At 31.6% G+C, this 60518-nt stretch overlaps 2 protein-coding genes across 2 annotated transcripts; one reads left to right on the forward strand and one right to left on the reverse strand.

Annotated features, from left to right (window-relative positions):
• Nucleotides 1-16335: 16335 nt before the first annotated feature.
• Nucleotides 16336-35499, forward strand: LOC101510473 (F-box protein CPR1-like). Its single transcript, XM_027333124.2, has 4 exons — nucleotides 16336-16468; nucleotides 17239-17372; nucleotides 17825-18417; nucleotides 34452-35499. The coding sequence occupies exons 1-4, from the start codon at nucleotides 16336-16338 to the stop codon at nucleotides 35461-35463; spliced, it is 1872 nt and encodes a 623-aa protein (XP_027188925.2). The 3' UTR covers nucleotides 35464-35499.
• Nucleotides 35500-57015: 21516 nt separating this feature from the next.
• Nucleotides 57016-60471, reverse strand: LOC101503397 (DNA mismatch repair protein MSH1, mitochondrial-like). The gene is made up of 2 exons (XM_027333424.2): nucleotides 58519-60471; nucleotides 57016-57608 (listed from the first exon to the last, which is right to left on the reverse strand). Exons 1-2 carry the CDS (start codon nucleotides 58843-58845, stop codon nucleotides 57231-57233), a joined length of 705 nt encoding a protein of 234 aa, XP_027189225.1. The 5' UTR covers nucleotides 58846-60471; the 3' UTR covers nucleotides 57016-57230.
• Between the last annotated feature and the right edge of the window lie 47 nt (nucleotides 60472-60518).

Below are 60518 nucleotides of genomic sequence, written 5' to 3' on the forward strand. Positions count from 1 at the left end.
TTTGTTTCTTTCAATTCTTGAATCATTTTTTTAACAGATTATTTTTAGCCTGACTTTCTTCTTTTTCTTCTTTCTCTTTATAGAACTGTTCTTTTAGAGAACTACATTTTTGAATAAGAAGATTTGAGTCATTTAACAAATTATCAAATTCATTTCTCATTTGTTGACATAAATGACAAGGTTCAGAATTTATTACCTCTTCTTCCACTGTCTTTGCCATCAAGCATATGTTGGCTTCTTCTTCTTTTTCAGTTTCTGATTCCTCTGAATCATCCCATGTTGCTGATAGCGTTTCAGCAAGTGTACTGAATCGTTGCAAGTAATAATAAAACGGTAGTACCGAGTGTCGAACTCAAGGATTGCGTTTTACTATTGAATTATATTTGATTACTAAAATTGAACAAAAAGGTTCTCAAGTTGATTGAAATAATGTTTGAAATTAGCAACAATAATAAAATTGATCTTTTATAATGAGAAAAATGTCAGGGATGAGTTTCACTTCGAATCCAACCTTGGTGTCTAATTTGATCCTAGTTACTGAATTCCTTTATTGAATTATTACCGAATTCTCTTTATTATTCTTGCCCTAATGTCTTAGTGACAGAACCTTTAATTCCAAAGTAACCCCTAATTCCTTAGTGGATTTAAGATTAGAATTAAGCATTACCGTATAGAAATTCTCTTGTAAATTATTGCTTTGCAACTAATTTAATTGGTTTCATGACCTGCATCTATCCCTAGACTACAAATTCATGAATTTCTCATCTCAAGCATTCGTAAAGTCCACTTCCGTTTCAAAATACAAATCGTAGAACATTTTAATGTTGATCAAGCAATAAAAAGCATTAAGCACAGAGATGAGAAAAACAATTCAATAAACTCATTCATATAACTAGAAATCAAATCAGAAAAATAAGGGTTTCATCTGGTTACACTCATCCCTAACAAATAGGGTTTAGTTACTCATGACAGAGATACAAAAGATAAGGATTAAAGAAGAATTACAAGAATGATTCATGGATGATTCTTGATAAAACTGCTTCAATGGCGTTAGAAACGGCCGTCTTTGAGTTTCTATGCTAGGGCACAAGTCTCCCAAGTTCCCAAGAGTAAAAAAGCACTAAAACAAAACGCAATGTAAAATTACGACAAATTCCTACTTAATCAACGAAATAAAAACAAAAAACATTTTATTAACTCAAAGAACAAAAATAAACAAAATGTATCAAATAAATCCTTAATTTAACTGATGATTGAGGATAAATAAGACTAAAACAGTGGGAAAATATGCATATGATGAAGAGTCATCAGTTGCCATCATTGATTTCTTTTTGAAAGGAAATCGCTTTGGTGGATTTCTGTTTGATGGACATTTTGCTTTGTAATGTCTCAATTTGTTGCATCCAAAACATGTGACTTGACTCTTGTCAATCTCTGTTTTAGGATTTTTGTTTTGAAATCCCTTTTTGATTTGATCTCTTCTTCTCATCATTCTTTGTATTCTTCTAGTGAGAACGCAATTTTATCAACATCTCCCTGTTCATTTTCTTCTGATTCTTCTTCTACTCGTACTGTGATTTTATCTTGAGAAGCTTTCAGTGCTATTGCCTTTCCTTTCTTGACTGGTTTGTCTTCTTGCAACAGTACTTCATGAGCTCTTAGTGTTCCAATTAGTTCTTCCAGAGGCAGTGATTCAAGGTTCTTGGCTTGACTTATAGCTGTCACCATTGGTCTCCAAATGATTGGAAGACACCTCATGATTTTTCTTACTCTTTCTTGCACAGTATAAGCTTTGCCAAGAGAACGCATTTCATTTACTATTGTGGTGAATCTTGAGTACATTTCATCAATAGTTTCTCCTTCTTGCATTTCGAACAGTTCGAATTTCCTTATACTAATTTCTATTCTTGTTTCTTTGACATGGCTTGTTCCTTCATGATGAGTTTGTAATGTATCCCAAACTTCTTTTGCAGTTGCGCATTCATCTACCCTTTCACTTTCTTCCCTGCTTAAAGCACATGATAAGAATAATTGAGCTTTAGAGTTTAAAAGTACCTTAACTTTATCATCTGCTGTCCAATCTGCTTCCTTTTTTAAGGCAGAGTTTGAATCATCTTGATCAACCCTTGGTGTGAAATCTCTATCGATAATGATGCGCCACATTTCTGTGTCTTGAGATTTTAAGAATAGCTGCATTTTGTTTTTCCAAAAGTAATAGTATGATCCATCAAAGAATGGAGGTCGGTTTGAGGATCCTTCTTCAACAATGTATTTTGCTTTCGACATTCTTCTAGGTCTTTTCTCTAACACTTGTTAGGTGTTTTTGAACTTTTTAGAGACCGAGCTCTGATGTCAATTGAAGTAACAATGTCGATTTACAAGAAAGGGGGGTTTGAATTATAAATGTACCTTTTAAAAAATTCCTGTTAAAACTTAAGAAAATAACTCAAGACTGATCTTGGTTATGAAAACAGAAAACGGAGAACGTTCTTGGTTTTAGTAGTAAAACGGAGAACGTTCCTTGATTAGTTGAAAACAGAAAATCAGTTTATGTTTTAATTAATTCAGTATGATAAATAGAGAGATAAGATAGAGAATACCACACAAGGATTTTATTCTGGTTCACCCAACGTGGGTTACGTCCCGTCCTCACGCTGTGAGATTTTCCACTAAGTGTAAAAGAGCTTTCTTACAACACCTAGTCTTAGATCAACCTTGATCTATTTCAACCTCTAATGCTTTCTACCCAGAAAGCAATACCAGCACCTATCTAACCTTGATAGGAAGTAATCTTAAAACAAACTATAAAGAAACTCTTATAGTTTGAGTTTTTACAATTTGATTGTTTTGACAGAATCTGGAATTTCTCAACTCTTGTTTGAGAATTGATTCTTTACAAAGGATCTAATGACAATTGCACAAACTATTTGATAAGTAAAAATCAGCAACTGTTTCGCAGAAATCAGTGAGTATGATTGCCTCTGTTTTTGCAGAATTTCAAGTATGTATATGATTGATTATGGATTTCGAAGCACACTTGAATTTCTTGCTTTGAATCCGAATAATGGCCTTCTATTTATAGGCTGTAGATGTACTGAATGAAGGTACAAGAGCTGTTGGAGAGACTTTCCTTTTTGACTGAAACATTATTTCAGAATAAAAATAATCCTTCTTTGAAGTAGCTTTTTGACTTTTAATTAGCATTTAAAGCAGTTCGGTCCTTTCTTAGAAAGTGCTCTTGACGTTTCTTCATTGATCTTGGATGGTACACTCTCTGTCTTGAGTCTTGAGTGTAGCTAGAGAAGGTTGAAGATGAATTGCAGATCAAAACAGAGAGAAACAAAGCTGCTGTCATTGTGCAGAAAACGGAGAATGATTAACGTTCTTGGTTTGTCAGTTTGAACTTTCTTGTGCTTCAATAATCATTCTGGAGTTCCCATTTTCAGCGTTCTGGATTTCCTTTGTAATTGTGTTGTCATATGCCCAGATTGATCGAACTTTCTTGACATTTGATTTTTGGAGTTTGCAGACTGTCATGACTTTTGTCTGTCTTTGAGTCCTTTGATCTTTGAGATCAAATAACTTTTTTGAGTCTGGATGATTCCTACTTGTTCCTTGCCATGTACTGATTAGATATGATAATTTCCAGGGCAGACTCTTTGTCAAAGAGATAGAAAAGGTTTCACCAATATGTTTTGAAGGACAGTTGTTGAAGCTGAAAATCATTCTCTGTTTATGATGCAGAATGATCTTGTTGCTGCTTTTCTTGATTTGCTTAATTCTGTTCTTAATTAAATCCACTCAAAAACACATGTTAAATTAACATAACATCTTAGAATCAAAATTAACTTTCTTAATTAACCTTTGTTTATTTTCATCAAAACTTTAAATATAGAGTTTGTCTCAACAGCTTCAGTAAGTTGCAAAGGTATTCATATGTTCGTTGGATACAAGTTTCAATGTGTGGCAATCTATAAAGGTGAAGATTTTGAGGATTCATGAACATTCTAAACTTTAAGTTGACTTTAGAATGTTTGTTGAGTAGTTTCTATTCAGTGTAGGGGAGAGAGAAAATGTGTGTCAATGTACATTTTTCCAGACTGATGGTTCCTCACATCAATGAATAGTGAAAGTACAATGATGTTACCAGCCTTTTAGTCAATTTTGTATTTTTCATAGGAACCTTATAATCTTGCGACTTTCTAATGTTCATAAAGTTGTAGTTTGAATTTATCCAAGTTGGACTGTTGTGATCTACTTGAACTTCATTTGTAATTATTTCTTTAATAGCTTATTTATTATATCATATGAGTTTTATAGCTTATCAAAGTTAATATTCTTATTTGAATTAAATGATCTTGTGAAAATCTTGCATATTCTTCTTCTTCTTCTTCTTCTTATTTTTTATGGCTCATTTACTCTTACTGATTCAATGCAAGAACATGACCTTGTTCATTGAATTTGTTGCTTTAAGTGTGAACATATTGTCTTATGTTCAAGACAAAATATTATGAACTTCCAGTGTTAAATATTTTGAAGTCTGTTATGAGAATGTTTCTTGAATTCCACTTTGTTCTTTTGTTATTAATCTTGTATGACTAATTTGTATTAATGAAGTCACTTAAAAACACTTATTAGATAACAAGATGTATCAATCTCTTAATCAATAAATCATTAAGGCTTGTTATAATTGAAACTTCATAAGGGATTTTGCCTTAACAGGTTCACCTAAGGTGAGCTACGTCCAATTCTCACAATCTGTGAGATTTTCCACTAATGTGGCCAACACTAGAATGTTATGCTTTGCGCTATCTTTCTTGATCACACTTTGATCAATTACAACATTCACCTTTCAACCTTGAAAGGAATATCTACAATCATTTTCCAGTCCTATAAAGGTTTTTTTACAAGTACCTTGTAAACAAGAAAGGATTTCTACAACACACTCAATATAACCTAAGAGATAGACTTGAGTTACAAGATGATGTGAATGATAAAAATATTTGGGATCTAAGACTTCTCAACTCTTTGTTTGAGATAGATTAACAACAAGAACTCAATAGGATAATCCACGAATATAGTAACAAAACTAGAGTTTTGATTGAGAAAATAATTTTAGAACTTGAGCTTAATTGATCAAGTATAGATTGATTGCTTTCAAAACTCTTGCATATATCTTCTAATTGATTTTCATTTTATAGATGAAGTGAGGCTTGAATATTCAATTAAGACTAAATATAATTGTTGGCCCTTATTGTCAAGTGGCAATCTTGTTTTCTCCAATTTGCATCTTGTTTGTAGTAACTGATTAGAACGTTCATGATCAACATAGAACATTCTGCCTTGAACTGAAGGTAATGTGAGTGATGGTGAGTGTGAGATGTCAAAGGACCGTTGGGACAATGTAAAGTCAGAAAGCATGCCCAACTAATGTAGTAACAGTATCGGTGTGGTGTACTTGTGTATTTTTGTCCGTGCTTCTAGTTCATCAATTTGGAAGTGTGTTTATGCATATGGGCCTTCAATATTTGTCTCTTTTTAATGCCCATTAAGTTTGGACAGTCCCACGTGTGAATTTTCCATTATGAGCATGCATTTGGATTTCTGAAAACGATCCATTTTGTCTCTTATCTTTAATAAGACAACCAAATTGTTCTAAATCAATTTGGTTTGACATTAGGAATCTTCCAAATCATTTAATGTTCTCAAAAGTGGGTTATTGTCTTGATGTGTGGATGCTATTAGACCCAAAATGATGATGAAATCTTTCTTGATTTCATTGAAAATAACCATTTGATCTTGCATGAATATGCGTACTTTAACATATCATGAATTAACTTGTCTTGATTTTTCTGTTTATATAAATACACTAAAAAATACCAGTTAGTAACTAATAAGATCATAATCATAATTAATAAATATAATTAGATGTTTTATTATTTTTAAATATTTATTAGGAATTTTGCCTCAACAATCTCCCTTTTTTTGAGGATCACAAACATGTCATTTAGATTTTGAATCTTGATTTTGATTTGATAAACATGATAATAATCAAAGTGTTTTTGTCAAAGACTCCCCCTCAATTTCAGCATCTAGCATCACATTTAAATATACAAAGATAGATTGCAAAGACAATTTCAACCAAAATATTATATGCGTTGGAACCAAGTTGGTTTTTCACTTTGAGTTTTGATGTTAACAAAAGTATTTTATGAGAACAACGAAAGTACTTCATTAAGTATGAAAATTTGGAAGAAGAAAATCAGAGGAAACAACCTAAGGATATAACTAGAGGATACCACCAGATGAAGTAAAAATGTTAGAGGAAATGAAATAAAAAAAGTGAATGAAATCCTCAAAATAAGACAAATCCATGCTCTGCAAAAGAACGCGCATCTGCCTCTAAAGTTTGAGTTTGAAGCCTACCTCTGAAGATTCAGCATGCTTTTAGAAGCTCTTTGTATTTATGCAGTTCTAAAGCCTCTGATTAACAATATTTATGCATAGCCTCTGATGAACAGTATTTGTGTGCAACCTCTGATGAACATATTTGTGTGCAACCTCCAATGAACAATATTTCTACATGCTTTGATATACAATACTTCTGCATGTTCTGATGAACAATACTTCTACATGTTCTGATGAACAATATGTCTACATGCTCTAGTTAACAGTATTTTTGCATGCTATGATGAACAATACTTTTAGTATGCCTTTGAAGTCTGAAACCACTCTTCAAGCTGACCTCTGGACAATACTTATATATTTTTTTTAAACAATTAATAAACTATCAAAGCGTAGCACAAACGACAAATGTCATAATTAATTACATCATAATTATAACAAACTGAAATAGTCTTGAGGTGATAAACTAAAATATCCGAATATAAAATACACTGGGGCTATGAGACCTATCAGACATATCTCATACCCCTGGGGCATTCTCGGCAGACACATGTACAAAAGCACTGCACCAAGAAGTTTAACTCTCCCACGTCACATCAAAAAGTGGTACATGGACCCATCAAAACAAAAGTTAAGTTGACAATATAAGGTATAGGTACAGTCTTCCAAATTAAAGTAAGCACAATCACAAAGGAAAGACTCTAGCCCATATACAACCATCTAATCTGATCATGATACACACAAAAAACTATACAACTCGGGTGATCTCCACGCGCCCCGCAAGATTCTTCTAACACAGCATCGGTCAGGTATGACTAACTACCTTCCCATCTCATGGGTACTAACCGGTAGGATGATCCTGGTTCTCATCTAAGGGCAAAGCCCAGATTTTCACAATAATTGTAAAGGGTCACCAACCGAAATTAACAAATATCACATAGCATTTACGTTTCGAATGCACAAAATAACCTTTCAACTTAGTATACTCTTTGAAAGGGTTTTCATATGCCAAACATGCATAATCAAAGTTGAAAAATGAAGTTTTTAACAAAATTGCACTGTCGTATTTGAATACAACATACTCGTATTCGAATACAGTGCTAATTCATAAGTCAAAAGCAAAAATCATCATGCCGTATTCGAATACAATCCTGTCGTATTCGATTACACGTATTCGAATACAATTATACCGTATTCAATTACACGTATTCGAATACAAGTGTGAAATTCTAAGTTAGTAGCAAACTCTGTGCTATCGTATTCGAATACACTCCTATCGTATTCCAATACAATTGTGAAAAATGCAGATTTTCAAATTTGAAAACGTTTCGAAATCATTCAACACTTACAACACAATGTCAATCATCACACTTAGCAATTACGGCATAATCACAAACAACAATCGGGTATGTTTATACCATCATCATAGTATAACAAACATGACTCGCGTGTCAAGCACCCTAATGCAATGCGTAGATGCCAAAATGCATGATTCCGGAATTTCCAAACCAAAACCCTCATCGAAGGGGTGTAAATCATAATTGTACCGCCTTTCACAGACCTTGTACTAATTACCAAGGTGCCACCCATCACATGCCTGCACGATTTACTTAAGTTTCGCATATCACAAGTCTTACACTGTTTTCTAGAGTGCAATCGCTCACAGATCAGCACATTCTAGAGTGCAATCGCTCACATATTAGTACAACGCGATAATCCCCGTAAGGATAAGATGAACCAACAAATTACATGGCATCATCCCGTGCCCCATCCGGTCACCACTATCACCATGGCCTATCCGGTCACCATGTACTATGAAATGCATGGGCATACTCTGACTCTTTTCACCACAACCATTAAGTAAATGCAACTATTAAAAGATTCCCCATTTTTAATACTCATTTAACACTAATGATTTTTAAATTCAACACAGAGCATACTCAAACATATATTTTCCACCACCACACATAAAATTTAATCCACAATTTACATTAAATTCGATCAATTCAAATTCCACAAAACCACACCAAATTCAATCATCAATCGCCCATAAATTTCCACATTTTCAAACATAAATCACGCCAAATTAATTTTCACAAATCACACCTCAAACACATCAAATTTAATTTCCTCAAAAACACATATAAATGAATTAAATTCCTTTTCCACAAAATCACACATTCGTTTCACCAAATTCCAACTCCACAAATACATATATAACATCTTATATGCAAGCTAAAAATTTGGAAGGAGCCATTACTTTAGTTATCGCTTTTACAACCGTTTATGCTACCGAAATCAAATACGAAGAAAACTCTCGCTCGGGTCGTCACCTCAAAAGCTAGCTCACCAGCACCGTAATGTGAAGAGAAGCAACTTTCCCTTCTGTCACTTCTCGAATGAAAGCTTAGATCTAGACGAGAAGTGGTGGTTTGTGTTGGTGCGGTTTTGAAAACCACCAACACTTCTCTCTCTTGAAAGCCGAAGGAGAAGAAGAAAGAAGACGAAGAGAAGAAGTCGAGCAGCATGGAAAATGTTTTTCTTTCACTAACACTTGTTTTCTCTCCGTTTTCTTATTTCTTTCACACACACATATATATATTACTTTCAACCAAATATATATATATATATATATATATATTATAATTAAAACCAAACCAGCAAATATCTAAAAACTCTTACACAAATCACCTCACTCACATCTCAAACTATTTTGATAAAAATATTTACTCTCGTCGCAACTCAATTGACAAATAAAATTTTCAGCAACCCGAGATATTTTTAACAAAACTGTCCGGTATTAAATTCTTCGTAACGTGAATAAATTATTTTTTGACAAATAATTTTAAACAAGTCTCAATATATATATATATATATATATATATATATATATACATACATATATTAAACATATTACAAACTCTAACAAAATAAGCTTTTGGTACTTAATTCCCAAAATGAATTAAAATTGGGCTAAATGCCTCAGCAATTCAACACAAAGAAATACTAAAATTGCATAAATTAGAATTTAAAACTAAGGATCTTACAGATTCTAACGACTACGACTCGTTCCAAAGTGTTGTCTCTTACACACAACACACTTTGATGTTGCTGTAACTCTAATAAGGAAACAAATGTGATTTGCCCAAGCCACTAATTTTAAGTCACACAGTTTGCCTCTAGAAGGATAGGTTGATGAATTTCTTTATATCACAAGATCTAGAACTTTGGGACTTAGTGGAAGATGACTACACTGCTTCCACACATTTTAATGGTACTAAAATTTCAAGGAAAAATATGAATGATGAACAAAAGAAGATGTACAAGATGCCTCACATGTTCAAGACCTTCATGATCAATGCAATCACCTTTAAGAAATCTAATAAGTGCACTAACAAAGAAACAACAAAAAATATCTATGAAAATTTAGTTCTGACTTATGAACGAAACAAACAAGTTCAAGAAACAAAGGCTAGCCTTCTAGTCAGAAAGTATGAGTGTTGAGACAAACTTTATATTTAAAGTTTTGATGAAAATAAACAAAGGTTAATTAAGATAGTTAATTATGATTCTAAAATGTTATGTTAATTTAACTTGTGCTTTTGAGTAAATTTTATTAAAGAACATAATCAAGCAAAGCAAAGAAAAAATAGCTCAAAACTGAAACAAGATCATTCTGGACAAAACAGAGAACGATCTCCAGATTCAAGATTGATTGTCACATCATCTTGACCAATCAATCTCCACCAGTTTAACAAAGCTTTTGCCTCTAAATTTTATACCAATATCATCAGTACATGGCAAGGAACAAATAGGATTCATTCTAGAATGAGAAGGTTCTCGAATCATTAAAATAAAAGGACTCGAAACTGACCAGTTGAAATAGTTTGAAACCACTTAAATCAAACTGTCAAGAAAGTTCGATCAACCTTGATATATGTTAAGACATTACAAAGACATCCAAAAAGATCAAAACAGGAACTCCAGATTGTTCATCAAATCTCCAGAAAGATCAAATTGACAGATCAAGATTGATAATCAATCTCCGTTTTTTTGCAGAATTAGAGTAGTGATCTGTTTACTTCTGCAATGGCTTATAATCTTTCTCCAAACTATTTTGGCCAAATTCAAGGCTCCATATCGAGGATGTAGCATCAAAGATTAAGTGAGAAGCTTCAAAGGCCATTAAACTAGAAGACGAAACTGATTAAGCAAGGCTGTAACAGACTCAGTCGAACCAGTTTTAACTTATTCAAAGGCTGGATTATTTTTATTCTCATATATTGGTTTTGGTCAAAAGTAATAGAGCACTACCAACAACTCTTTTTGACCCTTATTAATTGCTTCTAAACGCCTATAAAAGGAAGGCCAATATCCAAAAATCAAAGCAGAAATTCAAGTGCTATCAATTCCCATAATCATTCACATTTACATACTTGAAGTTCTCAATTTTTTCAAAGAAGAAGCAGTTCTAAATTCCAACATCAGATTGCATGATTACTACTAATTTCTTTGTAAAGAATCGAATCTCAAACAAGAGTTGAGAAATTTCATATTCTATCAAAAAACAATCTTATTGTAAAAACTCAAACTATAAGAGTTATATTATAGTTTGTTTAGATTGTATTAAATCCTATCAAAGTTAGATAGGTGTTGCATTTACTTTATGGGTGGAAAGTAATAGAGATTGAAACAGATCAAGGTTGATCTGAATTAGGTGCTGTAAAATCAAGAAGGTTCTTTGTTTTAAACACTTAGTGGAAAAACTCACAGTGTGAGGACTGGATGTATCCCGAGTTGGATGAAATAGGATATATCTTTGTGTGGTATTCTCTATCTTATCTCTTTATTTATTAAGCTTGATTGATTAACTAAGATAAAACACAAACTGATTTTCTGTTTTGTAAGCTAACCAAGAACGTCCTCTGTTTTATAATAAAAACCAAGAACGTTCTCTGTTTTCTGTTTTCTAAACCAAGATCATTCTTGAGTTAAAACTTGAGTTTATTTCAGGAATTTTTAAAAAGATATATTTACAATTCAAACCACCTTCCTTGTAAATCTACATTGCTACTTCAATTGGCATCAGAGCTCAGTCTCTAGAAAGAGTAAAAAACACCTAACAAGTGCTAGAGAAAAGATCTAGAAGAATGTCGAAAGAAAAGTACATTGTTGAAGGAGGATCTTCAAACAGACCACCATTCTTTGATGGATCGGATTACTACTTCTGGAAAAATAAGATGCAACTGTTTCTAAAGTCTCAAGATACAAGAATGTGGCGCATCATTACATATGGAGACTTCATACCAAGGGTTGATCAAGATGACTCAAACTCTGCCATGAAGGAAGAAAGAAACAGACTAGACAACTGATGATAAAACTAAGGTACTTCTAAATTCTAAAGCTTAGTTATTCTTATCATGTGCTTTAAGCAGGGAAGAAAGTGAAAGAGTAGATGAATGCGCAACTGCAAAAGAAATTTGGGATACACTGCAAACTCACCATGAAGGAACAAGCCATGTCAAATAAACTAGGATAAACATTGGCATAAGGAAATTCGAACTGTTCGAAATGCAAGAAGGAGAAACCATTGATGAAATGTACTCAAGATTCACAACAATAGTAAACGAAATGCATTCTCTTGGCAAAGCATACACAGTTCAAGAAAGAGTAAGAAAGATCATGAGGTGTCTTCCAATTATATGGAGACCAATGATAACAGCTATAAGCCAAGCCAAGAACCTTGAATCACTTCCCCTAGAAGAATTAATTGGAACATTAAGAGCACATGAAGTACTGCTACAAGAAGACAAACCAATCAAGAAGGGAAAGACAATAGCACTAAAAGCATCTCAAGAAAAAATCACAGCACAAATAGAGGAAGAACCAGAAGAAAACGAACAAGAAGATGCTGATGAAATTGCTCTTCTCACCAAAAGAATACAGAGAATGATGAGAAGAAGAGATCAAATCAAAAAGGGATTTCAAAACAAAAATCCCAAAACAGAGGTAGACAAAAGCCAAGTCATGTGTTTTGGATGTAATAAATTAGGACATTACAAAGCAGAATGTCCCTCAAACAAAAATCCACCAAAACGATTTCCTTTCAAAAAGAAATCAATGATGACAACATGGGATGATTCAGAAGAATCAGAAACTGAAGAAGAAAAAGAAGAAGAATAAGCTAACATATGCTTAATTGCAAGAATAGAGGAAGATGAGGTAATACATTCTGAACCCTGTTATTTATGTGAACAAATGGGAAAATAATTTGATAACTTGTTAAATGACTCAAACCTCCTTATTCAAAAATGTAGTTTTTTAAAAGAACAATCTCATAAAGAGAAAGAAGAAACAAAATAATATGCAAAAAAATATTATTCAGGAGCTAAAAGAAACGAAGAAACAAAATTTTGAAAAACAAGAAGGTCAAGAACGTTCTGCTCGAAAACGGAGAACATTCGCCTTAAAAATGAAAATGAACTTCTTAAAACATATTTATTAAATTTCATTAAAGCTATTGAAATCTTTCATAAAATTATAGGGTCTCAAATAGGAATCTTTGATAAAGTTGGCCTTGGCTTCAATCAAACTTAAAAAACAAAATTGTATGGAAATTTTTTTGTCCCAAAAAAAGGAAGAAAGATGTAAAACTAGATGCTCATATTGTAAAAAACATAGACATCTGGAATTTGCTTGCTATTTCAGAAAAAGAGATGAAAGGATTAAAAGTAAGATCTTGATTAAAAAAAGGAGATCGTTCTACCAAGATAGTATTGGTAAAACTGCAAAAAGGAGAACATTTTCTAGACTAGTCTAAAAACGGAGAAAGTTCCAAAACGAAAGTTGAACCTTCTCCAGAAAAACCAGAAAAAGGAGAACAATTTGCAAATGTTTTCAAACCAAGTTCAAAATCTTCTGAAACCCAGATTATTAAATCATTTTCGAAATCAACAAGTAAATATTCAACTGGTTTAAAAAACAATCAAAAAGGGACGATATGTTATCTTAAGAAGAGAGAAAATTTCAAAACTAACTCTCAAGGACCCAAAACAAAGTGAGTACCTAAGGCTGAAATAATATCGTATGCAGGTTGGATTTCCAAATATAAAGAGAAAACCTTGGTTCTTGGACAGTGGTTGTTCAAGACACATGACATGAGATAAAAACTGCTTTATGATATTCATCAAGAAGGATGAAGGATCAATTACTTTTGTAAATAACAACCAAGTTCAGATTAAAGGTAACAGAACCATTGGTAAGAAAAACTCTGCTCATATAACTGATGTTCAATATGTGGAAGGTTTAAAACACAATTTGTTAAGCATATGTCAGCTATGTGACAATGGATGTGAAGTCATTTTCAAACCAAAGGTATGTGAAATTTGAAAAACTAAAACTGGGGAAATTCTATTTTTTGGAAATCGAAAGAAAAATTTATATGTTTTGTATCTTGAAGAACTACCTGGTGAATCATGTTTTATATCAATCAATAAAGATAAATGGATATGGCATAAAAGAGTTGGGCATATTCCAGGCAGTCTAGTAGAGGAAGGGATAAAAATCTAACAAGAAAAACATCATATGTTATGGATGCAATGAATCTTGACATGTCAAATTTGAATGTCCAAATCTAGAAAAGGGAAACATCAGAGGAAAGATTCCAAACCCAAGAAAAATGTTCTAATGGCTACTTGGGATTATTCTAATGATTCCTCTGATGATGAAGAACAAGTAGATTTTGCTCTGATGGCTTATACCAACTTTGCATCTAGATCCAACATTGGTTCTAACTTTGGAAAGGAATTAGTTGATGAAGAAATTGAGATATTTTATGATTTAACTCGATTTGATTAAATTACTATTATAAATAAGTTGTCTCTTAAACTGAAAACACTTAAGAAAGTAAATGCTAACTTAATTGAAGAAATAAGTATTTTAAAAACTGAATGTGTTAAGGTCAAAGACGAAAATAAAATATTGAAAGAGAATCATGTTCGTAACCTTTAGAAAATGTAACATGTGATTTTAATAAACATGAAGAAGCATTTCATGATTTTCTAGCTAACAATACGGAAAGAAGCAAGTATGCTTCTATGATATATGGAATTGGTAGAAATGGTAAAAGTGGTATAGGATTTGAAGAAACAATAACTGAACCTAAACCCATTCTCTCTGATATTTTGTGCAATGTCCCATGTTAAATACAAGGAAAAACCAGAAATATTTCAAGACTACATAACCAGGACCCAACCAAATTTGGGTACCTAAGAACAAAATTATCTATGTTGCAGATGTCCTTAACAGCCAAGTTAAAACAACAATCATGGTACTTGGGCAACGAATGCTCATGACATATGATGGGAGAAAAGTCTATGTTCCAAGACTTAACATTGATCAAAGGAGGCAAAGTAACTTTTGGTGGAAAGCAGAAAGGCTAGATCATGGGGCAAAACAAAGTTATTAATGGTACCTCTCCTTCTATTAAAGATATTTTGTTTGTTAAAGGTCTTAAATATAATTTATTAATTCTTAGTCAATTAAGTGATAATAATTATGATATTATATTTAATCAAAAAACATGCAAGGCAATTAGTCAAATGGATGGATATGTGTCAGACGCAAAATAACATTTATAAGATAAATTTTTGAGTCTAGAGAAATAAGATGTTAACTTTCTATTGTTAGTGAATGAAGAGAAACTAATTTGGTACAAAAGGTTAGGTCATGCAAACCTTGGGTTAATTTTAAAATTGAATAAACTTCAACTAGTCAGATGTCTACCCAAGCTTAGTTACAATATCAAAATTTTGTGTGAAGTTTGTCAAAAGGGAAAACAAATAAAGAACTCTTTTACCTTTAAGAACTTAATCTCTACCTCAAAACCCCTTGAGCTCTTACATATAGATATTTTTGGGCCAGTGAAAACAACCTCGCAAAATGGAAAGAAGTATGGCTTTGTGATAATAGATGATTATATTAGGTGGACTTAGGTAAAATTCTTAAGAACTAAAGATGAATGTCACAAAGTGTCTATTGCATTTTGCAAACAAGTAATGAATGAAAATGGTCTTAAGATTGTAACAATTAGAAGAGATCATGAAGGAGAATTTGAAAATAAGTTATTTGAAAGTTTTTGTGATGAGGATGAAATTTGTCACAATTTCTCCTCTCCTAGAACATCACAACAAAATGGAGTTGTAGAAAAAGAAAATACATCCCTTCAAGAAATGGCTAGAACCATGATAAATGAGATGAATATTGTAAAACATTTTTTGGCAGAGCAATTAACACTACATGTTATATTCAAAATATAATCTTAATTAGGTTAATATTGAATAAAATACCATATAAATTATGGAAGGGTAAAAAGCCTAACATATCATACTTTAAACTATTTGATTATACTTATTATATGCTAAACACTAAAGACAACCTTGGCAAGTTTGATTTCAGATCACAGAAGTGCACATTCATTCGATACTATGAAAGATCTAAAGTTTATAGAGTGTTTAATATGGATACTCATATTGTAGAAGAGTCAATACATGTTAAATTTGATGAAAAATAGTTTGACCTTGAAAAGTCAAAGCAAGTTGATGATAGTGTAGGTTTACTGGAACCAGAGAAAGAAAATGCAGACAAATTAGAAGAACTTGAAAAATAAGAGGATACAAGCAAATCAGAAGAATATGACAAATCATTAGAAGATTAATCTAACCAAGTTAGAAGCAACCAAGATATATCATATGACAAATTTGGATGGAAGTACGCGTCATGTCATCCTAAAACACTAATCATTGGAAATGCAAGTGATCATTTGAGGACCATATCATCACTGAAAAACACTACTTTCTATATGGCTTACTCTCATCAATTAACCCTACATCTATTAATGAATCATTGGCAGATGATAGATGGATTCTTGTAATGGAAGAAGAGGTAAAGGAATTTAAGAGGAATGATGTTTGGGATCTATTACTTAGACCAAAGAAAAACATTATTGAAAGCAAATGGGTCTTCATAAACAAGCTAAATGAAAATTGTGAAGTGGTCAAAAAAGGTATATACATTCATAAAATCAAATTTACAAAAGAAAATCTCAAGAAGTTTAAAATGAATGATTGTAAACCTATGACTACACCAATGCACCCTACCTATTTACTTAAATAGGATGAATCAGGCCAGAAGGTTGACCAGAAAACATATAGAGGAATGATTGGATCATTGCTTTAACTCACTACCTCTAGACCTGATATTATGTTTTGTGTGTGTGTTTGCGCAAAATTTTAGGATGATTGATCATAGCATTTGGGCACATGTTCCTAGCTTTTTAGTTTGGTATTTTAAAAGCAACAATGCAATGCAAAATCACAATTCTGAAAATTCCAACAATGTCTCTCTCTCTAATTTTTTAATGTGGTGTAGCGCTGATCTGTGATTATCATTATTCCATAACAATACCATTTAGATGAAATATAAAGAACAAAGAAGAAATATTAAGAGTGGAAGATTGAAGTTGTGAAAATATAAAGAGTGAAAATATAAAGAAGAGTGAAGTTGTGAAGAGTGGAAGAGTGAAGAAATATGATCATAAACTTGACATATTTATAAACAAGAAAAGACTTTGAATGACCAATAAAATATTATGCACGGCTTCACACAACATGCACTTTGAAAATAAACACTTCTGGACACAAAAGACTGAACATGATGGCAATGATTACATTGGACGGAGAAGACTGGATATCAGAAGACTGATCACATTTTTGCAACTTCCCAACGTGAGAATATATTCATATTCTGATTCCATTTAAATCACCATTTGGAAAGGTGATTTCTCAAAGCATTTTTCATGGTCTCATTTTGGAATGGCGACTTGCAGTAGGTTGTGTCACGAGGTCGCCTTTTGGAATGGCGACTTGCCAAAGGGTGTGTCACGAGGTCGCCTTTGGGAAAGGCGACTTGTAAGGCCATGCATGCACGTCTGCATGACAATGTATCACAAGGGCAGTGTATCACAAGTGTTGGCAACATTGCATGTATCACAATTGGTTGTCTATAAGTATGATATATTATTTTTATTGCATTTCATCTCAATCTCAATATCTCATTTTCATATCAATGGCACCAAAAAATATAGTTTTCAGATTTATTACAATGATGAAATATGTGAAAGACAAGATATTGGTAAATATTTCAAAAGTGACGAAAAAACAGCTATTCGAGTTCATTTTGGATGCAACCTTACTTACTTGAAGAAAAAATTGAAGCAAAGTTGAGGTTAGAAAATAAGAAGGTGTCTAATATAATTTATCGACAGTCTATCTCATTTGGACAAGGCATAGTTTATTATGAATTGTTAAATGTTGAATACGACGAAGATGTTGAACTCATGTTTGATCTTTATAAACAATAGCCGCAACTCGGATCTATCGAGTTATATGTCACGTTTGAGGATGGTAATCAATTATACGATGTTGGTCAACCATCATCCTTAACCACACCTCACCCTGAATACCATTTTCAAACACAAAACACTTATTCTTTTCAAAATTATGAATCTTACCAACCCGAACCATACCAACCCGAATCACACTTTGACCAGACCGAAACATCTGAACCTGAAGCATCTCAACCTGAACTGTATATTCCACTAGGTGATATGGTCCATTTTGATCAACAAGAAATAAGTGAGGAGAGTGAAGAAGAAAAATACTTTGACAAGGATGAGGACAAAGAAGAGGACGATGAAAATGACGACGATCTAGAGCCAGAACCTCATGTAATTAAAACGGCATACGATCCATCATTTCATATGCGTAATCTAAACTTGGATTATGCTTACCAATCCTCCGAATTTGATATGCCATCTAATGAACCACCTCCATTAGATGCATCTCTTGAGATTGAAATGAAGTTTAATAGCAAACCTGATTGTCAACTTGCAATTAAACATTATCACATAAAACACTCCTTCAATTACCGTGTAGTGCAATCTGATCAATACAGGTATGTAATTAAATGCGTGAATCCACAATGCTTAAACATAATACCCAAATTTCCCTTGCATATTTATAATATTCTTTAACTTCATTTATCCTTTCATCACCATTCTTAACCACTCAAAACTCACATATCACAAAATCACCATAACTCACCCATCATAACTCATATGTTTATTGTTCTGTTTTTGAGTTCGTAAAATTTTTCAAAATCTGTGGATTTTACGTGAACTGAGTTCACTTACATTGTAAAATTGTAAAAATCTTAGGTTGCACGTGAACTAAGTTCACGTAAACATACTTGAACTGAGTTCACGTACATTGTAAAATTGTAAAAATCTCAGGTTGTACGTGAAATGAGTTCACGTAAACGTACTTGAACTGAGTTCACGTACATTGTAAAATTGTAAAAATCTTAGGTAGTACATGAACTGAGTTCACGTAAACATACTTGAACTGAGTTCACGTAGGTAGTAAAATTGTAAAAATCTCAGGTAGTACGTGAAATGAGTTCACGTAAACGTACTTGAACTGAGTTCACGTAAATGTTCTTGATCTGAGTTCACGTTAACGTTCTTGAACTGAGTTCACGTAAACGTACTTGAACTGAGTTCACGTAAACGTACTTGAACTGAGTTCACGTACATTGTAAAATTGTAAAAATCTCAGGTTGTACGTGAACTGAGTTCACGTAAACGTACTTGAATTGAGTTCACGTAGGTAGTAAAATTGTAAAAATCTCAATAGTAAGATGTTGATGAAGATGAAGATGAGATTGAGTTTGAAGATGAAGATTTAAAGAGGTTAGAATTTTGAAGATGAAGATGAATGAGATTAGAGTTAAAAATTCAATAAATAGATAAAGGCATTTTAAGTAATTTATTTTTTTATTTAAAAAAGAGGAGTGTGAGTAGTAAAGTTAGAGGTGTAGGTAGCATTTTTGTAAATAAAAATGGATATATTTGATCTAAATTTTAATCAAATACAACAATTTTATGTAATTTTATTTTTCTTAAATTTGAATTTGAATAGAGTATTTAACCATGTAGGTATTCTTTTTTATAATAAACAATTAATGAAAGTCAATAAAACACACATTATTAGAAAAATATCTCTGATAACAAAACATATGCTTTTCAAATATTGTTCACGAAAAATTGTAGGAACCTAAATCAATTATTTGCCCGATTAATAAGGAAATAATACAATTTCTTTGCACAATTGTTTTCATGGCACCATTAATTTATGCATCAGGATAAAGAATTTGAAAGAGACAAGCAAACGAAAACCCTTTGGATCAATTTAAATGAAAAGAACTAATTGTTTCTTTAGAGAGAGAGAGGGGTGAACTAATACAAGGAAAAAACAAATATGATAGGGTAGAAATAGATGACTCAAACAACACAGCGACTAGGGCTGTGCAAAAAAGCCGGTTATGAGACCTAAATCTAAAATCGGATCTAAATTGATTTTAAATATTCGGTTAAAATCATATGATTATAATCCGGTTTATTTATAAATCGATTGGATAACCACTTATGTTTTATATTTGGATTTGATTTTTACTCACTACCAATATTTTGTTAATTTTGAGATTTTATTTCTTGAAAACAATTTGAAATTTTTTTTTCGAAAAAATATCAGAAAAAAATAAAAAAAACTTTTTTTCTCGAAAAATTTGGTGAGAATTTTTTTTTAAAAATATATCAAAAAATTGAGTTTTTTAAATAATCGATTTTTAAACTATGAATAAATAATTTTTTAAAAAATAATCAAATTTTAACCGATTTTAAAAAAAAATATCGATTTTAAAATTAAAATTTTCAAAATTAGTTTGATTTTTTCCACAAGTACATCTATATGGATGAGAGAAGACAAAAAGATGAAGACTTGTGTGCCGAATGAAATTTTCTGGAATTTGTGGAAGTGGAACTCATATCCGAGAGAGAAAGAGGGGTGCACGTGATCACTTAAACGGAGCTTTAAATCTCATCCACTATATTTGATCTAAAGATGACCGACGACTGGTATTATTTCTTTTTAATTTATGACTGTTGTTTTTATTAATTAGAATAATTTATTTTTTATACTCTTATTTTTTCTTTCACAATTTTTATTATTATTATTATTATAAAAATTTAAGTTTTATTTTATTTTAAATTAAAATTAAAATAATGTATAATAATATTAATTGAAATATTTAAATTAATATTTAAATTTATAATAAAATTAAATATAAATAAAATATTAATTTATAAATTAAAATAGTGTAACTTAATATAATTTTTAATTTACAATTAAAGTAAAAAAAGTGACACAGTAAATTTTATTTAATAAACTCATCGTTGGAATACTCTTACATAAAATATTATTTCTCACTTGAATCATTCCATTACAATTGGAACTTTATAATATAATTTCCATGCGTCAAATTCATGAAAATTAATGTGCAGCGTCGGTGAATCGCTCAGAACTAGTAGATTACATAAAGATTGTTTTGTATTTTTGTATTTGAAAATTATTAAAAAGAAGAAAAAAAAACTGTAGGACATAAACTTAATTTAGAAAAGAGAAATAAGAAATAAAAAAGTGTTAAAAAAATTCCTCAAATCATGCAAGTTTATATCCTTTGGACAAAAATTCATTATAATGTATTAAAATAAATTTTCGAACTATTTATTTGACATCTAACTACATTTTATGCCACAACTATATCTTATCACCTCACTTCTGTGTTTAGTTGTCATAACTAGAATATATTTTCTTTATATTTTTTATATACTACACAATTTCATTTGATAAAAAAAAAAAAAAAATTCAACAATAAAAAATTTAATAATATTTCATAATGCAATAAACGTTTCTCTATAATTTATTTATTAAACATGAAGTTATTTTGTAACCATCTCTAATGTAAATCCAAATATTTTTTTTTCTTGGCTGGTCCAAGATTTAAGAAGACACAGTACCACAACCTTGAGACATGAACCATTGTTTATGCTAAATTCCTCTCCTGTTTGAGTATAACAAAATTACTTTTGTGGTATTTGATGAAATGCGACTGATGTTTATATTCATTTGAGTAACTGAATTTTGTATATTTTTTCCCTCTTCTTCATCCGCAAGGGATTAGTAGCCATGGGAAATGCGTGTTCTATGATTTTTAGTTATATAATTTTTATGTTATCTTTCCTTTACATTATCAATAATAAAAAAAATCTAACTTATTTAATTTATATCAATGCCAATTATTGATGTTCCATTGAACAAACTGTGCCCTCATTTTAGTCACTTCTTATTAGACCATTTGCTCTTCTTTTTTTAAACCATAAGATCTTGATAGTTTTTAATTTCCATCATTCAAATTGTTACAATGCATATTTTTTTAGCACAATAAATCAATTGGACAATGGTTGAAATTAACACAATTCTTGGAAAATTAAAGTTCCCACAGTAATTAAGGAACAATAATAACAACATATTTGTCTTCATGATAATTTGAAACCTTTAATCCATGTGTTGTAACTTTATGTTCTCCAAATCAAATTTCAATATTTTCTTTTGTATAATAATTGAATCATGAGTAACATTATATTTGTTGCTTTTGGCTCATATAACTCAACAAAAAAGATCCGACACAAGATACATATGAGCTGGCGATGAACAAATGGAGACTACAAATTAGGTTTTAACCAAATATTTTAAGTTTGTCACAAATTTATAATTTGTTATTGCATTCTGACAAGTCAAGTTTACGAGGAAACAATTATTTCCTCAATCTCATTTTAAATACCTCATTTGCCATTTATTTTTGTCTCAAATAATTTGTCATTTTACAATACCAATACAACATTGCTTACTTTTTTTCACTAATAGTTTTATTTATTATATTTCAATTTATCAAAATTTTCCGCTAATTACAATTAATAAAAACATTTGGGTAAATAAAAAACATTTTAACATTGAAATTATTTTCTAAAGAATTGTACACACTTCAAATGAGATATTTAAAATGAGACGGAGGAAGTACTTATCTTGAAGAGTGATATTGCTTTTCACACTAATACAATGAAAACAAAATATCTACAAGATTCCAGAATTATTCTATTCTAAATGCATATATTTTCATAATTGAATTTAATTAATGTCTCTTTTAAGTTGCACTTATAATATACATTTATTTTTGTTCAAACTTTTTCCTTTAAGATAACCTATTATCGTAGAAAGAAAAGTAATTACTATTATTAATTCAAATCATTCAACTATTTTTTAATTTCCTTAGTTGCCTTGTGAATTTTATATATGCTAATGTAACTTTTTAATATTTTTTCAAGTTATTCTTTTGTGACCTGATTAGCACTTTACTGTCAATTTCCTTCCCTATAATTCATACATCTATTACAAATAAAACTGTGTAAAATCATATTATAAATACAACTATTGTGTTTAATTTGATATCTAAGTCATTGCATTTATGCTACTAAACTATAAAGTTTATTTAATAAAAGTGTTATTTCACGAAGCAAAATGAAAAATCAGACTTATAAATGATTAAATTCTAAAGGAAACTTATAAATTATATATATCATATAATTTCTAATTGTTAGTAATTTTTTGAAAATAAATCTCAATACACCCGCTCAACTTGCGGGTTGAAACCTAGTTATATATTATAGCATCCTTCTGCATATTCTTTTTCTTTGCCTTAGAAATTTACGACGTAAAAGACTCTTCGATGGCATTAGAGCGATTCTGCAAACCAATATTTGTTAATTTTTCGTTATCTCTACTATTTGTTTTGGTAGTATCTCTATTTTTTTTAAATATCTCGCAATATTTTCGAGTCATGAGCAATCATTGGATGCAAATTATCGTTAGTAAAAATAATATTTAGATATGTTATAATCAGAACGATATCCTTTGAGTTGACTTCTAAATAAAAAATTTGATGATTTTGAATATTGTTCTCCTCTAATACTGCATCACTCTAAGAACCAACAATAAACTTATCAGGATATTGATGACTGTCTTAGATGATCTGTGTTAGCTGAAATAGATAAACAAAAACAAAATACCTCACAAATTACATTTTAAGGACCTTGTGTAGGCTGAACTTCATATTCCTAAAATGTCTATGGAACGATTTTTTATTCCCCAAAATCAACGATTTCATGATTTTTATCAATTTTTCTGATCAGAGGAAGAAAATTCTTGAATAACATTGGTGCGTTCTAGATCAAGGTATTGGAACCAATTTCATTTTAGCTTAGAGTTTTTATGACAATAAAAGAATTTTATGAGAATAATATATTTGACTTCAAAGAGTATGAAATAAAGATATGGTCAAGAATTATAGAAGATTTGATCAAGATTTATCTACAACAAAATATGAACATAATCAATCTGAAGAATTTTCAAACGCAATCTGAGAAAATTACAAACATAATCAATATGAAGAATTTACAAACGCAATCTGAACAAAATATTGCTCAGAATTAAACAAGGACTAAAGCCCAAATTTTAACTATAAATAGATACTCAAGGTTGAAGAAGAAAATCATCGAAAAGTAGAAAATAGTAGTCTTGGAGTTCAAAGAGATAAATACTTGTTCAAGTTAGAAATATTTTCTAAGTGTTCTTTTCTTAGATTGTGAGAGTTATTATTATCATCAGCTTTTTAGAAGCAACTACTCAAGTTCCAATCTTTGTATCCAACCAGATAGTGGTTTAGTTCCTTCTTCAATCTAGGATTGTCAGGCTGTTAGGAAAGACTTGACTTTTAGGGTCAATGTGGTTAGTTCCTCAAAAGTCTAGGGTTGTTAGGCTGTTTGGGAAGACTGGCTTTGAGGGTCAGGTGCTTTGTAATTCAAGGTATTTGAATTAGTGGGTTAAAAGTCTTCTCAATGAGGGAACCAGATGTAGCCAAGTGAGTGATTGTAACACCCCGATTTTTTAAACAGCGCGAGTGTAATTTTTTTTTTCAAAACAAATTCATAATAACAAAGAAATAAAGAAAAAAATACTTTTGGATAAATATTGAAGTCGTAACACAACGACAAATAAGTCAACAGAACTTACAAGCAGCGAAATAGTTTTTGAAATACGAATCCAAAGTATTTACACATCAAAAAGTGGTACATGAACCCCATCATAATAAAATGTTAAACAGACAATATTAGTATAGGTACAGTCTTCCAAATTAAAATAAACACAACCCAAAAAGAAAGACGTCTAGTCCCTATACGTCAACCTAATCTGATCATTCTACCAAAAAACTATACACCCTGAGTGATCTCCACGCGCCCCGTAAGATCCTCCTAACATAGCTCCAGTCAGGCGTTCCCGTCTACATTCCCATCCACAGGGTACGAACTTTATGACAATAAAAGAATTTTATGAGAATAATATATTTGACTTCAAAGAGTATGAAATAAAGATATGGTCAAGAATTATAGAAGATTTGATCAAGATTTATCTACAACAAAATATGAACATAATCAATCTGAAGAATTTTCAAACGCAATCTGAGAAAATTACAAACATAATCAATATGAAGAATTTACAAACGCAATCTGAACAAAATATTGCTCAGAATTAAACAAGGACTAAAGCCCAAATTTTAACTATAAATAGATACTCAAGGTTGAAGAAGAAAATCATCGAAAAGTAGAAAATAGTAGTCTTGGAGTTCAAAGAGATAAATACTTGTTCAAGTTAGAAATATTTTCTAAGTGTTCTTTTCTTAGATTGTGAGAGTTATTATTATCATCAGCTTTTTAGAAGCAACTACTCAAGTTCCAATCTTTGTATCCAACCAGATAGTGGTTTAGTTCCTTCTTCAATCTAGGATTGTCAGGCTGTTAGGAAAGACTTGACTTTTAGGGTCAATGTGGTTAGTTCCTCAAAAGTCTAGGGTTGTTAGGCTGTTTGGGAAGACTGGCTTTGAGGGTCAGGTGCTTTGTAATTCAAGGTATTTGAATTAGTGGGTTAAAAGTCTTCTCAATGAGGGAACCAGATGTAGCCAAGTGAGTGATTGTAACACCCCGATTTTTTAAACAGCGCGAGTGTAATTTTTTTTTTCAAAACAAATTCATAATAACAAAGAAATAAAGAAAAAAATACTTTTGGATAAATATTGAAGTCGTAACACAACGACAAATAAGTCAACAGAACTTACAAGCAGCGAAATAGTTTTTGAAATACGAATCCAAAGTATTTACACATCAAAAAGTGGTACATGAACCCCATCATAATAAAATGTTAAACAGACAATATTAGTATAGGTACAGTCTTCCAAATTAAAATAAACACAACCCAAAAAGAAAGACGTCTAGTCCCTATACGTCAACCTAATCTGATCATTCTACCAAAAAACTATACACCCTGAGTGATCTCCACGCGCCCCGTAAGATCCTCCTAACATAGCTCCAGTCAGGCGTTCCCGTCTACATTCCCATCCACAGGGTACGAACTGGTAGGATTGTCATGACTCTCATCTGAGGGCAAAGTCCAGATTTCCACAATAGTTGTAAAGGGTCACCAACCGAAATTAACAGTTAACACATAACATTTAAGTTTTTGAATGCACAAAATAACCTTTCCACTAAGCATGCACCTTAAAAGGATTTTCCATATGCTAAAAGTTCATATAATACTTGCCAAATGAAAATGAAGTCAAAATAAGTCTTAAATCAATCAAGTAATAAACAACTGGCCAATCCATTGATGAACCAATTGAGCAATCGATCATCTAACTCAAAATAAGAATTTCCACTAAGCCAATCGATTGGGAAATCGATTTGGATGAAGGGTTTTAGTGAAAACTGAACTCTGGGCTTAAATCAATCGATTGGGAAATCGATTGAATGAATAACTGAGCCCTTGTGTTAAAGCCAATCAATTGGGAAATCGATTTCCTGAGGGTTTTTCGTGAAAACTGTACTCTGTGCTTAATTCAATCGATTGGGAAATCGATTGAATGAATAACTGAGCCCCTGTGTTAAAGCCAATCGATTGGGAAATCGATTTCCTGAGGGTTTTTCGTGAAAACTGTACTCTGGGCTTAATTCAATCGATTGAATGAATAACTAAGCCCCTGTATTAAAGCCAATCGATTGGGAAATCGATTTTGTCAAAATGGCTGAGCTCTTGTAATGAATCCAATCGATTGCCAAATCGATTTTGAGGAATAGCTTTTAACAGAATCGATTTCCCTGCATGTTTTTCTTAAAACTACACAAACTAACTCAATCACATTCTCACACAACTCCAAAACATAACACTTAGCAATTTCCACACAATCACCACGACAACTTGAGTTTCGAAACAATTTTACAATCAATTTCACTTACACACAATTTGTTCCAAAACATAGACACTTAGTACAATCATCACAATCACAATGACATCTCAAGTTCAAACACTCAATCATACACTTGAATCGAACACGTCTCGTGTGTCAAGCATCCTAATGCAATGTGTATACGCCAAAATGCATGGACTCGGAATTCCAAACCAAAACCCTCATCGAAGGACCGTAAATCATAATTGTACCGCCTATCGCAGGCCAAAGTACCAATTACCGAGGTGCCACCTATCATGGGTCTGCACGATTTACTAAAAAGCGTAAACCATAAACGTACTGCCTATCACGGGCCCGTACCGTTTATCGACGTGCCACCTATCACGGGTCTGCACGGTTTACTAAAAAGAACGTAAATTTAAATGTACCGCCTACCATAGGCCAAAGTACTATTTACCAAGGTGCCACCTATCACGAGTCTGCACAATTTACAAAAAAGCGTAAACCATAAACGTACTGCCTATCACGGGCCCGTACCATTTACTGAGGTGCCACCTATCACGGGTCTGCACGGTTTACAAAAACGTAAATAATAAATGTACCGCCTATCACATGCCAAAGTACTATTTATCAAGGTGCCACCTATCACGGGTCTGCACGATTTACAAAAAGAATGAAAATGCATGAGCATATACTGACTCCATCCACGACAATTGTTAAGCAAATGCAGATATTAAAAGATTCCCCATTTTTAATACTCATTTAACTTAAACGATTTTCACAACAAACATTAAGCAAACAGAAATATTAAGAGATTCCCCATTCTTAATACTCATTTAACTTAAAACGATTTTCAAAACAAACATAAGTAAACAAGACATTAAGAGATTCCCCATTCTTAATACTCGTTTAACTTAAACGATTTTCAAAACAAACATTAAGTAAACAAGACATTAAGAGATTCCCCATTCTTAATACTCATTTAACTTAAACGATTTTCAAAACAAACATTAAGTAAACAAGACATTAAGAGATTCCCCATTCTTAATACTCGTTTAACTCTAATGGTTTTCAAATTCCACACAAAACAAACTCAAACATATTATCAAATTCAATCCATGATTCACATCAAAACACATCAATTCATTTCTCCACAAAATCCAACCATACACATATCAAATTTCATAAGCATGAATTATGAACACGTCAAACTTCATTTACTCAAATTCATACACCAATGGGTTAAATTCATTTTCCGCGAAACATTCATCAATATCACCAAAACCTAACTCTAAAATTTTACCCATAAAGCCTTAAATTCATTTTCCCCAAATCAACACTTTAACCCTAACAAAATTCTTTTCCACACAACCCCAGATAAGTCCCTAAATGCAAACTAGAAGTTTGGAAGGAGCCCTTACCTTAACATTAGCTTTAGCGAGCGATTACGGTACCGCGAGTAATTCTGGTAAAATCTCCGCTCGCGACGTCGCTTCCACAGTTAGTTCACTAGCACCATAGAGTGGAGGTGAACAACTTTCCCTTCCATCTCTTCGCGAAATGAAGCTCAAACATCGGAGAAAAGTGGAGGTTTGTGATTAACGGTTTTCAAAACCCCTAACACCGTTTTTCTTCGTTTTCGAATCAAAGAAGAAGAAGGAAGTTGGGAGCTCTTTTCTTTCTCACCCACTAAGCATTGGGTTTTATTTCTTGAAGCAAAAGAAAGAAAAGAAAGAAAAAGAGGAAGAGGAAGAAAGAATGCTTCGCGAGGTAGGGAACCGTTTTCTAATATATATATATATATATATATATATATATATATATATATATATATATTACTAATAATAATATATAATAATTAAACCTAAACCAATAAATACCTAAATATCTAGATATTTATGAAAATCATCACTTCTCAAACCACTTTTTGTTAAAAATATCTACCCTCGTCGCAACTCAATTGACTGATAAAATTTTCTGCAACTAGATATATTTTTAATAAAATTGTCTGGTATTAAATTCTTCGTAACATAAATAAATTATTATCCGACAAATAATTTTAATCTAATTTCCAAAAACATATTTTTGGCATTTAACCCACTAATTACCAAAAACTAGGCTAAAAGCCTAAGAACTTCAACACCAAATACCCTAAAATTGTATAATTTAGGATTTAAAAATTAAGGGTCTTACAGTGATGATCAAGGATAAATCTACGTGTCAAATTATTTATGCTTTCATTGCTTGTTGCCTCTGAATCCAATGGCTTTTACTCCAAGTAAGTCACCAAAACCAAACTAGTTATTTATTTATTTATTTTATTTATAAATATAAAAAAATTATCAACTTTGGCAAACGCAATTCAACCCCCTTCTCGTGTATGCACCTTCAGAAGGTTGGGGATATGATCAACAAAAGAAGAGTTAACAACAAGATGATTACTATTACCGTTCATTTTTTTTTGTACATTCAGTTTCAATCTTGTCAGATCAATAGTGTTTTTAGGGACATACTGCTCTAGAGATAATGGAATGTCTCAATATTTTTGAGTTGGTTGCTTCATCAAGAGATAATGGAATGTCAACACCTAAAGCAATTGTGAAAATGATCTTTGACCTCCCATATTCATTAGGCTGATTGTAGATACGAATTCAACATTGATCCTTTGTGTTTCTTACCAAATCGAAATTGAAATCTTTTGTCGAAGAAAAAATTACGAAAAAACTAGGTTTCCAATTATAGGTTCCAATTATTCAAACATTTGCAAATTGTCGAGAGAAGTAAAGGCCATAAAATCCTATCTCGAAAGGAAACAACTTGCCATAAACCAATCGATTTTCATATTGTTAAAATCTTTTCATGTAAAACCGACAACGTAATCGACGTATCACCCTTAGACATGGTGACTCTACCATGAAGGTTATTCTTGCAACTCGTCAAACCTAATTGGTATTCATCTTCTAGAATTTTGATAGCGAGTGTCGACCCTCTGATACAGGGTTTTGACAACTGTCTCAAAGTAATATTGCATAAATTCTTGAGAGTTTGTTCAAATGATTTGAATAAGGGCTACTAAGTGCTAATCGACAAAGCTGCATTTGTTGGAGGAACAATCTTTGCAGACGTTGGATCACAAATAAACAGACAATGGAAGTGGTTTGGGCAAGACCTTCATTGCCTACAAATGCTCTTTTTCGCCTATTTTTATTTTTCATTCAGCGCCAGACCATTTTCTAATCACTTTCCTTTTTGTTTTGTTGCTCACTTGCTTAGCCGAGAATCACAATTTCAGCCATATAAACAAAGCTAGGTTGTGAAATTGAAAGATCAAATATTGTTTTGTAAGATACTACTAATTTACAAAATATGTTAATAGCAACAATCAAATATCCTAATAAAAGGAAAGCTAGAAATTTGCTACATGTGTAACATTTTAAAGACTTGTTCGCTATTTATTTATTTTGACAAAAAAAACTTGTTCTCTTTATTCATCTTAGTAAGGATAAAAAACATAATTCAATTTTGTCTTCTAAATAAAAGTATATGCCACAATTTTTTGGTTAAGAGAAAATGCAAAAGAAATTATAGAATTTATAGAGGTAAGGTATGCCGATATTAGCTATGTTGGCTAATATTACGAGGACTAAAACATATGTAATCTACACAAAATCAGAATAAAGAGAGTTAATTTATCATGTGAGAGATCTCCTCTGAAGAGAATCTCTCATGTTTCTCATGTGGGACAATTTCACCCTTAAAATCTATTTTTATTTTTTTAATTTATAAATTATTATTTTTCTATAGTTTAAATTTTACTAATTTCTTCATTCATGAAGAGAATTCAGATCCCTATAAAAATATATAAGATATTAAGTTTTATAGGTCATAACATTAAAGAATCTTTCTTGAAAGAAACCCAAACGACGGCCAACATCTCTAGCTAACTTCTCGATTAACCCAATACCTTGATGATTGTGATCCATTCTTAAGAGTAGCCATGTGAATAACAACAAGATTAGCATATTTAGGAGCCAAATTGGGCCTATGCAAGGTTGGAATTACATAATTCTGATGGGCACAAGAGTTACTCTTCTCTTGGGCATTTTGTAAAGTATAGAATGAACTTGTGCTCTCACCATGCTCCATTTGTGATTCTAGCTCACACTACCTAGAAGCTCAATTCAATGAAAAAAAAACACAAAACATGTCTTTAATGATGTCTTTAATGAGGAGCTACATTGGGTTTTTAAAACGCAATTTTGAAGTCAATATTTTGTTGTGTTTGTTTCTGCGGTGATAAAAAAATTGATTTTAGATTAATTAATTTTGTAAAATTGAGTTCAGTTAAAAATGATTTGAATGTAAAGTTATTTATGTTCGGATATTCATTAAAAAGTTAATTGACCATTAATTTTCAGTATTAAAATCATGTTTGGGATCAGAAGCTATAAATCATAGTTTCAAACTAAAATCAATTTTGGTCTTGATCGAGAACACCCAAATATATTAGATTTAATTCCATAACTTCAAAATTGATTTTAGGTACTACAAAAATGAAACTAAACGAGCACTTTTATGAAATTGGTCTGAATTTGGTCTAGTTTCTTTAACATGATAATTAGATTAATTTTGAACTAGCTAGAACACACTAATGACGCCACTTTTCTGGTGTGTGTGACTCCAACTTTATATTATATGACCATATTTAATGACCATATCCAATTAATAATATATTGGTGATGTGTATGAAATATCGTGAGTAAGTCATTCTCAATCAATTAAAATCAGTTATATATATATATATATATATATATATATTATCAGTACTTTTTTATTTTAAATTTGACATAGTAATTGTGAATAACTTACCCATAATTTTTTAAAAACATCGTAGAATTTCCCTAATTTTATGCAATTGGGCCAAAACTACTTTGCCCAGAATATTGTTAAAACTAAAGGCCTTGAATCTAGTAAGCTCATGGTGGTATTCAGGTGTTGACAAAAAAAATTGGTATTAGAGTTTCTTAAATGTTCCAATTCCTCGTGTCAGTAATAAATTTTGTATGTCGTCGTCGTAACACCTCTGCCATGTGTTTAGATGTTATCATACTCAACCAAAGTTCTTGATTCCCTTTAATTAATTTGTTATATATATATATATATATATATATATATATATATTTATTGATCTCGAGTTGATCTGGATTATATAGATCTAAGGATGAAATGCAATTGTTTTGTTGGTGGCAAGAACAATGACAGTGGCTTCTAGCTCTTCGTTGGGGTGTACCTATAAACAATTTGATGATCGACTCATTTTTATGAGAGAATGAGAGGTTTATAAGGTTATAATTCGTATAACGTATTTTTATGTACAAGTGTCCTTTTTTTTTATTTATTTATTTATATTTGAGTCAAAATTTATTTTGTAAATTTATTGCTGTAAGACTTTAAAATATATTTATTAACATGATAAATTTAAAATTATTTTATGAAATCTATAAATATTTGATTGTATTTAATAAAAATCGTTAATTAAGATAGAGATAAAAGAAGAAAAAAATGAGAAAAGAGACTAAAAAGTAATACAATAATATTCCCATTTATAGCATAACAAAAAGACATTGACTAATGGGCCCAACCTAGTATTCTAGGTTGCAAAGCGGATCTGATATATTTATATAACTGTCATGTGTTGTTCGGCGTTCTTCGGTTTCAATAAGAAAATACTACAACATTTTTGAGTTGTGACAACAATAAAAAAGTATGGCGTAAATAAAAAATATCTGTGGCCTAAAGGTTAGGCAACAGTTTACAAAGTGTGGCGTAGGTGGTCATGGCCTATTCTTTAAGGCAACGATTTTTTACTTTTGCCAACAAATTCTAAAAAACCGTTGGTGAATACACTCAAAGAGGCCACAGTTTGTTTGAATATTTCAAGCCACAGTTTTATGAACTGGTTTTGCCAACATTTTATAAATGTTGCAAATACAGTTAGACCACGTTTTTGTGTATATTATTTATATTTCATGCAACACATTTATAACGTCAAAAGCATAGGCAACATTTTTTTGTCTAAGGCAATAGATTTATATGTGTTGCATATAACTTTATACCACGATTATTGAACCGTTGGTAACACGTTTAGCCCAATAAAATTTAAATGTTGCCTATTTATTTAGGCCACAATGATGAAAATGTTTTAAACCACACTTTTTATGTGTTGTTTATACTTTTTGCCATAAACATTCAATTTATTTAGTCTACATTTTTCTATTTGTTGCCTATACGTTTATCACGCACTTTCATTTTTTAGGCGAACATTGATAATTAATCATTATTGCTTGTAATCCATAATTGGACATTAAATAATTGTTATTAAACAAAACACAAAAGATTTAAACATAATCAAGTTTTAATTAAAGTATATATTATGAAGAAAAACAATTGTCTCATCAAAATATTGTAACACAAATATTACTAGAAATAAAAAAAAAAAAAAACCAATACATGATTAGATCAAATGTTATCAAAGTTGTAAAAACCAACATTTGCATTGCCAAAAAACAACCAAGTTTTCGATACATTCAACTAGCTTCATGTATATTGGTGATAATCTTCAAGTCCAACCTGAAAAGTTATTATATTAATTATATTAATATAAATAAAAGGAAAAATATAAAATTATAGTTATGAATATTAAATGAATCACAATTTTTCATCGCAACAACAAAATTAGTGTTTTAACGCAAAGGAACTAAGATTTTAGAATGTTTGATATATATTGAATCTAGGAGAAATCAATCATATCTAAATACCAACAACTGATTAATCTTTGTCAATGTTGTTTTATGTAACTAGTCATAGGTAATTTTAGACTAGATCAACTATGCATTATCTAAACTTACATTATTTAGGTATGTTAAACTACCTATTGCAAGAAAATACTAGCAACATATCACAAGTACTAAATACCAACAATTTATAAGTCTACAAGATACCTAATCATAACAATCAATCAACTTAATTATCTCATAGTTAAGTAAGTCAAACTAATATACTTATAAATTTTCAGGAAAATGGGTTGATGTAGAAGAATGGAGTGCTACACTATTTGCAATACCTAATGCATGTCCCATCATGTTATCAACAACAGTTTCACTTAAACTTGGGTTTTGCTGCTTCAACACACATTTTAGAAGTTCCTCATATGCTTACATTCTTTTCTTTGTAAATGACTCATATTCTTCCATCATTTCCTTCATGCTACTAATTTCACCTTCATAATATTTTTTAATATTAGCAATCTTTTCATTTTTTTTAACATTGTTGGTGTAGCTGCTCTTCCATAAGAACGAACTCTACCAGACTTTTCTTTACCGAACAATGATTGAAAGGCTTGGTCAGTAGGCTCATTAGAGTTTTGAATTGAATCTTGAAGTTTTGCCTAATAGGAAAAAAAATGAATGTTAAAAGTCGAAAATTTAGACATTAAAAATATATAATGAGAAGAAAAACATACAATGACATTCTCTGTTTCTTCATCAATTTTTTCTTTTCTTCTCTGACAAGTTATGACAAACATTTCAGTTTGGGTGACTTCCTCTCCATTTTCCTTCTTTGCACGACTTTCTTGGTAAAGTTGGTAATAAAAAATTATTAGAATAACTTGTTATTTATATATAACCAACACACATAAATAAGAGTAAATGTACTTCTTTCGTACGTTTCCCCTTAAGTCGTTTACTCAAAAACACCTCCATCACTCTTGCCGACGACCCTTACTTGCAGGACCTTTTTTTACACGAATTTCACTTCCCCGGAGGTAGACGCCTCCATGTCGTTGGTTCCTGCAACGGACTGCTATGCTTGTACGGGTATGTTTCCACCTTTAATTATGAAGAGATTTTTCTTTATTTATGGAACCCAGCAACGAAGACATTATCTAGCAAAATCGTGTTTCTTCACGACGAGTTTAACCTCCGTAAGTGTGCTCGTGATGACACACCGTCACTAGATACATATTGGAACTTTTGGTTTGGTTATGATAATTCAACCGACACTTACAAGATTGTGGCATTCTGTCGGAAGATTAATGACGTGAGAGTTTACAATTTGGGTGATGATGTTTGGAGAAACATTCAAAGTTTCCCCGTGGTTCCTTTTCGCAACTTTGCCACTCTATCCTATACTCATCTGGGTATAAATGATGGTGCCTACGTGAGTGGCACTGTTAATTGGTTGGCCATTCGAAATGTGTGCCCATATAACTTTGATTTGGATCTTGTTACTATTGATCAATTTGTGATCATCTCCCTTGATTTGAGTACGGAGACATACAATCAGTTTCAACCCCCTCATGGTTTTGATGAAGTGACATCTGTTGAGCCCACTCTGACTATATTGATGGACTCCCTTTGTTTTTCTCATGATTTTCCTGGGACCCATTTTATTATATGGCAGATGAAAGAATTTGGAGTTGAAGAATCCTGGACTCAGTTCCTTAAAATTACTCACCAAAGTCTTCCAATTATTGAAAGTGTCATGGAGAATATTTATGCAACAGGCTTCTTCCCATTGTGTCTTTCTGAGAATGGCGATACACTGATATTGGCATGGGATGAAGACGAGTCAGCCATTCTCTATAATTTGAGAGATAATAGAGGAGAGAAAACTAGAATTAGCAATCAAATACAGTGGTTTTGTGCCAAGAATTATGTTGAAAGTTTGGTTTCGACTAGTTCAATGTAGGTTTCTTTTCTTATGAGTCATCGAAATTTTACTCAACATCATATCTCGGCATTATTATTCCACGGGTTACATTATCCATTCTGCCTATATACATTATTTTTCATGTTTCTGTTAGTGACTTGGGGTGTGTCACTTTTTAATACCCTTGTTGGGACTGTGGTATGATCATTGGCTCAAAGAATCATCTTCCTTTTTCTATTATCAAGCACAAAAGAAAGAATTTCATTAGAGTGGAATGGAAAGTCCAATACAATTTTGAACCTGGCCTTCTCGCAGTGTTTTGAATATTGCAGCATGGACATGCTAACATTTTTTATAGGATATATTTCATACAAAATCAACTTTTGCATAAACTGTTTATGTCACTTATCATTTAATTTCATATTCATACAAAAATCAATAATTATGTGCTTAATTTTTATAAGAAATTATCATTTGCTTGACTGTATGCTTATCTTGGTCCAGTTTTGGTAACTACTGTATTTCTAATGATTCAGAATTTGGATTGACAAAAAGTATATATTCAGTAAATAGACATACACATATGAACTAAAGATGTGTCTTGCAGTGTATGTCCGTGAAAGTGTGTGACTAGCTAATGAAGTGTTACTTTTAGAATTAGATGCCTCATGAAATCATTAATATTTTAGAGGAATGTGCTAATGTGGTGAGCATAGTAGCATTAAAGGAACATGTAGAGGACAGTAATGGCAAATACCGTTGCTGTCCATTTTAGACAGTTTAAGAAGATACAAATTTCGACACCAGCAGATAAAACGATGAAGGAACTAGCAGTTGAATTGAACTTGCTGAATATCAGGTCTATCTTGAGTTCTTTTGGTTTGGATCTAGGCATTACTTTGTTGTCTAATTGAAGTTATGAGGTTTATGATCATCCTATTATGGATCTATTTGTGACTACTCAGACTTATGTTGACATTGCTTCCATATCGACCATCCATCCCACAAACCACTGGTGGACAGATATATAGAGTTGTTGGTTTTCCTTGTATGCTAAAAGGGTGAATATTTGATCACTGTCATTAATGGATCTACCACAACAATTAACTGAGGTTTCAAGTTCAAACTCACGATACGACGTTCAACTTAACAATATTGATATTTGTTAGTTGAATTACGACTTAAGGATTCAATAAAGTATCACTTTTATTACCATCTGTCCTATTCTTCTTTTAATATGCTTTAACATAAAATAGATTTTTTCTTTTACATCAATCATGTTTGAAATGTATGGTAAAATGCATCAATAATGTTTGGTCGAAATTAACAACCGGTAGCCACAAAGACCAAAGCCCAATTTGTAGTCATCCCAATTTGTAGTCGGCCCAATTTTCCAATAGCTTTCATTGTCAACAAAAGAATCGTCGCACAAATGAACAGAAAAGTAGAGCAAGCTAGCTATGCAACACCAACTGAATTAGATTTTATTTTAAAAAGATGAAGATTGTTAGAGGTTTTTATTTTAAAAAAAAAACTAGAATTTTGTTTTGAAAAATAGGTGGAAAATAAAATAAATAAATAAAATACAATATTGATTACAAACATTTTCTAATAAAAAAATAATCAATTTATTATCGTTTTAAAACATAAAGGACTTATGAGACAAAATAAAGATAAATAATCAAAGTGTTATAACTAAATAAGATAATTGATTACGAATGTAATTTTGCCTTAAAAATAATAGTTCAATCATATATAATTTTATATCAACAAAATATATTTTACAAAAAAATTATAATTTTATATCAATGGATTTCTCGGAAATGGATTCTCTAACTTTAGTGGTCGGTAACTTTGATAACTTTGGTGTATTTAGGGGAGAAATTAATGATTAAAATAAATAAATAAAAACTATTTGAATGAGAGATAATGATTGATTATGAGAGAGATAGAAATAAAGTTACTAAAGGTAGAAGATTAAAAGGTAAACAATCTCAACCATGGATTTCTCTCTATGCATTGCAATGTGCTAATACTAGTTTTTTTAAAGGAAATCATACTAGTTCATTTATAAATGGAGGCTCTTGCTATAGAATGGGACATGGGCCACCATATGTCGCTTGCCTCTGTATAAATATCACCTTATAATTTTGATGATTTTGGAGAATGCTCTTACATAGTGAAATAGTAATACCAAACTCAAAAACATGTTAATTGCATCTAGAAACGTAGGGTTTGAACCTTAAAATTTTTGTCGGAATGTTTTTAGAACATTTTAGCCCGCTCTAAAATAGCACCGCTTAAAATTTGCACCGGCCTGCATGAGCCACAATTAGCACACATAACAAACATGCTAAAAAAATTCGACTAACATTTCACTGTTAACTTCCATTCATTTGGTTTCTCCTCGCAAAATTCACATTTGGGAATGAGTATCTTACTTTTGGTCCTACTCTTTCTTTCTCTAAAAACAGTGTTGTTTATGCCATTGTTTGAAATGGAAAGGAATAGTGTTCAGAAATGGAAACAATTTAGAGCTATTGTTGGGTGGATTGAAAAATTGTTAAAGTCTCAGATAGAAGAGATTTCACACAATTATAAGGCGGAGATATGATATTTGGGGTGGACTCCAAGATGTTCACAAATTTTTGAACTCAAACCAACCATCTCATTCGCCCGCATCGTCGTCGCGTGTTGCACCCTACAAAACCGCCTCAGATTACCTCTATAGATAGAGGACTCCATTTACTTCATAAAGCACACAAAAACACGAGACATTTTCGAGTTTTCTCTCTTCTTCTTTTTCTCGACCCAAATTATGAGTCACTCAGAATCCGAGTGGTCTTAGTACACTTACTACAGTGTAGTGAGACACCGATACAGTTTTTAATTGAGTTACTTTATATTGGGATGTTGTGTTTGTTAGTCAATTTGCATAATTCTGGACAACATTGTAGAGAGAAAAACACAAGAAAATGAGAGGTTTGAATTGTATTTTGTTTCAAAAACTAAATTAGAAACAAATTTAAATACTAGTGATGTTGAAAACAGAAATAAGTAAAACTGTAAATAAAGAGATAAAAAGAGAAACACAAGCAAAATTATCATGGTTGACCAATAACACGATAGCTACATCTAGTCCCTTCACACAAAAGGATTTAATCCACTATCACCAATAGTAACACAACTCCACTAAATGCCTTCTAGTCAACCTAACTATGTTAAAGTGTTCTCAACGTTCTAGCTTAGTACAATCAAATTGTTGAAGACAACAACCACTACATGACCAAGTTACAAAAGTGTTTAGTGTTAGTTTTTGTCTTACTCTCACACAAAAGTGTTTACACAAATTTCTATCAAAAGGTATTTTAAGTTTCTCAGCACTTAGAGCTAATACAAGAGTTTTTTACACGAGCCTGTATCTGTGACAACAAGAATTTTTCTTTTGATGTTTTTTGTGTTGTCTTTTTTCTTTCAGTGACGATCACATATTCTTTTATAGAGGAACTTTTAGTCCATTAGTGTTTCTGACCATTGTTGTGACTGCATGAATCAACATGTGAAATAATAACTTGTATCATATCTTTAGAGATATTGAGTCAATATTAAAAGAAGGCCCAAATCCGTCTTCATAATGGATTAGCGTATCTTGATAAAAGTGGTAGGATGACCAAATGGTGTCACTATCAAAGGATATCATACGCTTCTTCAGTCAAAGGATAAGTCTACGATGATGAGCATATTAGGTTTGAATGTTGATTTTATCAAAATGTTGATTTTATCAAACAGTTAACTTTATCAGATGGGTTCTAGATGAACATACCTCAAGAGAAAGTTATCTTCACTCGACGAACCTTATGATGTAGCAGTCAGTTGCTTTCAAGTCTGGTTTCCATAAGCTTTATAAAAGTGCAAGACCTAAAGGTAGATGATCTCTATAGTATTTCTGAAAGTAGTAGAACTCTGAGTGGCTAGATGCATTCAATGCTCTATGTTTTCCCTAATCCAGGTTGTGACAAAGGAAATAACATTTTCCCAATGACTGTAGACTTCCTCAAGATCAAAACTCTGAGCATTAATGTTCCTCATCTTGGTAATTTTAGCAATGAAAGAAGTAATGAATGAGTCAAGGTTTAGGAAGCCATAAGGAAGGGAATAAAATGGGCTAGGTCTAGGCATATAGAAGCATTAGGTTCAGATTGAGGTTGGGTGGATTTAGAAGCAGAATTAAATGGTGCAGTGGGAAACCAATACAATTTATAATTGAGCTGCTTTATCTTGGGATATTGTGGTTGATAGTCATTTTGCACAATTCTGGACAGTGTTGTAGAGAGAAAAACACATGCGCTTCTTTAGTCAAAGAACAAGTCTACTATGATGAGCAGATGATGTTCGAATATTGACTTTATTAGATTGTTGACTTTATTGGATGGTTGACTTTATCAGATGGTTGAATTTATTAGACGGTCAATTTATATACCAAGGTTATCAGACGCATAATCATTAGAGTGAACTTGTATTAACAAATTCAACAGACGTGCGTTGATAATGCATTTGTTAGAGTTAGTTATATCTTAACAAATATTTTAGAGCATTGCATTAATTTCGTTGCTTAACTTATCTTTTCATCAAAGGATTCAACATAAAGACTTTAAAGTTCTTAACAAGGTTTGTACACTTTAAATTTATTAGCATAATATTTTTTTCTACAAAATGATTTTTTTTTTTTATCTTCAAAACAATTAAGGGTCATTGTTCGTCAAACCAACTTGGTTCTAAAAATATCCTCCTTTTTGATGGTGACAAACATTTATTTTTGTGAACATTTTTTTATTTGATTTTATAATAGCGTGATAAAGCAGAGGTTTTCAAAGTAAAGCAGTAAAGCTCCCCCTTAATATGATCATGTTTTCAAAAAGAAAGTGGAGTACAAAATTTTGACAAGGAGGGTTTTCTAAAGGATAAGAAATTGTTCTCGCACACCAAAAAGATATAAGATGTAAATCTTAAAAAAAAAAACATTAAAGGGTGCATAGTACAAGAATGAACAAATAAAACAATTGATCCGTTGTCGCACACGGGTCAAATACAATTGATAAAGTGTAAATAGAGGTAATAACTCGAGTAATTTCGCAAGGACTTCTGATATAATAATATTAACCAAATTGAAAGTTGAAATTAGAAATGGTTTTTTTTAGACTTTTTGTTTTAACAGATGAGAAAAACGATTAATACACTAATTCGAGTTTCAGACCTATCACAAATTCTATCAATGAGTTTAATTTCTAATTTGTGATTATATTCTTATTTGATTATAGAATTGATCAAACAAGTGTAATCAATCATATGTGAATTCGGTTTCTTTGACTGGATTAAGTATCACAATCATCTAAATATTACAATTAACGATCAAATGTCGCAAAATTATAATTCAATTAAATTAGAAACCGAAATCAAATTCTGTCAAATGAATTTAATCGATCCTATTGAAATTCAATTTAAGCAATCATAATATCAATATAATCAAATAAATAGAAATAGAATCATGAAGCGAAATTGACAGTGTAACCTGAATCTCAAGGTGTTGATGAAACTCTGAACTCATGGATTAATCTTATAAAATTAGCCTTCCATGAAATTAAAATAAAAAGTGTTTGTTTCTTCTATCAATCTAAATCTGAAAATTTAATGCCATAGAACAGAAACAAAACTCCCAATATATAGTACTTGATTTTGGGCTTTAAAAATAAGTGGCCTGCTATTTAAAATTATTACAAAAGTCCATATTACGAAATCTGCAATTTAGGCCCAGTAAAGTGCGACATTGAGCTTTTATTCCAAAACAAAAGTTTTAGTTCTGATTTTTAGCTTTTAAACGTCTGCTCGTATGCACCAATCCAATATCCAGAGCTCAAGTTATGGCTTATAGAGCGAACAAGGGTCAAAATGCAAATAACAAAATTATAATTTAATTTCGACCCAAAGTTTTTAAAATACCAAACTAAAAAGCTAGAAACATGTGCCCAAATGCTATGATCAACAATACACAAGAAAAGAAAGAAAAAAACTAAAGAATGGGATTGGTCAATCTAGCTAAGATCAATCCTAAGGTATTCTGAATGTACTCATGATGTTTTCTATTTGTTCCATGAACGCCTCAGATTTAGGTTCTAGTTGATAAAAGTCTTCCTTCTTTACAAACTGAGATGGGTCAAACACAGGTGTAGAGGGAATGGAAAAAGGGCCTTTAACGATAAACTTTGTAGAATCTGAAGCAATAGTAGTAGTAACATACAATGGAGGTAACTCAACATGTGGAATGATAGACGGAACTTCAATGGTGCCAAGGGAGCAAACACTGGGGATTCTAGATGAACATTGTTCTAGGGAAAGTTAACTTCACTCGATAGACCTTATAATGTAATAGTCAATGGTTATGAAAGAATGATAAGAGTCAACTTTAGAATGATAAGAGCAAACACTGGGGATTCTAGAATGTTCTCATGATGAACAAGTTCATTGCACTCATAAATACTTATTTCGGTTCAACAAAATGACAAGAGTCAACTTTGAAGAAGAAATCATTTTAAGATTGAGTCGTTTATTAAGTCATTTGATTAAAGAATGATATAAGAACATTCACCAAAATGTTCTAGTTGTTATATTAAAGAACATTGACAATAAGAATCTTTATGGAAGGGCAACATGCAATAAATTAGTTTGCATTTTGCACATGGGATTTCCAACATTTAATGAGCAATTAAAAGTCAAGATTTGAAGGTCTACTTGCAAAAACAAACATGCAGAATGTTTAGTAGATTGATCTCCAGATTGATCAGAAGAACGTTCTGGTTTTTACCAAAGAACATTCTGGTTTATAAAAGAACATTCTGGTTTATCAAGGAACATTCTGATTTTTATAAAAAGATCATTTTGGTTATTTCTTTTTAAGGACATAACTAAAACAAAACGTTCTCCATATTTCAAACCTCAAGTTAAAGAATATCTAGAATACTCAAATCCCTAATCAAGCCCAAATCTCAAGCTGAAGGGCCAAAGAAGCACAACTCTACATAAATTTAATTTGGAGCAGTACCAAATGACATATGATAGTCCATTCTCACTCCCATTCATGTTTTCCATCAAACCCAAAAGCAAGAACATTATGGGTATGTCAAGAATGTTTTGGACAAAAATATAAACATGTGTATAATTTATTTTAAAACAAATCTAACACTTGGCTGATGGTCTAATGGATATAGTAAGTTTAAACTAATTATTCAAAGACTCTTATCATCTATAAATTGAAGATCAATTGGACGATGAAGGCAAGAGTTCAATTTACAATCTACCAACACTTGTTTAAGTAAGAACAAGTCACAAACTCTTCAAGCAAACTCCATCTCTCATTACTATATTTGTTGATTGTCATTAATTGAGTTTGTCTTTATTTATCTCAAACAAGTGTTGAGAAGTTTCAAGATCCCAAATACTTTTATCATACACAACATTAGTAACTCAAGTCTATCCTTTATTTTAGATTGAGTGTGTTTGTAAAAATCCTTTCTAGATTGGAAGGTGACTATGAAAATCATTTATAGGTTGAAAGGTGACTGTAAAAGTCCTTCCTATATTGAAAGGTGAAGATTGTAATTGATCAAGGTGTGATCAAGAGAAAATGTGTGAAGGAGAACATTCTAGTTCGGAATCACATTCTGAAAATATCACGGTTATAAGGATTGGACTAGTATGAGTTGGGTGAACCAATTTACTTTTTGTGTGTGATCTTTCTATCACTTATCTTTAATCATTTGCAGACACATATCATACTCCACTACTAACTAATCTGTTTTATTCATTTATAACATACCCAAAACATTCTGGACATTCAGTTTCAACCAAGATTAATCTTGAGTTAATTAAATTAAGCACAAAAATAAAAATAAAAAATTTAAGGGTCACAATTCAAACCCCCTTTCTTTTGATTGACATTGATACTTCAAAGAAGTGGTAAGAACGATCGCCACATATAAGATGAATGATAAGATCTAGTGATGAATCGCCACTAGATATCCTAAAGTCATTTGACTTGTAATTTTCCTTATTCTTCTTCCTTATTTCCAATATTTGGTCCTCATCAGGTACATCCTTAGATACTTTTGAATTACCTCTATGTTATCTTCCTTAAAAATTAGAGTGTCTTGAGTTCCAGTAGACTATCTTGTGAGTCGTTTGACTTCATTGCTTGGTTTTATACAGTCCTTGGCAACAATGAGTCGCATTGTGATGACATTTTTGATAATGAACACTACTGCATTATGAGGATACCAAGCGTTCTTCTTGAACAACTCCCTACTTCCTCTAGAGCCTTAATGAAAGGGGTTCTCATAACCCAGCTGTGATGAGTGATCCGCTATCGCACATGGGTCAAATACAATGGATAAAATATAAATAGAGGTAGTAACTCGAGTCGTTTCACAATGACTTCTGATATAATAATATTAACCGAATTGAAAGTTTAAATTAGAAGGGGGGGTTTTTTAGATTTTTGTTTTAACAGATGAGCAAAATGATTAATCCACTGATTCACGTTTCAAACCTATCACAAATTTTATCAAGGAGTTTAATATCTAATTTGTGACTTTATTCTTATTTGACTATAGAATTGATTAAACAAGGGTAACCAATCCTATGTGAATTCGGTTTCTCTGATTGGATTAAGCATCACAATCATCAAAATATTACAATTAACAATCAAGCATCGCAAAATTATAATTCAAATAAATTAGAAACCGAAACCAAATTATGTCAAATGAATTTAATCGATCCTATTGAAATTCAACTTAAGCAATCATAAATCAATATAATCAAATAAACAGAGATAGAATCATGAAGCTAAATTGACAGTGTAACCTGAATCTCATGGTGTTGATGAAACTCTAAACTCGTGAGTTAATCTTATAAAATTAGCCTTCCATAAAATTAAAATAAAAAGTGTTTATTTCTTGTATCAATCTAAATCCTAAAATTTCATCTGTAGAAAAGAAAGAAAACTCTCAATATATAGTACTCAAAATTGGGCATTAGGGTTTAGAAACAAGTGGCTCATATTTAAAATTATTACAAAAGTTCAGATTACGAAATCTGCAATTTAGGCCTAGTAAAGTTCGACATTTAGCTTTTATTCCAAAACAAAATTTGTAGCTCTAATTTTTAGCTTTCCAATGCCTTCTCGTATGCGTCAATCCGATATCTAGAGCTCAAGTTATAGCCTACAGAGCAAGCATGGGTAAAAAATAATAAAATTATAATTCAATTTCGACCAAAAAGTTTAGAAACAAGCTAAAAAATTATTCTAAGCTATAAATAGCATTTAAAATACCCAAGCTAAAAAGCTAGAAATATGTGTCCAAATACTATGATCAATGAGTCTTGAGTTAGGAATAGTCATGGTTTTTCTTGACCTGGAGTTGATGAAACAAGACCTTATGTGGCCAAGTACCAAGTTCGGAAAATTAGTCTTAATCTTTTGGGAGATGTTGTACATCAATCCCTTCTAGTATTTGTTGATGTGATCAACATAGCCACCTTTTGGTACCACACATTCTATCAGAATCTTGAACATCACCCTGTATCTAGGTTTTAAATGAACTAACTTGGTGTTAAACTAGGCATCTTCAAAAAATTCCTTGTTGATTTTAGAAGACCCAACTCTAGATTCATATTTCTTTTGGTTTGTTGAGTAACTTTGATAGGAAGCCCTAAAACCATACTAGAGACTTCTCTGTCTTTGTTCACATCAACAAACCTCAATAACTCTTTTACTAGAACATTTAGAGCATACAATTGATCTAGGTTAAAGTAGTCGGTTCATCTAATACCAACAAAATCTTTAATGAAGTCGAACTTGTTTTCAACGAGATTTGCAAAATCAATTTGAAGTTCATTGAGAGTATCAAGTTGATCCATATTTCATATTGAATTGAGTGCAGAAGAAATGTTACCGAGGACAAAATAAGATACAAAACTAGAAGTTATAAGAGAATTCAAGAGAGTTTGAGTGAGATTCAAGATTTGAAAAAGAATATCAAAAGTGTTGGAATATACATGATGAGTGAGTGACTTGAATGTTTGTGTTTTTAATAAAATGTTTGAGTTTCCAAAAGAAAATAACAATAACTACCTTGCACACGTTAATACATAAAGGCATCATGTGTTAGAAAATCATTGAACTCACACAATTTTCAAGAAAAATTAATCATATCCATGATAAATTGAATTTTAAGCGACTAAAGGCCGAGGCAAAATTCAATTTATCATAGCCAGAGCATACATATTTATCCAATAAGTGTGTTTACAAGAGGCATCAGTACACAAGGATTCTAGCATTACTCCTTATAAATTGAATGTTTAAATTTTTCTTTATAAAGTTAAATTTGTCTTCAGCAAAGGGTTTTGTAAAAATGTCTGCACACTGATGATTAGTGTCAACAAATTTAATGTCTAAAATACCCTTCTGGACATATCTCTTATGAAGTGATATTTAATCTCTATATGTTTTCCCCTTGAATGTAAAATATGTTTTTTGGTTAAACATATAGAACAAGTATTATTAGTTTAGATTGAACAATTAAATCATCAATATTTGAATTTCTAAGTCATTGTTCGCCTAGTTAGGTAAGATTGAACAGTTAGATTATCAATATTAGAATTTTTAAGTCATTGTTGGTATAATTAGTTAAGACTGAACCGTTGCATCGTTAAAATTATAATTTGTTAGTTATAGTTAGTCAAATTAGTTACATTGAGTTGTTGGATCACTGAAATCGGCTTTTATATGTCACTATTAGTCTAATTAGTTAAGATTGAACCGCTGAATTATCAAAATTATAATTTGATAGTCATAGTTGGTCTAATTAGTTAACATTAAACCGTTAGATCGTTAAAATTAGAATTTCTAAGTCATATTTATTCTAATTAGGTTAGATTGAACAACTTGATCATCAAAATTTGAATTTGATAGTAAAAGTTAGTCTAATTAGTTCACATTGAACCGTTGGATCATTGAAATTAGACTTTCTTACTCTAATTAGTTAAGAAAACACTGTTAGATCAACATAATTAGAATTTTTAAGTCATAGTTAGACTAGTTAGGTTACACTGAATCATTGGATCATTGAAATTGTAATTTGATATTCATTGTTGTCTAATTAGTTAACACTAAACAGTTGGATTATCAAAATTAAAATTTGTAAGTCATAGTTAGTCTAATTAGTTAAGATTGAACTGTTAGATAAATAAAATTATAATTTATAAGTCATAGTTAGTCTAATTTGGTTAGAATAGTCTGTTATATAACTAAAATTGAAATTGTAATTTTTCACATTTTTATTCCAATTAGTTCTATTGGATCACAAACATTAGAATTCAAAGTCATAGTTAATCTAATTTGATAAGATTGATCCGTTGGATAATCAAAATTTATATTTTCTTAAGTCATTGTTAGCTAATTAGTTATATTAAACCGTTGAATGATCATACTTATAGTTTTCAAGTATTTTTAGTGTCATAAGGTTATATTTAACTATTAGTTAGTCCACTTAGCTTATATTGAATTTTAATTAACTATATATATATATATATATATAAATAATTTATCATATTTTGGTTTTTCACAACTTTTAAATAAAATAAGTTTATTATGATACATTTTTTAAATAAAATATAATACATTAATTAATATTTGCTTTTTATCGTTAAGGTACTTGCATTTTCATTTTCTATGATTAATGTTCTTTTAGTTCCTACTAGTGTTTGAAAAACAAACATGTTAGTCGACTCAATTAAAGTACTAGATTAGTGCGTAATTGATTGAGCTAATGAGACACTAACTGAATTATATGATTGTTGACCCGATTAATATTTAAAAACTTTTAAAAATGGGGACAAATAAATTTAATACATAAAAATATATCATAATAAATTTATTTATTTATATGTCTTAAAAAATCAAAATATAATAAGTTACTTATATTTATAAAGTTTCTTAAAAAAATAATGCACGAGTTAACTTCATACAATTGATTATTACTTAAATTGATTGTATATCTATAAATAACATGTAGTAAGGTTTGGTCAAGTGGTTATATCATATAGCTTTGCTTTGTCATTAATTTGATGACATGTAATAAGGTTTGGTCAAGTAGTTATATGATACAACTTTGCCTTTGAAATTATGTCCGAGTCTTGTTCTCACTTTATTTTTTATTTTTTTAAAAATGATTGGGGACCATTCCATTAATTTGATGCTTAAATACATTAAATCTCCATAATTAAAAGTGGAATGAATATACAAATAATAAAAAGCATAAATAAAAAATACAACAAAAATGTTACATAAATAATTAAATATACAAGTTTGATTTTCATCGGTACCATATCATGAACAAATTAACCACAATTATTAGAAGAAGCCAACCTATAATTTTTCCAATTGTACCGAGAGTTATCAATAACATTTTTCCTTGATGAATTTGCATACAATAATAGTTATCAATCTAGTATTCAGATGGCTCTGTATGAGGCTTTGTACGGAAGACGGTATAGGTCTTCAATAGAATGGTTTGAAGCTGGAGAACCTAAACTAGTTAGTCTAGAGTTGATTCAAGATGCCATTGAAAAGGTTAAATTGATTAGAGATCGCTTAGTGTGACAGCTCAAAGTAGACAAAAATCCTATTCTAATAAGAGGCGTCGTCCTTTAGAGTTTTCAGGGGGAGAACATGTATTCCTACGAGTTTCACCAATGAAAGGAGTTTTCCGGTTTGGTAAAAGGGGAAAACTAACTCCAAGGTTCATTGGACCATTTGAACTTTTAGAAAAGGTTGGACCTGTAGCGTATCGCTTGACACTTCCACCGGATCTCTCGGGAGTTCATCCGGTCTTTCATATTTCGATGCTTCAGAAGTATCTTCATGACCCTTCTCATGTGATTAATCATGAAAATATGCAGTTAGATGAGAGTTTATCATACATTGAGCATTCGGTAGCTATATTAGATCGCCAAGTGAGACGTTTACATTCCAAAGATATCGTTTCAATAAAAGTTCTTTGGTGTGATCTGTTCGGTGAAGAAACAACTTGGGAACCCGAAGAAGTCATACGTGCAAAGTACCCACACTTGTTTGAAACTCAAGCTTAGTAGTAGAAAAAAAAAATCCAATAAATTCGAGGACGAATTTTCATAAGAGGAGGAGATTGAAACACTCAGTTTTTTTTTTTTATTTAAAAAAAATATATTAATAATAAATAAATAAATAAATAATTACCCCACCCACACCCATTCTCTTTCTATCTCACTCCTATGCACCTCATTTTTTTTCCACCTCACATTTTTTCCTGTTCTTCTCCTCTTTCTTCTCTCCCTCTCGACAAAACCCCATCTTCCCCACTTTTTTCTTTTTTCCTTCTCCTTGCTTATTCTCACTCCACAACACATAAACTCTCAAATCTTATAATGAATTCAACATTCTCAAGAGCATAATTTCTCATACTTCTACAAGTGATTTTGGATAGGATTTTAGGTTAGGATTTGTGCTCTAAGGAAGAAGAAGGGTACCCATTTCTTGAGAGTTGTTTATTGAGACCCTTTGAGGTAAATACAACTTTTATGCTAATAATGAATCTCTAGGAAATGTAGTTTTGTTTAAAAATCTTATTTTGTGTTTAGAGTAGATTTAAATGATTTTTATGGTTTCTTAGAGTTAGCTAAACTTTATAATAATTTATTTCTAAAGTCTTGAGAGTATATTTGATACTCAGATTTGTCGGCTGATGTCTTACCGGCTACTTTGGAAGTTGTTGGAGAACAAACATAGTCGACTCTCGAAGTCTTTGCCTTATCTATTTAAAAAGAAGTCTGGTCTGGCGTAGGCTAGGCCATAGGTCTCTGTCAGTCAGTCTGACCTATTCTCATCCTTATTTGTAGTCCTATATAGTTGTGTTGATGACTAACAACAGCGATGAACACTGTATGAGCAACAATAGAAATCAAGATATGGTATGAATTTATAATTAAAAATAATTTTCTATTTAGTGAATGTGTAATATAAAAAATAGTATGGAATTGGATGGAATAGTTGTGTAACACCCCGTTTTTCAAAGCGAGGGTATATTTTTTTTTTCTAAAAGTAATTAAAAACGAACAAAGAAATAAATCAGGAAATGCTTTTGGATAAATAATTGAGTCATTATAATTTACGCAGCGGAAAAGTTTCTTCAATTATAAATCCAAAACATTTTTACATAACATCAAATGGTACATGGGACCCATCCAAAGATGATATCAAACTGATAATATTTGTATAAGTACAGTTTTCCAAAACTAAAATATTCCAAACCAAAAAGAAGGACCCCTAGTCCCTATACATCATCCTAATCTGATCATCCTACCAAAAAACTATACACCCTGAGTAATCTCCACGCGCCCCGTGAGATCCTCCTAACGTGACAGCAGTCAAGCGTTCCCATCTCCATCCCTGTCCGTAGGGTACGAACCGGTAGGGCCGTCCTGACTCTCATCTGAGGGCAAAGCCCAGATTTCCACAATAGTGTAAAGGGTCACCAACCAGAAAATAACAGTTAACACATAGCAATTAAGTTTTTGAATGCTCAAAACAACTTTTCAACTAAGCATGCACCTTAACAGGATTTTCAATATGCGAAAAGTTCATACAGTACATTGCCAATGAAAATGAAGGTAAAATGCAGTTCTCGATCTCCTAATTAACACATGATAAAACAAGACATGGATAGATTCATGAGCAATTAATCATACAACTAAAAATGAGGATTTTCACTGAGCCAATCGATTGGGCAATCGATTGGGGTGAAGATTTTTAATGAAAATAGAATCCTGGGCTGAATCAATCGATTTGGCAATCGATTGACAGGATAACGGAGCCCCTGACTTAATACCAATCGATTTCCAAATCGATTTCCTGAAGGTTTTTAGTGAAATTTTGAACTCTGGCTTGATTCAATCGATTGGGCAATCGATTGACAGGATAGCTGAGCCCCTGACTTAATGGCCAATCGATTGGGCAATCGATTTCGAAAGGGATTTTCAAAAAAACTGATTACAAAATCGATTGGCTAATCGATTTTGTTCATTTGGCCAAGCCCCTGACTTAATACCAATCGATTGGGAAATCGATTTCCCTGATCATTTTTCCAAAAATTCATGAATTAACCTAAGTCATTCCTAATCAAGTTCACAACTTAACACTTAGCAATTTCTACGCGATTACCACGGCAATTGGGATCTCGATAACCATCATACTTACACACAATAATCAACACATAACACTTAGCATTTTCAACGCAATTAACACGATAAATCAAATTCAAATCACTCAATCATAAAACTCAATCAAACACGACTCGTGTGCCAAGCACCCTAATGCAATGCGTATATGCCAAAATGCATGGACTCGGAATTCCAAACCAAAACCCTCCTCGAAGGGCCGTAAATCATAATTGTACCGCCTATCGCAGGCCAAAGTACCAATTACCGAGGTGCCACCTATCACGGGTCAGCACGATTTACTAAAATGCGTAAATCATAAACGTACCACCTATCACGGGTCAGTACAGTTTACCGAGGTGTCACCTATCACGGGTCAACACGATTTACTAAAAGAAAAAGCGGGAATCGTAAACGTACCGCCTATCACAGACCAGTACTGTTTACCTAGGTGCCACCTATCACGGGTCAGCACAATTCACCAAAAATGTAAATCGTAAATGTACCACCTATCACGGGTCAGTACAGTTTACCAAGGTGTCACCTATCACGGGTCAACACGATTTACTAAATAGTAACTCGTAAACGTACCACCTATCACGGGTCAGTACAGTTTACCAAGGTGTCACCTATCACGGGTCAACACGAATTACTAAATAGTAAATCGTAAACGTACAACCTATCACGGGTCAGTACAGTTTACCAAGGTGTCACCTATCACGGGTCGACACAATTTACCAAATGAAATGCATGAGCATACACAGACTCCATTCACAACAATCGTTAAGCAAATGCAGATATTAAAAGATTCCCCATTTTTAATACCCATTTAACTTAAACGACTTTCAAACAACATTAATTAAATAAGTCATTAAGAGATTCCCCGTTCTTAATACCGATTTAACTTAATGATTTTCAAAACAAAACGTTAAGCAAACAGTCATATTAAGAGATTCCCCATTCTTAATATACTTTTGACTTAAACGATTTTCTCGCAAAACATTCAGTAAACGAGTCATTAAGAGATTCCCCATTCTTAATACTCATTTACCGAAACGATTTTCAAAAACGATAGTTAAGTAACCGAGACATTAAGAGATTCCCCATTCTCAACGCCCAGTTAACTTAAACATTTTCCTCAAATACACATTAAGTAAACCGAGGTATTAAAAGATTCCCCATTTTTAATACTCGTTTAACTCTAATGGTTTTCAAATTCCACAGAAACAAATTCAAACATACTTTCACATTCAAACCATAATTCACAACAACCACACCAATTAACAAACATCAAGTACGAACACACCAAATACAACGAACACAAATCACGCAACATAACACCCAGATACATCAAATTTCATTTACCACGAAACATTCATCACTATAAACAAAACCTAACTCTAAGGTTTTTACCCATAACGCACTAGTTTCGTTTTTCCCCAAATCGATACATTTAACCCTAACAAATTCCTTCCCACACAACTACAGATAAGTCCCTAATGCAAGCTAGAAGTTTGGAAGGAGCCCTTACCTCAACGTTAGCTTTAACGCGCGTTTCCGGTACCGCGAGTAATTCCGGTAAAATCTCCGCTCGCAACGCCGCTTCCAAATTAGTTCACTAGCACCGTAGCGTGGTGGTGAGCAACTTTCCCTTCTATCTCTTCGAGAAATGAGGTTTGGATCTAGAAGAAACAGAGGGGTTTGTGTTTGGATCTCAAAACCGTTTTTCTTCGTTTTCGAATCAAAGAGGAAGAGTGGAGTTGCGAAAACCTTGATCTAACTCACACCCAACCTTGGGTCACTAGTTTTGAAGGAAAGGAAGCAACGAAAACGAAAAATGGAGAAGGATGGATTTTTGGGTTGCTTGCGTGAGGCTCAGAGGAAGGAGATGGAAATTTTAGAATTTCCTTCCTTTGTTTTTCTTTCCTTTGTTTTTCCTTTCTTCCTTTTTATACTATTTTCTTTTCCTTTTCCTTCCTTCTAGTTTTCCTTTCTTTTTCCCTCCAAACAAACATATATAAATATAATAAATATAACTTAACAAATATCTCAAAATCTAGATATTTATTAAATTACCGTTTCACCCGAAACGCCTTAAATTCTCCGTAAAGGATTTTCCGCAGTTAAATTCAATTTATTTATCGACGAGAAATTCTAATTGGCATCGAAATATCTTTTTGATTATAAAACTCCAAAATATTATTAACTTTGGCTTAAAAGCCTCCGAGCCAAAATCCAAAATATACCAAAAATACATAAAAGGGTACTTTAAAATTATGGGTCTTACATTACTCCCCCCCTAAAATTAGTTTCGTCCTCGAAACTATGCATCGATAAATAACTCTGGGTGTTGTTCCCTCATCTTGCTCTCCAGTTCCCAAGTCGCATCTCCAGTAATTGGGTTCCAGATCACCTTGACCAACGAAACATCCTTGGTCCTCAACCGCTTAATCTTCCTGTCATCAATTCTCACGGGTGGTACTTCGAACGACAGGTTATCCTTTAGCTGGATTGTGTCTGGTTCGATCACGTGAGATGGATCTGCGAGATATTTCCTCAACTGCGACACATGAAACACGTCATGGATATTGGACAGTATCGGAGGTAATAGTGTGGCTTGGAGGATAATGTTTTGGGTTTTAGATTTGTATGAGAAGGAAATATGGGATACCCCACACATACGTAAGAAGTTTGAAAATTATTCGATGTAACTCTTTATTTATACTCCTACCCTCACACTTTATACAAAGTATCCATTTTATTTTATTTTATTTAAATATTCTTTTTACCCTCACTAAATTCAACTCATGTTTTAAAAAATTTGATTATTGTGTACCGAAAAACTTTTTTCAAATGTGTTTTAATAGGATTCAGGGTTTAAACCCTAAACTCTAACCTTCGTGTACTGAGAAATTTTTTTTTTCAAATTTTCTAGCACACATCTATTTTCGAAAATTTGAAGTTTGTGTACAAAAAAACTTGACAAATGTTTCTCGATATACAAATATATTTTTTGTGTACCGGAAAACTTTTTTCAAATTCTCTAGTATAAAGTTCAAATTTTTTTAAAAACATGTGTTCAAGAAAACTTGTTTTTAAGTTTTTGAGAAATTTAATGAGATAAAAAAATAAAAAAAAATAGAAAAAAAATAGATAGTTTGTATAAAATGTGGAATAGAAGTATAAGTATGGGGTACAGGTATTATTTTTGAGAAGTTTTTTGATGGTTTCACGACAACTTCTTGTTGCGAGTGACTTAATGTACAAATTGGTATCTTTTGAGTTTCTGAATTATTACAAGCAATGCATCGAATATTTAAAGTTTAAAGAGCTCAACATTACATCGTAAGTTTGTACCATTTCTTTTACTAAACAAAATTCATTTTATTTTTTACTTTTATCAACATTTACTAAAAGAAATTAATAACATTAACAAATGAAATAGTAATATGAGGCTCATATTCAATTTATTCTTGAAACGGTCAATTAAAATGGGATTCAAGTAATATGTACTTAAAAACTATCAAGGTAATACAGAAATTTCTAAATTTGTCAATGTTTGTCATATATAATTACACAGGTTGGATGTGCCGAAATTTCTATGCTTACCATCAGCTCTTACTAGGAAACTTGGTTCGGGAGCTGCTTGATGAGAAGAGTTTTAATTTTGGCTTTTTCCAGGAACTAGAAAATAAAGGAATGATGCATGCCTTCGTTCCTTCGACCGATGTGCACGAATTCTATGAGATTATCTCTGTAATAGTTTCATCACAACATGAAATCAAACAAATCAGAGCTGGTCGCTACTAAAGCAAGCGCCCTCTCTAAAAAACAAAAATTTTATTTAAGAAAAAGACCTTGAATATTTTGTTAGTTAAGAAAGAAGGTTTCACATTTTAATATTTTTAAAACTAATTTTGATAAAATTTTATATAAATTAAATAAAATATTTTGTTTTTATTACAAATTATTCAATACACTAAATTGGTTAATTAAGACAGTATAGATTATGGATTTAGGCCTCTCTAAAAAAAACAAAATTTTTATTTAAGAAAAGGACCTCAAATATTTTGTTAGTTAAGAAAAAAGGTCTCACATTTTAATATTTTTAAAACTAATTTTGATAAAATTTTATTTATTACAAATTATTCAATACTTATCTCAGTACAACTAAATTGGTTAATTAAGACAGTAGACATGAGAGAAATATTAATTATAAATTGAATAATCATGAGATAAAAAGTGAGTACATCATTCATATGAGAAATACTAGTTATAAATTGAAAGATCATGAGACAAATAATGAACATATCGTTAACATGAGTTATAGTGAACATATTGTTAACATGAGTTGTAGTGAACATATTGTTAAGGTGAGTTGCAGTGAACATATTGTTAACATGAATTGTTGGAGTGGTACAATATATACACATTATTTTCTTCTTCAACTAAAATATGGAAAATTTTAAATGAGTTCCTGATGTTGCCGTAAAACCATTATGTAGTAATTATTAAATAAATAAAATGATAAACATATGTTGCCATAAAACCATTTTGTTAAAAAAAATGTATATAATTATTAAATAAAATATTAATAATTTATTTATTAAAATTTAAAAAAGCATTATCTAGTAATTTCGCTTTAGCATTATCATAACGTGTTGGGTGGACTCTGAAACAAATGATAAACATTCTAAAAAGGAGAAGTGCATCGTGAAAAAAATCAAGTGTCTTGATCAAAAAGTCATGACAAAAAAGATGCGGAGGAAAGGAAAACACAAGGGATTATTGTTTTGATTAAAGGTATTATATTTGTATATGTGTGTCTGCAAATGACTTGTAAAGTGACATGCTCACAAGATAATTCTGATCGAACTCTAAACTGTAAAAACTGGTGCTAATTCGCATAGGAGCTGTTAGGTTCAGGTTTCTGTTCGATACTGGTTTTGAATAAAAATGGTTCCCATTAGGTCTCCTCACAATTCTTGTACGGACCAATTAAATTGCATGTTAGATAGATATGAAGAACATTTTTTATCTCAGTTCCTACTCAATAGTGCAAAAATCAGATAAACGAAAATGGGATGATTAGAATTAATTTGATAGAATATGAGCCAGAATGAGTGGTATTTTTATTTTTATTTTAAACTTGAATGAATCAGTGCTCTCAACATCTTTTTCTTATCAAACAACCACCCTTTAACGTTTTGCATGAAGCTTTTTTCCAGGGTTTGTAGCACTACTCAATGATTAAGGAAGTAATACGAAAAAAATATAATTACTTCGTCATTCATAAAACATACAGAAGTTGTGACGTGCCTCTCCTACGTAGAGTTTCTTATCTGGTCTTAACATAACGTAGACACTTGAAGAGCCTATAGTCCTCGGAGGTGGCCACTCCCTAGTGCCAATTCGGAAACACCTTATCTTCGTAAACATTGTTGCCATATATTTCCTTTGTAGCTCCATTACAAAATCCTGGTATATTATGGAATGTGATTGCACTCTCAACTTGCGTATGCGAAACTTCCATTGTACATGGTTGGTTTTAAAAAAAATCAAATCATATCCATTTTAAAACCAATATATGGATTTAGATTTATAACTAAATCCATTATTTGGTTTAAAACCAATTATAAAATTGGTTATGGTTAAATAACTGACTTTTAATTAAACAACCAGTTTCGAAAAATTTATTTTAAAATCAATTTTTATTTTTTTTTCGAGAAATAATTTTTTTTGAAACTTTTTCGATAAAAAATAATTTATAGTTTTTCTAATTAAAAAAAAAATCGATTTTTTCGATAAATTTTTTTGAAACTTTTCTCAACAAATTTTTTTAAAAAAAAATTCAATTTAAATTTTTCTGAGAAAAAAAAAAAGTTTTTTAATTTTCTTATATTATTACAAAAAAAATAAATTTAAAATTTTTTTCAAAAATCTCAAAATTAACAAAATATTAGGGCCTATGAGCCCCTCTCTTAAGCCTACAAAAAATAATGAAATTATAAGTGGAGACTTCAAAAAAATTGGCTTGATATTAGAGGCTTAGTAAAAAAAATTTAAAGGAGACTTTGGAGTTTAGAATTTTTTTGACAACTCTGGTAATAAGTAATCGATTAAATGAAATTAGTAATATCTCAATAAAATTAGTAATATCTCAATAAAATTAGTAATAAATTATTGAAAACGTTGTCAAAAGGTGGAAGGTCAGTAGAGTGATGGCAAAATCGGAATTGTTTTAGAATTTTTGAGATTTAAGATTTTTGGGAGTTAAGTGGATAAAAATCGGATAAAAATCAAATTCAAATATAAAACATAAGTCCGTATACAACCGGTTCATAAAAAAACCGACTTATAACCATGTAATTTTAACCGGATATTTAAAATAAATTTAAATCCGGTTTTGGATTTGGGCCACATTACCGGATTTGTTGCACAGCCCTAGATGTAAGTAGAAAATTCTTTCTGCTTTTGCAATATTTTCTGCAGAAAGCAGTTTCTTAGCATAAACTGACATAAAGATCTTCAGCTCTTTTGATAACAATCTCGGCAATTCCTTCCCTTTTGGAAGTTTCAAAAGCAATACTTTCTGTACAAATACCATCTGTCAGCTTCCAAGTAGGTTTTGTTTGTCCATCAATGCAAGTGGTGCCCATTGCTTTGTGCACAGTGTTCTTGATGTTAAGCGGCAAGGTAAATATTTCGTGCAAGTGAGTAGATACAATACCTAGACAGCCAATACTATCAAGAGTTTCAATGATGCTGCCTGCAATACAAGTCCCTTTTGCAGCTTCTGTTCCTCGGCATATTTCATCAACAAGCACAAGGCTCCTTTGGGTGGTTCTAGTAATGATGGATCGAAGTTCAGACATCTCCACCTGTAACAGATAATAAGAACAATAGGAAGTAAGGTACTTATGAAATTTCAATTCCATAAAGCAACAGAAAACAATATAGTTTTAAGGAAAATACATAAGGCATGGGACAACTATTTAACTTTCACGAAAATTATGTTGACTCCCGAGGTTTCATAATTATTGATTCTAGTTTTGGATATCACACTACATAATTTTACAGTAGGCTGTACGGCGGAATGAAAAGGATGTCCCTGCAGATTCTGTTAGATTGATACTGGAAGGCGGTTATTGAAAATTTATCAAGTTTCAACGGAGACTAGAGTAGGATTCATGTTACAAGAACCATAATCATAAATTTCCTCCAACTCCTTTCTGCCCCCACTTTTCGAAATGGAAGAATCATGTGACTTCAACTGCTGTCAGACCCCGGGGATGTTTTTCATTTGCTGGATTTTGCTTCATCAAATTGCTCGTTGTCTTTTGACGCTTTCGAGGAGAGGTCATAATTAGGATTTTCAGTTTGGGATTATTTTCTTGTTATTTTGGAAATTTATCCTATTTTTAGATTATCATAAACTCATAATAGGATTTGTTATCATTATGTTTGATTTGTTATTATTTATTTATGGTGTTTGGCTTTATTGGGTCCATATATGGACTTTGGATATATAAACTTTTAGATAATTTTAATGAATAATTTAACATATAGTGTCCTTCAAATTTTCTTAAGTTAAGTTTAGAGTACTCCAAGGTCAGTGCCTACAGGAACACTTTATAATAAAGAGAGTACCCTACCAAAAAGAACATTTTTGGATACTTGGTTTTGCATCATCGGTACAGCCTGACTGGTCGAATGCAAAATTTTATACACAATGAAGCAATCAACATTATATGATATGATTTAAGGGCAAAGAATGAAACAATAGCAAACCTGAAATGAACTTTTGTGATCAGCTGGACTATCATATGACTTCGTATGAAGCATGATGGAGTCAAAATATGGAATCAGAGCTGATTCAGCACGAACCGTAAGTCCACATATCCCAAGTAGTGCAGCAGCACAAATTGACCGAAGCAAACTTGATTTACCACCACCATTTGCTCCTGTCAATAGAAACAATGATTGCATATCAATAGTATTATGCACAGCGCCTCCTTCTGCCAAGTTGAACAAATATGGTAATAAACCAACTATCTTCATCTCACAGTTTTTGTCCGGCGGCTTCCCATCCTGCAACAACAGATCAACAAAGCTCATTCATCGCATTATGAATCCAAACAAGTTAGTAATAAACAACAGATAGCAAATGGATGATAGGCTAGAACACACTAAATATTACTCATCAACATAAATGTTCCCTGGAAGACATAGTTTAAAAACAACCACCTCACATAATGTCAGTCAGCCCTCTTGGAAGAAAATACTTGGCTACAACTCTTTACAAAAAGAGTTATATGTACTTGAGTTCATATTTGTCACTAACAAATATCAACTAATTAATTCAGCTCCATTGCTATGAAGTATGAAGAACATTAGTATCTCCCTATTTCATCAGATGGTAAAGTTATTGCACTTCATTTCACTGTGCAAATTATCCATCCTTTGTCTGGTATATAGAACTCAATCTGATGGGATCACAATCTACATCCAAAGCCAAATTCAGCACTATTGACATATACAGTAATAACTTCACTTTGACTGTGATCATTACTTACATGTTAGAGGCATATGAAGATGCAGGTAAGCAGCATGGTTCTAAGGGGATAGCTCACACAAATCGCAGGAATAGAATGCTAACTAATCTTACAAAAAATTCTGACTTTTTGATCTAGTTAAATATGATAAATTTGTGATTTGCTGTTTTTGTTTTTGCCAAAACCAAGGGAACTTTTGAGAATGCTTAAAATGATAACTAGTAATATAAAACGATGCTTCGTCAAAGGTGGAATTCATAATGGTAGACAAGTGCTTCACACATTGATTGCACGTGTTGTAACTATTACAATTCTGTTATAGTTACTAAGTACTTGTCAGTTACAATTTGGTTACAGCTTGTTAAGCCAACAAAGACCGCATTTCTAACTAGCTCTAACAACTTTAAATGTGAAACAAGAATCAGAGTCGGCTATAATATCAATTTTTGCGAGGCCATTATCATTTCTCAGTACTTTTTCTCATATTCTATCACTTCCTATTATTTTCTCTCTGAAATCAGACACTAATGTTGTATAATGAACATGTTTCAATCCTGAATCATGATTTCACCAATGCATCCATTTCAAGCAAGTGAAAAAAAATAAAGGGATCTAGAAAAATCTAATGATTGATTAGGATTTCATGGTCTCTAGGACCATATTAATGCAATAGCCCCTTGCCGAATGAGAAATGCTTATCATAAAAGAGGCGTTGTCGAAATTGATCATTCCAATGTAGTTCAAAGATGTACTATTAATGGAGAATTGTGAATAATCAGAAGCAAACACTAAAACAATTAATTGTCCCCCTCCGATTATGATATAACCAACAAAAGACACATATTTTCTCACAAATTAGGAACATCTTACATATATTCATAAGTTTATATTTTTATGATAAAACATAGTGTTTAGGAAAATGACATGAATAACAGAACAATACCAGCAAGGAAAAATAAGTTCTGTAAACAGAACAATAGATCAGAAACAAAATAAATAATCAATGGACCACTTTATCCAAATGAGAAACCCTTTCAAATTGCAACATTGGCATTTAATGGTTTTTCCAATTTAATATAAAAAGCTCGTCAAAATGCAGCAAAAGTAAGACAAAACTAATGCTATGCAATTGGCTAAAGAGAAATGAAGTGACAAGTTATAAATTATATTAATATAAGTTGCTATTGGAATATTAAAATTCTAATAATCTAATTAGTAGTATAATTAGGCAAAAAA

This window comes from Cicer arietinum, chromosome 4 (assembly GCF_000331145.2).
Source record: "Cicer arietinum cultivar CDC Frontier isolate Library 1 chromosome 4, Cicar.CDCFrontier_v2.0, whole genome shotgun sequence".
NCBI classification, from domain to species: domain Eukaryota; kingdom Viridiplantae; phylum Streptophyta; class Magnoliopsida; order Fabales; family Fabaceae; genus Cicer; species Cicer arietinum.

Excerpts from the sequence above, each read along its gene's own strand:
- LOC101510473 (XM_027333124.2), top strand. The coding sequence starts at position 16,336 with ATGGAAGAAGAGGTAAAGGAATTTAAGAGGAATGATGTTTGGGATCTA. Across the intron at positions 16,469-17,238 it reads TTGTGAAGTGGTCAAAAAAG|GTGATTTCTCAAAGCATTTT; the intron begins GTATATACATTC and ends CCATTTGGAAAG. Across the intron at positions 17,373-17,824 it reads GCCTTTGGGAAAGGCGACTT|CCGCAACTCGGATCTATCGA; the intron begins GTAAGGCCATGC and ends TATAAACAATAG.
- LOC101503397 (XM_027333424.2), bottom strand. The coding sequence starts at position 58,845 with ATGAGCTTTGTTGATCTGTTGTTGCAGGATGGGAAGCCGCCGGACAAA. Across the intron at positions 57,609-58,518 it reads ATCACAAAAGTTCATTTCAG|GTGGAGATGTCTGAACTTCG; the intron begins GTTTGCTATTGT and ends TATCTGTTACAG.